At 38.0% G+C, this 72,089-nt stretch overlaps 2 long non-coding RNA genes across 4 annotated transcripts; both read left to right on the top strand.

Annotated features, from left to right (window-relative positions):
- The first annotated feature begins 37,221 nt into the window (after nucleotides 1–37,221).
- On the top strand, nucleotides 37,222–44,054 carry LOC149028933 (uncharacterized). 2 transcript variants are annotated; one of them, XR_016170677.1, is made up of 5 exons: nucleotides 37,222–37,324; nucleotides 37,592–37,693; nucleotides 37,790–37,843; nucleotides 42,933–42,991; nucleotides 43,480–44,054. It is a non-coding gene; the product is annotated as an uncharacterized LOC149028933 (long non-coding RNA). The 2 variants fall into 2 exon arrangements; XR_016170678.1 differs by having other exon boundaries at nucleotides 42,933–43,001.
- Nucleotides 44,055–53,790: 9,736 nt separating this feature from the next.
- LOC149028932 (uncharacterized) lies at nucleotides 53,791–60,881 on the top strand. Of its 2 annotated transcripts, XR_016170676.1 has the most exons (4): nucleotides 53,791–53,879; nucleotides 54,147–54,248; nucleotides 54,345–54,398; nucleotides 59,951–60,881. It is a non-coding gene; the product is annotated as an uncharacterized LOC149028932 (long non-coding RNA). The 2 variants fall into 2 exon arrangements; XR_016170675.1 differs by lacking the exon at nucleotides 59,951–60,881 and having other exon boundaries at nucleotides 54,345–59,199.
- Nucleotides 60,882–72,089: the final 11,208 nt, after the last annotated feature.

Below are 72,089 nucleotides of genomic sequence, written 5' to 3'. Positions count from 1 at the left end.
AGAAGGATACAAGAAAGGATCACCCGAGGCGAGGAATGGACGTATCTAGACCTGAGTTGATATAACCAAGTAGATGACTTGCATTTGGCTAGGCTTTACTTTGACATGCGCCAATACTTAGACCAAACGGTGATGTGAGAGAGCGGTGACCTAAACCCCAGCCATGGAATGTCCTGAGGGATGGAAGACCCATTACCAACCGATGATGAGTGGTTGAAACCTTCCCAAAGAAGTATGGTGCTATGACTTAAAGCATGTCTGCCAATAGAGACCAACATACATACATAGAGTTAGAAGCATATTTGCATTTATTGATTCATATCATTGCATATATGTTTGTTTGTGGGTGCATGTGAAGATGCTTATTGTGTTTGGATTACTTGCTAAGTTCTTTTGAGCTTACCCTTTGGGGGACTTGTTTTTAGATGACATTGCAGGACCGAAAGAAAACTTGTGCCCCAGCACAAAGGACCCTTCCATACATGTTATAGCTCCTGAAGTCCTTGGAAAAGGTGTTGACCAGCGAGGCAGCCAACACACAGATTTGGTCTGCATTGATGGCTCCTATTGATGGCAGCCAGCATTGTCTTGTTTGCCGATGGGATCACGAGCTAGATGCTGATCTGAAGCTTCAAGAGCATAACCCACAGGTGAAGAAGATGAAGACTGAAGAAGAAGAAGAGCCGACTGAAGATGTTGATTAGATTCTCTTGTTTCTCTAGTCTTTTCCTTTTACTTGTATTAGCTTAGAGCTTGTCTTAGTTTCGATCTACCTTCTGCATATGTTTGTGGGGTATATTTCCGCTAGACTCTACAGTTGACTTTCTATTTGGTATCTTGTTATTCCGCACTTTGATATTCTTTTGTAATCCTTCTGAGATCCTTTCTTGACTTTTATTAGTAAAATACTTGAATACAATGATTTGTTCTTGCTTTTAATTATGTAATTGTGCTAAATGGATATGATTGTTCCTAAACTTGATCTTCGGGGCTGTGGATCACACACTTGGGTATTCCAGATAGGGTACCAGCAGGGTGGATGTGACAGAGAGAGTGGTGACTGATACCCCAACCACGGCTTGACGAACTTTACCCAACAACTGCGGAGAACTCAATAGACGTCTCTTGTTGAGGGAGAGTGACTAAGACCGCCCAAAGCAGATTGGTGTTTTACTTAATGCGTGTCTACTATAGAGACTTCATGATAAATTTAGGAGCATAACATCATAACCATGTATTTATCATATTATTGTCATTAATTTTATTATCATCTTATATATGTGATGTGGAAATTGTGAACAAATGCATAACATGATTGTTGAGTTGACCTCACTGAATCTTGTGGAACTCATTCCTCTAGATGTGTATGTTTCTTTAGAGTTTTCTACAGGTTATGAGGACTCCACTCAAATGGAGGAACCATTGCCAATAGATTATCATGAGGGTACAATTGGAGAAGAAGTGAACATGCATGACGCTTCATGCTTGTTTCAAGATTGTTCTTATGGAGTTGCCTTCTAGTAGAAAATCCCTTAGATTAATTTCGCTGCAAACAAACTACACTTTCCTTCAAACTTTGATGTTTATTTTGATCAACATTAATTAACTTTTAAATTTAGTTAATGGATGATTGTAAACTTAATATTTCAGATTTTATGATTAGATATTTAAACTTGATTTACTCTTGTCATTGGATTTATGCTATATTATATATTTGTATGGAATTGTCACTGAACCTTGGTCTTGTAGTGTATCACCCCCATGGGTATCCGGGCATGACCAAATCTGGTTGAGTGGGGTGTGACAATGAATGAGCTTGATCTTGACATAAGATATTTGGGGAGGAGGTTTACCTAATGTGTTTTCCATTACAATGCGTATGAATTAATGTGTGATGATTTCCTGATAGAGGCTCTAAATGATGTGGGTTTAGATTCTTTTATTTATTTATTATTTTATTTTGTGAGAGCATAGGGAAAATGCCAAATGAATGGAGGAGAAGCATTGTGGTTCTAATTTATAAAAATAAAGGAGATATTCAAAGTTGTAATAACTATAAGGGAATTAAATTGATGAGTCATGCTATGAAATTATAAGAGAGAGAGTATTTATGCCAGAGACACTTAACTACAATTACGAAGAACCAGTTTGGGTTTATGCCAGGAAGATCTACAATGGAGGCTATTTACCTAATTAGGAGACTTATGGAATGGTATAGAGAATGTAGGAAAGACCCTCATATGGTATTTATTGACCTAGAAAATGCTTATGATAGAGTTTCTAGAGCATTAATTTGGCAAGTACTAGAGAAAAGAAGTGTTGCAAGTAATTATGCAGACATAGTTAATGATATGTATAATGGTTTAGTGACAAGTATAAGAATAGTGGGGGAACAAAGTATTGAATTCCCAATTACAGTTGGGCTACATCAAGGACCAACTTTAAGCCCATATCTATTTGGCACTTGTAATGGATGAATCAACCAAAGACATTTAAGATGAGGTCCCTGGTGTATGCTTTTTGCTGATGATATTGTGTTGATTGATGACACTCATGTGGGGATTAATATTGTCACATCCCCCCAGTCGGTACCCTAATTGAAATACTCAAAGGTGTAATCCACAGCCACGAAGATCAAGTCTCAGACAATTATCCTATCGCATAACACAATAGTACAAACATGAGCAAGAATAAATCATTGTATAAATGTAATTAAAGAATAAAATCAAAAGTAAGGATTAGAAGGATCTCGAAACAAACATCAAAGTGCGGAAGTGATGTCAAATAATCAGAGTAAAAGTGTGTGGAAGTAAACTCAAATAATCAAAGTGTAAAAGAATAGTCAAAACCAAAGTATTACAATTGAAAAGAAAGAAGACTATCAAAACGATTCGCTTTCTTCTAATTTTGCCTTCTTCTTCGATGGCTTTTTCTCTTGTAACTTGGGATCAATGTCCAGCTCATGATCCCATTAAGAGCAAGGTGTCTTCTATCATTGTTGATCGAAGCCGTAAGAATACTCCATACTGGTACTTGGGTCGTACCACGTGCTACTGTCAACTCCCACTGATTTCTCAATTGTACTATATAAGGAAAGGATCTCTGAACAGGAGCTCAGGATCTCTTCTTCACTTGCAAAATCATCTAAAGAAAACGTTGTCTTTGAAGGCTGAGCTCAAAAGAAATCAACGAGTAATTCACATACAAATAACAATTACAATCCAATTCAAGAACAAGGCATCCCTCTCGGATTATCACCAAGGCTGGGGTTTAGGTCACTGCTGTCTCACCACACCATTGGTTTGAGTACTCACGCATGTCAGGGTTTACCTAGCCCAATGCAAGTCATCTATTGAGTCACATCAACCTAGGGTCAAATATTTCCTCTCATGCCTCTCACAATCAGTTTGGTATCCTTTCCCACTAGAGTCATTGTATCCTATGGCACCAACCAGCTCGGAATACAGACTCTTAACCCTATTGGTCATCCACATATAATAAAAGGAAGCTCTCATTTCCTCTTTTGGGTCCATACTCGCAAGTGCACGAGGTGACTCAAGTAATAAAGAGGTAAGAATGATATCGTTCCCACGAGGATTGAAAAGAGTCAAATTATGTACTAATTCCAAAAACACTTATAATTATCTAGTGATAAAAACTAACGATTAACAACTGACCATGCTAACAAATCACAAAGGAAAATATTAAGCAAATCAATTAACAAAAAAAAATAGTAGAGGTTCGATATCATCAAACATGTTGTCAATTATCAATCCTCACCTTCATACAATCAATTTACTCTCTACCCTTACCGACAAGATTACTAAATTAGATCACCCCACCTTTACGCTTGAGGGTCCCTAACACATTAAATCTCCCTACCAGTTACGCTTAGAAGATCAATTCAATGCATTGCATGAAACATAGAATCCCTAATAATGTCGAATAAACCATCTAACCTGTTACATGTTAGATGTAATTTATCATTCTTTAACACTAGGTCTACCATGCACTCCTTATTGTTACATGATCGAAAACATACCACGAAATTCATCAATTCAACATCAAGCATTCAGACATTAGAACAAAATTAAAGAATTTGAAGAGTAGAGGATTGTATTGTATGAAAGAAAGAAATCATAAATTAATTCATGTAAGGATCCATCTACACTCTAGCAATTAAAGTGTAGAACATTATGAGAGAAGAAGAAGAAGAAGTTAAGGGAAACATCATTCTCGAGGAAAAAGTAGAAACTCTAGTAGAAAATCTTCAAAATTCGTCCTCCACTCTTCTCCAACGCTCAAAAATAAAAAATAAAACATTTTTCCTAGAGTGCCCTTCCCTATTTATAGGCTAGTCTCTATTTGATACAATTCTGGTTTCCTAATCTGACTCAACCAAGGAGGATTTTGACAAACAAATCGTACTAACTTAGAGAGCTCAAAGGAACAATTCCACCATTGGATTTGAATAGCAAGAAGTCATGAAGCTCTCCTCCAAAATTCAGCTTGATCAGACACCGGATGAATATCCAATGAAGGGTTTGATCGAAACTGGACATAGACACTAAAAAATAATGGAATTTTCCCTCTTCCTTACCTAAATAGGATTCTTTTTCCTCTTTTTCCTTCATTGATCCAGTCCCAAATAGGAAATAAAATCTTGAAGCATTCAAGGAATCCTTCTCTCCATGTTTTTGACTTGAGGAAGCTTTTAGAGTGCACCGTAACTTAATGAACAAGACTTTCCTTTCTAGAGTGGAATAAAATCCAGCTTGGTTACATTAGTATTCTCTTCATAGAATTTTCCAATAATACCCTAGCAGATTTGATTGATAATTTTCCACAACCAAAAGTAATAAATCTTAATTAGAATTTTTTAGGAAATATATAAAGTCACCAAAATTATAGAAATTAAAGGAAAGGGTGCAACATATTCATTTTTATATAATATTAGGGTAAATTGATATACAACAATTATTAACACATGGAAATATAGAATTAATCATCTAAACAATATGCATGAAATCAACTTATCACCTCTCATGAATTGTCTACCTATCTTGAGAGCCCATGAGCTCATGCTTATTATGATGTTCCCCTACCAATGAATGGCCCCCACAATGTGAATGTGTCCTCTCACGAGTTGGCTACAAGTCTTGAGCACCCACAATCCCATTGTTGCCACGGGTCATTTGGCTTGAATACCCACGCCAATAGGGTGTGATATGACGGATTTTCTAATCAAACACTTCTGGACATCCTAGGTATGACCTCCAGTGATCATGAAAAGCACCAAGGGGCATCATAGGATTGTGTCTCATACCTCCTCCACTGATGTTCCAATACAGAAACACCCAAATGGCATTCCCCAATTCACAATCACAGCCTAAGCATTCACATTACAATATGATTCCAATCACATCATCATATCATAATTCATTCTCAATTCAAACATTCACATATCTAACAAATATGCATAACATCATTACTAACTATATTCTAAAATTACAGAGGCATAATAATCATGTCTAAATCATATAACAGTAATATAGAACATGCATTCAAGTCCTCTTACAAATAAAAATGCAACTAAGGTTATATGCAAGTGAGCGTCCACACCTTGTTGTCGATTCGAAACCTTTAAAGAGCAGATCAAAAGATGAGTTCAAACTTGTCAAAGAGTCCTAACAATATGATGATTCAATGTTAGAAACAAACCCTGATGGTTTGAAGATGAAAAGAGGGCAAAATCTAGGCATTGTTGTCAGCACCATGCTTGGTCGCATGGGGCGACCAAGGCTGTTGTGTACAGACAGTAAATCCCAAAATCAATAGAAAACTCATCGTTTGAGTTCTAAACCACTCCAAAATTAACTAGAAAATTGTGAAATCATGGTAGACATTATCTCATATGGTTTAAGCATTAATCATGACAAAAAAAAATGAAAACCTAACGAATCCTATATTAGGTTTCTTCTAAAATCAAACCACAAATTCACAGATAGACTAGATTGAATGGAGATTCACTCTAGAGGAAAGAGAGTAGTAGAATAAGGTCTGAAATCAACATAGAATATGCTCTAACATGGTTTAAAGATTAGACTAATCAAAGAGAATAAAATCCAATAGATCTATACTAGGTCTTTACTGAAATCATACTGTGAAGTTCACGGAAGAGCTAGAGTGAATAGAGATTCATTTTAGAAAATAGAGAATAGAAAAATAAGTAATAACGACAAGCATAAACATTGTACAAGGTCTATACAGTGGGTAGAAACAAGAGAAAAGAAGAACTAGAAAGAATAGAATGAATGCTAACCTTTCAGAAGAAAAATTGACGAACATAAACCTTGATGGATGCTCCCAAACCTTCCTTCACTTTGGAAAGGGTTCTCTAGAGAGTCTTTGACATTCTCTGATGGCTTTAGAACATAATGACACGTTTTATAATGAAAAACAATTAAATAGAGCTTTGAAAACCTAATTTCCCAAAAGTGCCATTTTTGCCCTAAGGCCGACCAACCTCTGACTTTTGGTACTTTATAAGCCCAGCTTCATCTTGGGTCCTTTTCCAAATGATAGAAAGGTCTTAACTGGTTTTTCGGGACCTTCTACTTGTGTCATTACTGTACTCTTGATCCATGTACCAAGTCCATCAACTTTCAAGTTAGTTCTTCCATAATCTGACAAAGTTCTCAGCTTAACATCATCTCCATCTACTTCCATTGGTTCAAAGTCAATTCCAGTGGTTTCAATTTGGATGGCCCACAGTTGCCTTCTTCTTGCACTCCTAAGTTTTGGACCTACAATATGGATTTCTGGATTAGGTGTCACATCCCTCCAGCCGGAACCCTATCTGGAATACCCGGAGGTGTGATCCACAGCCCCGAAGATTAAGTTTTGGAACGATCATATCCACTTAGCAAAATAATATAATCAAAAGCAAGAAAAAATCATTGTATTCAAGTAATTTAATAATAAAAATTAAGAAAGGATCTCAGAAGGATCACAAAGGTACATTAGAGTGCAAAAATAACAAGATACCAATCAAAAGACAACTATAGAGTTTAGCGGAAATATACCCCACAACATACGCCAAAAGTAGATCGATAACTAACGCAAAGCTAAGCTATTACAAATAAAAGGAAAAGTCTAGAAGAAACAAGAGAAATCTAATCAACATCTTCCATTGGCTCTTCTTCTTCTTCGATCTTCATCTTCTTCACCTTTGGGTTGTGCTCTTGTAGCTTTAGTTTAGCATCTAGCTCATGATCCCATCGGTAAACAATATGATGCCGGCTGTCGTCAATAGGAGCCGTCAGAGCAGTCCAAACCTGTGTGCTGGCTGGCCCATTGGTCATAATCTTCTCCGGAGACTTCAGAGCTGCATCATATATGGAAGGGTTCTTCGTACCGTGGCACAGGTTGTGAAACCCAGCCCTAACCTAACCCTGACCTTGACCGGGTAACCCGGTTGTTTTTAGGTCCGAAGACCCGGAGTAAAGAAAGAAGCCAACTATGGGCCATCTCAGTAGAAGACATGGTGTTTGACTCTGAACCCATGGATGTTGTTGATGGAGTTCCATACTTGGATGTTTGTGTAGATTTGGAAAGGAAGCTGCAGCTGTCTGAAGATGAGATTAGTTGAAGGACTTGGAGTATTATCTGACTTGGTTTGGAGGTATTTCCTTACACTTGACATGTCACTTGATGTGTATGCAAAAGCTCATAAGGTTTAAAGCCCATTTGATCCTCCAAATCCCTGATTATTCCTTACTGTCTGCCTTGGTCGACTCCTTGGTCTAGTGGGCCACTCGACCAAGCACTTAACCAAAGGAGTGTGAAATCCGAGAATTTGTAATTTTAGGGTTTTTCACTTTTATTTAAACCCTACTTCGTGTTTCTTAACTACGGCTGCCTCCTAAACACTTTGTGAACGTGAGAACACCTCTTTGAAACTCTCTCTGGTGATTTCGAAGACTCCTCTGCAGATCTGAAGCCTCTCATCGCTGTTCTTACAATTCAAGGTTAGTAATCGCTTCAACATTGCGAATTTCTTTTCTTCGATCTTGTTCTTGATTGAGATCAGGAAGTAGATGCTGCATCCTTGCAACCATCCCTTCGTGATCTCCTTCGTTTCTTTGAGATCTATGATCATCATCATGATCTCAACCCTAGCCGAATATTTTCTTGAAACCCTAACCCTTGCTTGAGTTCTAGAAAACTCTTGGTAACCTCCCATGTGAGGGAAACCTCATGGGCAATATTTATGTTAATCTAAATTTAATCTTTCAATGATTTTCTTATTGTTTTTGACCAAACAATTTATTCCCTTTATTTCTGTGATCATAACCTTTCCTGGGTTGCCCTAAAGGTTGAAACCCTAATTTCTTGGGTTAGATCAAGAACCCAAATTTTCCCCATGACTTGATGTTTTTATCTTCCTATATGATTCTAATACATCCTAGGAAGTTCCCCTTCGAATTTCGGATCAATCCGACTTCAAACGAAGAAGTTATGGCCAAAGCAGTCTGTACAATTCCGTACTGACTTGCTTGGTCGACTGATTGGTCGAGTGGACCACTCGACCAAGCACTCGACCAAAGGAGTCAGTAACTTCATTTTTCGCCCGATTTGATTCGTTTGCTCTCTGATCTTTTATGCATCTTTCCTAATGTTGTATTTATGATTGTTAGGAGTTTATTTGCTAAGTTTGGAGTTGCTCTCTTTGATCTTTGGATCATCTTCTTCGATAATCAAGGTAAGGACAGTTATTTCCTTAACTACATAGATTGCTTGTTCTCTGGTTTCTACCTTATGAAACTATGAGATTACTTACTCTTATTGTAATTTAATTCTGATACTATGAGAACAGTAGCACTTGTTTATATTATCTTTTTCATTATTCATGTTATATGAATTACTTATTATTGCCTAATCTGATTTTGCTTTTACATTTTCTTGTATATGATGAACTGTTGGTTGTATTTGTCATGATTGATCTGAGAATGTGTTTGCTTAAGTTTGGTTTGGGATTGGGGAGTATCCTTTTGACACTTCTGTCCTTGGACATCGGAGGGAATAGTATGGGATGTTCTTCGAAAATGCCCATCGACGCTTTCTCGAATCATTGGTTGTCATACCTAGGGATGTCTAGCAGTGTTTGGCTAGGATATACCCCTGTTATATCAGACCCGAATCGGAAGGGTATTGAGACCAAATGACCCGTGGTAGCAATGTGATTCACGGGCGCTTAAGACCGGTAACCAACCCGTGAGAGGATGGGAATCATATTGTGGGGGCCATTTATTGGAGGGTTGCATATGGCTAGACTTGGGCTCATGGGCACTCAAGACCGGTAACCAACCCGTGAGAGGACATGAGAGCTTCCCGTTTACCATATGTGGATAACCGATAGGGTTGATGAGTCCGTAGTCCGAGTTGGTCGGTGCCATAGGATACGCTGACTCTAGTGCGAAGGATACTGGAAACGATCGTCAAGGATGAGGAATGGACATATCTGGAACTGAGTTGATATAACTGACTAGATGACTTGCATTGGGCTAGGCTTTTCCTTGACATGCGCTGGTACTTATGCCAAATGGTTGTGAGAGAGTGTGTTGACTAAATCCCCTACCATGGTTTGATGAGGACTTTACCCAATTACCCGGCAGACCCAAGATGCCAGGATGGCTGAGGGGGAGTGACTGACCTACCCAAAGAAGTACGGTGCTATGACTTAAAGCATGTCTACCATAGAGATCAGCATACATAGAGTTTAGATGCATTCATACTTTATCTGTTTCATATTGCATTGCATCATGATATGTTTTGTCACATGTTATCTATGATGTTATGGATTAACTTGCCTTACTGAGTTTCTTCGAAACTCATTCTTTTTTGTATATTTTCTTGTTAGATTATCTTGCAGGTACAGATTATTATGTCGAGCAGTACAGTGAAGCGCAAGCCGATGAAGCGTATTACACGCAAGGTACTGGCGACGATCAAGATTACTCTGATGATCCCCCAGAGGATCAAGCTGCGTACTACTTTTGAAAACAGCATAGAGTTAGAACAAATTCGTTGGATTGATGAAGTCCACACTTATGAAGACGTTATCTATAGACTAGAAGACTCTTGTTCCTAGTTTATTTCTTAGTACATTTGTTTCATTTGTAATTTCCTTTTTGACTTTCATACTGCGTTCCGCTATGTTTGTGGAGTGAGTTTCCGCCTCACTTTACTTCTTTTGATATCTTCGGATATCTGGTATCATTTTTCGCACTCTGATTATATTATTTATTCATTTCTTGAGTTAAACCTTTTGTTTATAATATTTAAACCTTGATTATTTCTTGTTTATGATTATGTTATTGTATATGTGGGAGGATGATTTCCTCGATACTTGATCTTCGGGGCTGTGGATCACACTCCCGGGTATGCCAGTTAGGGTACCAGGTGGGGGGATGTGACACAGGTTCTCTTCCAATCCTACAAAGTTATCTAAAAACAAGTCCCCCGAAGGGTAAGCTTAAAAGAACTTAGCAAGTATATCCAATCACAACAAGCATCTTCACACACAATCAAAGAAAAACATAAATGCAATGATATGAAACAATATATGCAAGTATGCTTCTAACTCTATATATGTATGCTAGTATCTAGTGGCAAACACGCTTTAAGTCATAGCAGCATACTCCTCTGGGGTAAGGTCTCAAATAACTCTCCCTCAACCATCTCGGTATCTTGGGTTCTCTAGTTGGCAATGGGTCCTAAAACCTTCTCGGTTAACCTTGGCTGGGGTTTAGGTCAAGTCTCTCTCTCACATCACCATTTGGTTTGAGTAGTGGCGCATGTACAGGGATAATCTTAGCCCAATGCAAGTCATCTACTAAGTCACATCTACTTAGGGTTAGGTACGTCCATTCCTTGCTTCCCGCCATCCTTTCTGGTACCTTTCCCACTAGAGTCACCGTCTCCTTCCTGGTTACGTAGACTCTTAACCCTGTTAGTCTTCCACACAAAGTAAACGGGAAGCTCTCGTGTCCTCTCATGCATCTCACAATCTCGAGCGCCCACGAGCCCAAGTCCACTACATGCAACCCGACCAATGAATGCCCCCACAATGTGATCCATGTCCTCTCACGGGTTGGTTACCTGTCTAGAGCACCCACTTCTTCCCATTGCTGCCATAGGTCACTCGGTCTCAATTCTCCTTCCGATAGGGTAAGATATGACAAGGGTTTCCTAGCCAAACACTTCTAAACATGCCCTAGGTATGTCAACCAGTAGTTAGGAAAAGAGTCAAGGGGCACCATAGGAAAGTGTCCCATACCACTTCCGCCGGTGTCCAAAGACAAAAATGCCAAAAGGGCATTCCCCATTCCACAACTAAAACCTAGGCATTCACAACATAGCATGATTCCATACAAATCACATCATAGCCCAAATCATACTCTCATAAATCCATAGTCAATTCCTATATTTAAATAACATTATAAACATGCTACTATAGTTATAGAAGTAATACAATGCTAAGAAAGTAAAACAACAGTAGTTAGGTCATGTGAATAGGCATATTGTGAGTTGGAATACTCACCTCGAAATCCGAATATAAAATCTTCAATTGAGAGATCAAAGATCAAGACCAAAATCACCTAAACAAGCTTGAGAAAACAAGTATAGGTCAGAAGAAATAAATCCAAGAGATAGGATTCGAAACGGAGCAAAACAGAGTTGTTGTCAGCCTTGGTCGATTGGTTGGTCTACTAGCCCGGTCGACCACCCAGTCAACCAGGTGATAATTCGCGACAACAAACCTTAAATCGGTCATAACTTCTTCGTTTGAAGTCCGATTGCTCTGAAATTTGAAGGGGAACTCCAGATAAACATACTAAGACTATCTAGCATGGATTAGGCACCAAAAATGACCAAAAACAATGATTTCTAATTTGAAAAACATGACTTTCTAAATCAATCAAAACATGGTTTTCAATGAAAACAAACCATGGATTCAAAGGAGAATTTTAAGTGAACAAGGTTTTACTCTAAAGGAACATTAGCAACAGATCAAAGATAAGAACTATGATGAGAATTGATCTATCATGCTAGAGAATTAAGATTAAACATGCTTTCATGAAGATATCAGTGATCTCTTTTAGAAAATCAAATATGGAGATCATAGCTTCTTTGGAATGAATGGGGATTCATTCGAAGACGTAGAAGACAGTAAATCAGTCATGAAAAATTGATAAGAAACAAGTCCAATACAGATTTGAATGGAAAACTATAGTAGGATTAGATCATGCTATCAAAACTCAATCAAAATCAATGAAAATCACCATACGGCTTCAAGGAATGCATAGAGTGAATGGGGTTTCACTCTAAGACACAAGGAGATCAGAGAATAGGAAATTATAGTAGTGTAATACCTTCTTCACAATCAAAACAATAAGCTAGAACAGTAGAGAGAAGAGATTAGAGAAGAAAGAGGTAGAATACCAACCTTGAATGAGAGAAACCAAAATAGAAAATTGGTAGAATGCTTGGGGATCTTCCACAACACCAAGAGAGGCTTTGCGAGAGGCTTCCCACGTTCTCTAGGGGTTTTAGAAACAAAGGACGCTAAGAAACACAAAGTCCTATTAAATAGAGCATCAAAACCTAATCAGAGGATCTTCAGAGATTCTGCTGTCCCTGTTGGTCGATTGGCTGGTCGACTGGCCCAGTTGACCACCCAGTCAACCAAGCATGATAGCAAGGCCAAAATAGGGACTTCAAGGCCCAAACCTTTCCAATTTCAATGGGCTTCTCCCAACTCAATATATGACTCACCTAGCATAAAGGAATGCCTTCAAACCATGTCCAACTAGGCTTTAAGTCCATCAATCAAGCTCTTAAACATCAAGGTGTAGTTCATCTCTAAATCAGAAAAAGTTTCCAAAAAGGAACTCCACCATCACTTTCTACAGGTTTTGGGCCAAACACCATGTCTTGTATTAAGATGGCCCACAAAGACTTCTTCCTTCACTTCGGGTCTTCGGATATACACTAAGGGAGAGGTCTGACTTGACTTCCTAGGACCTTCCAAGGGTAACCACACTGCACTCAGGGTCCCACTTCAAGGTCAAACACCACTAAGTCTTTTCTTCATCCAAAACAGATAGGGTGTCCAAGCTAGGGATTTGGGTTGGATTTCACATTCTTTGTCCCTTAAAAAAAAATTCTTCCTTGAAATTGGGAATGTACTTGGCTTTCAAAGAGACGGAAATACTTCACTTTCTTCTTGACTTCCTTCTCCCAAAATTTTTCTTCGGGGGTAAACTTCTGTCCCACAACTTCTTCTAAACGAAACTAGGCAACTCATACGGCAAAGAATAAATCAAAGCAGTGCATATGGCATGTATGCAATGCACAAGTAGAGAGTAAATCAATAGCAGGAGTTAAAGCTAAGAGCAACGTACCGGTTATGACATCTTGATTTGGTTCTAACTCGCTTCCAACTATATTGTACACTTTACCGGTAGGAAGGGCTTGAACTGGCTTCGCAATTAGAGCAACTTGACAACCTGACTTGCGAGGGCAGATACGGGCAGGATGTTCTGTCCGTTGGCAGAAATAACATACGAGTTCTCTCTGTCCTGCAAGTTATATTGGTGCTAAAAGTCTTTGAGTCACTGGCATCGGGTTTACATAGATCGGCCTAAGGTTTGCATTCCCAACACCTTGTCCCACAATTCGGGGCTGAAAAGTCAAGGTGGAATATGGTGTAGGTCTAGTGAACTTCCTGTCGGTTCTGTCAACATAACTGGAACTTCTACTCGGTAGGGATCTCAGGTGACTAAACTTCTCCCTCTCGGCTTCTTCAACTTTCTTCGAATTCTGCACTATCTGAGCATAACTCTCAATTGGTAAAATGGTGAGATATGCTTTGATTGAGGGTCTCCGTCCTTTGAAGAACTTCTTCACTTTAGCTTTATCTGGCCTTCGGGATTCAAGAGCAAAGAAAAACAATTCCTCAAATTTCTGTTGATACTCAAGTATAGAAAGGGGACCTTGCATAAGAGCCATGTACTCCAACTCTTTCGCATCCTTCACAGACTTAGGGAAATAATTCTTGCAAAAAGCTTCCTTAAAGATTTCGCAAGAGATACCATCAGCATGCAAAACTTCAAGGATAGGACGAGTCGAGTTCCACCATGCATCATCTTCGTGCTAAGCTTCTGCTCGACGAACAGGATCTTCTGCGCTTCAGAGCACTGCAAGTTTCTAAAAGCTTTCTCTAATTCCCTCAGTCACTTATTAGGGAATAGAGTATCTTCCGTTACTCCAGTAAAACTCAGAACTTGAAGTTTTAGAAAACTTTCCATCATTCTCATATGAGAAGTTCCAGTTAGTCTCTCAGCATCAAGCACACTAGCAATGTTAGGGTTTGCCCTGGTAGCAGCTCGGGTCTCATTGTGCATAGTCATGATCCCAGTCAACATCTGATTAAACTGTGCACTTTGGTGTTGCATCATATTCCCCATGATATTCGCAACATCATGAATACTTACCATTGGAGGAGCACCGGATGGGTTACTAGCAGCTTGACCATTCGGAGCATTATGATCTTCAACACCACCAAAGGACACTCCAGCTTCAGGGATAACTCTTCTCCCATTTCGACTAGAAGAGGCACTACATTTCCTTCTTACGACCATTTTGCTAAACCAAAAAAAGTCAAAAATCCACGAAAATTCATCCAAGGTCAACTCACACTCCCAACATGTCAAATACACTTAACTCAACTGCACATGCCATTAAAAATCCAAACAAGGCATCAAAAATCAATTTTTTCTCAAAACTGACCAAAACAACAGAATTGACCTTGCTTCATTTCAAACTCAATTCTAACTTTTCCAACTTCGAGTTTTGCACTGGAGAAAAGGTTCCCTAGGGTTTTCTAAGGCTTCCAAAGCTTGCACAAGGCTCCAACAACCACTCTTCAACACTCTTTGATCCATCACAACAAGTAAGCAACTTCCTTCTTCTCTTTCTTTCCAAATGTCATTTACCAACATCATGTTTTTCTTCAAAAACATGAAATGCTTGCTGTTCTTGGTTAGAAACATGTTTAGGGTCACTTAGAAACATGCTCCAACAACTTTCCATACAATGCCATGTCTTAACAACAAGATTTCACGCACTTTGCACCAATTTCACTATTCAATTCACAAAAAATCCCTCTTTTTAAAAACTTGCACCATTTCCAAACCAAATAGAATTTTGACACAAAGCCAATTCCCACATGACTGATTCAATATGAGGAAGGTGCACACACACTTCGTTTGGCCAATTTGACTTTCCAAAAATCACAAAACTTAGCCCAAAAGAGGGTTCCTTCTTCCAAACTTGCTGAATTTTCATGTCCACACTGTAAAATTGATGGATTTTATTCAAATAAACCATCCTAGCATGTTTATCCAAGTCTATTCACGTGCTAGTATGTCCGAATCACAATTTCAAAAAAATCAAAAAAATTTGAAAAATTACGAAAATACCCTTTCATTCAAACAAACACAGGAACTAATCCAATTGCAAACTTCTTTTGTCTCAACAGGTTCACTATGCCTAGAGGAGGTAGGAGGGCTGACAAGGGTCGGGACACGTTCCACAGCTAGTAGTTCTACAGGAGGATCTTTCCATAACTTTCATCCTTGCTGAATTTTTTTTCCAAAATTCAAGGGTTTCAATAAATCTTCTCCAAACAAACCTTCTTAGCATGTTAAAACAACTCTTGTACACATGCCAACATGCCCAAATCGCAGTTTCCATCGAAAACAAACTTTGTTGAAAAATTATCAAAATGCCCTTCTTTACCAAATATTGCATTGCTTAACTTCCTTTACTCATGCAATGCAAATCTCAACTTGACTCTTGAGATTCCCATCATACCACCACGAGGAAAAACACATAGGGGTTAGGAGAGGTAATGGTGAAGATCAAAGTACTATTCCCTATGCCACAAGCAAAGATAATGCTATGATAAGGAGGCAACAGTCCAAACTCTAGATGAAGTTCAGGATCAGAATGAAGATGATGATGAGGGAGATCAGGAGGTTCAGTTAGATGAGGAGGAAACTATTCCAGCTCGACAACTTGAGGTTGGAGGTCCTTTGCGTTCAACTTCCAAGGCACCAAATACAGTTTCTCAGTTGTCAACGAATATCTTCCACATAGAGAGGATAGAGGCTCGACAGGAGAGGATTACAATATACACTATAGAAGATCGATTTACATGACTAGAGGAGGAGTTTCGGGTTATGAGAGATCAGCTCAATTCTCATGAACAATCACCTAGACAGATAGTACTAGAATTTTCCTTTTATGTCATCACAGATGTATTCACTTTCAGACTTGTAACCTAAGTGATTAGTGAAGTTAAATTTGTATCACTTGTGTTATTGTATATTATACTTTTCTTTTGTTGCATTAATAATTGTTCAATGTTTAGTTATAACTCATAACTCACAACGACCACTCATGACCATTTCTCCCAACGACAACTCGAAACACAACTCCCAAATCAGACTCATATGACAAATTACTCTCGACAACATCTCACAACAAAGACTTACTCAGAACTACAACTTTCAACTCATGACTCAACTCATAACTGAGACCCATAACCACAACCCAAGTACAAGTCATAAAATTTGATTATTGTGCATTATTCAAACTTGGTGTATTATGCTTCATCAACTCAAGTTTCTAATCCAAGTTTTCTATTATTCACTTCTAAGAAAGATTGAGTCACTTTTGGATCTATGACTCAAGGATGATTCATTACTGTGTCTTGTGGTTATGATTCTTCGAAAACTTTAGGCTCTGATACCATTCTATCATATCCCTTCAGTCGATACCCTATCTGGAATACCTGGAGGTGTGATCCACAACCCTGAAGATCAAGGTTTGGAACGATCATATCCACTTAGCACAATAATATAATCAAAAACAAGAACAATCATTGTATTCAAGTAATTTAATAATAAAAGTTAAGAAATGATCACAAAGGTACATCAGACTGTGGAAATAACAAGTAAACAATCAAAAGACAGCTGTAGAGTATAGTGGAAATATACCCCACAACATACGCGAAAAGTAGATCAAAAACTAAAGCAAAGCAAAGCTAATACAAATAAAAGGAAAAGTCTAAAAGAAACAAGAGAAATCTAATCAACATCTTCCATTGGCTCTTCTTCTTCTTCAATCTTCATCTACTTCACCTTTAGGTTGTGCTCTTGTAGCTTCAGGTCAGCATCTAGCTCACGATCCCATCGGCGAACAAGATGATGCCAGCAGCTATAAATAGGAGCCATCAGAGCAGTCCAAACCTGTGTGTTGGCTGGCCCACTGGACATAACCTTCTCCAGAGACTTTCGGAGCTGCATCATATATGGAAGGGTTCTCCGTATCATGGCACGGATTCTCTTCCGATCCTACAAAGTCATCTAAAAACAAGTCCCCCGAAGGGTAAGCTCAAAAGAACTTAGCAAGTATATCCAATCATAATAAACATCTTCACACACAAACAAACGCAAACATAAATGTAATGATAAGAAACAATATATGCAAGTATACTTCTAACTCTATATATCTATGCTAGTCTCTATTAGCAGACACGCTTTAAGTCATAGCAACATACTTCTCTAGGTAAGATCTCAAATCACTCTCCCTCAACCATCCCGGTATCTTGGGTTCTCCGGTTGGCAATGGCTCCTAAAATCTTCTCGGACAACCTTGGCTGGTGTTTAGGTCAACTCTCTCTCTCACATCACCATTTGGTCTAAGTAGTGGCGCATGTACAAGGATAATCTTAGCCCAATGCAAGTCATCTACTAAGTCACATCTACTTAGGGTTAGATACGTCCATTCTCACTTCCTGCCATCCTTTCCGGTACCTTTCCCACTAAAGTCACCGTCTCCTTCTCAGCTATGTAGACTCTTAACCCTATTGGTCATCCACACATGGTAAACGGGAAGCTCTCGTGTCCTCTCATGCCTCTCGCAATCTCGAGCGCCCACGAGCCCAAGTCCACTACATGCAATCCTACCAATGAATGGCCCCCACAATATGATCCATGTCCTCTCATGGGTTGGTTACCGGTCTTGAGCGCCCACTTCTCCCCATTGTTACCACAAGTCACTCGGTCTCAATTCCCTTCCGATAGCATAAGATATGACAAGGGTTTCCTAGCCAAACACTCCTAGACATGCCCTAGGTATGTCAACCCGTAGTAAAAAGAGTTAAGGGACACTATCGGAAGGTGTCTTATACCACTTCCACTAGTGTCCAAAGACAAAAATGCCAAAAGGGCATTCCCCGTTCCACAACCACAACCTAGGCATTCACAACATAGCATGACTCTATACATATCACATCATAGCCCAAATCATACTCTCATAAATCCATAGTCAATTTCAATATGTAACTGTAGTTATAGAAGTGATACAATGCTAAGAAAGTTTAACAACAGTAGTTAGGTCATGCATACAACTCATATAAAAAAAATCATCTACGTAGGCATATTTTGAGTTGAAATACTCACCTCAAAATCCGAATATAAAATCTTCAATTGAGAGATCAGAGATCAAGACCGAAATCACCTAAACAAGCTTGAGAAAACAAGTATAGGTCATAAGAAATAAATCCAAGAGATAGGATTCGAAACGGAGCAAAATAGAGTTGTTGTCAGCCTTGGTTAATTGGTTGGTCTACTAGCCCAGTCGACCAACCAGTCAACCAGGTGAACAATAAGCGAAAGCAAACCTTAAATTGGTCATAACTTCTTCGTTTGAAGTCTGATTGCTCCAAAATTTGAAGGGGAACTCCAGATAAACATACAAAGACTATCTAGCATGGATTAGGCACCAAAAATTACCAAAAAGAATGACTTTCTAATTTGAAAAATATGACTTTCTAATTCAATCAAAACATGGTTTTCAATGAAAACAAACCATGGATTCAAAGGAGAATTTTGAGTGAACAAGGTTTCACTCTAAAGGAACATTAGCAACAGATCAAAGATAAGAACTATCATGAGAATGGATCTATCATGCTAGAGAATTAAGACTAAACATGCATTCATGAAGATATTAATGATCTCTTTAGAAAATCAAATATGGAGATCATAGCCTCTTTGGAATGAATGGGGATTCATTTGAAGAGGTAGAAGACAGTAGATCAGTCATGGAAATTTGATGAGAAACAAGTCCAATACAGATTTGAATGGAAAACTATAGTAGGATTTGATCATGCTATCAAAACTCAATCAAAATCAATGACAATCACCATATGGCTTCAAGGAATGCATAAAGTAAATGGGGTTTCACTCTAAGACACAAGGAGAACAAAGAATAGGCAATTATAGCAGTGTAATACCTTGAATGAGAGAAACCAAAATAGAAACTTGGTAGAATGCTTGGGGATCTTCCACAACACCAAGAGAGGCTTTGAGAGAGGCTTCCCACGTTCTCTAGGGGTTTTAGAAACAAAGGAGGCTAAGAAACAAAAAGTCTTATTAAATAGAGCATCAAAACCTAATTAGAGGATGCTCACAGATTATGTTGTCCTTGTTGGTCGATTGGCTGGTCGACAGGCCCAGTCGACCAAGCATGACAGCAAGGCCCAAACCTCTTCCAAATTCAATGGGCTTTTCCCAACTCAACATATGACTCACCTAGCATAGTGGAATGCCTTCAAACCATGTCCAACTAGGATTTAAGACCATCAATCAAGCTCTTAAACACCAAGGTGTAGTTCATCTCTAAATAAAACAAGGTTTCCAAAATGGAACTCCACCATCACTTTCTATGGGTTTTGGGTCAAACACCATGTCTTGTATTGAGATGGCCCACAAAGACTTCTTCTTCACTTCGAGTCTTCAGATCTACACTAAAGGAGAGGTTTGACTTGACTTCCTAGGACCTTCTAAGGGTAACCACACTGCACTCAGGGTCCCACTTCAAGGTCGAACACCACTAAGTCACTTCTTCATCCAAAATAGATAGGGTGTCCAGCCTAGGGTTTGGGCTGGATTTCACATTAGGGTTAAGAGGGATTTCACAAACACCAAATTAGAATCAAGGAGAGAAGCTTTGGAATCAATAGGCTTTAAACTAAGTAGAACGAAGACATAATATATAGTTTGTAATCTTAGTCATGATCGGGTAGACGATGAGGTGGTGATACTTGACGATAAGGAGATTCCTCAGAGTGATTGTTTTAGGTACCTAGATTTAGATGTGATATAGAGGATGATGTTTCCCAAAGAATTAAAATAGTGTGGAGGAAGTGGAGAGGTGCGTCTGGGGTCTTATGTGATCGATGTATTCCTTTAAAGCTTAAAGGAAAATTTTCTAAGACTGTGTTTGACCAACTATGATGTACAGTGCGGAGTGTTGGGTTGTTAAAAAGAATCATATAGATAAACTTAGTGTAGGAGAAATGAGGATGCTAAGATGGATGAGTGGCAAAACTGGGAAGGATAAGATAAAGAATGATCATATTAGAGTTGGTTTGGGAGTTGCTCCCGTAAGTGATAAACTTCAAGAAAGTCGTTTGAGGTGGCACGACCACGTTCAATGGAGACCTATAAATTCCCCTGTACAGAGAAGTGATATAATTCAAATTGAAGGGACTAGAAGAGCAAGGGGTAGACCTAAGATAACCTTAAGAGAAGTAGTGAGAAAGGATATGCATAGCTTAGGCCTTGTATCTAGCATGGCCTCAAAAAGAACTAATTGAAAGGCAAGAATCCATGTAGCCGACACCATTTAGTTGGGACAAGGCTTATTGTTGTTGGTGGTGGTGGTTTATTATGAAAATTACATAAGGTATCCAGTGGGACATCCATGAGACCTACAGATGTGCGCCTGTAAAGGGTTTGTTTTGCTGAGTTGGTGAACCATTGTAAAAGGCTCATGCTAGCGAAGCTTGAAATGGATGAATTAGGTAATGATAACTTGATCTCATGTAATGTACTCGCATTCTCTAGAGGCTAGGGATGGGTGAGTGGCTTGTTAAGCATGGCAACGATTTCTAGGTCAGAGCACCAAACACTACTCCACGATTTTTTAAATTTTTTTTTTTTTTTTTGGGGGGGGGGGGGGGGGAGGTGCTAAGACAGTGTGTTAGGTCTCATTTAAGACCATGAAGGAGACATGGGAAATATGTTCCTGTTAGATCCCTGCCGAACTCTAGCAGTTGAAACTTCTTGTCCCAATAGAAACCAAGGCTCCAACCTATCGACAACCTTTTCTACTAAAAAACCCTACACACATTAAGAGTGGCTGATCAATAGCCATTGCCATTGGATTGATCCTGCAAAGACATTTTGGAAGATGTTGTCTCATAGCTTCCTTAGGTGAATCCTGAGTGAAACTCGGTTGAGAAAATTTAATGTTAATGCAACCTTAGGGCTGATAAGGTTGCAACTAGTGGATTAGTCTAATTTTTTAGTTTAATTGCAAATTCAAGATTAATTATGAATCAAATGAAGTCAAACAATTACAATCAACTAGAACACAAGGACTTTTCCCAATATTTAATTTCTTGAATATAAAAGGTGATATTGTTCATGACAAATATAAGGGTATGTGTTATTAAGGCACAGTGAATTGTGCTACAATTAATTAAGATGATTGAAAATGTCCATTTGAGAGATTGTTTGCAAGAGTAAATTTTGAACATATAGAATGGCATAGGTGTAGGAGAGATCTCCTTGTCAAGATCTCCATCCCCAACCTCAAAGGTCCTGCCACCCATATATGCTTGCTCCACTCATAAGATAAAAGTAAGTGTCATACGGACTCAAAACCACCACCATAGAACACAAGAACATTGTACTAGTTGTCACATCCCCACAGCCGGTACCCTATCTGGAATACCCGGAGGTGTGATCCACAGCCCTAAAGATTCATTCTAAGCAATCATCCTCCGACATTGCACAATAATATAATCAAGAGCAAAGAAAAAACATTGTAAAATTATATTAAGAAACAATCAAAGAAAGGTCAATAAATCTCAAAGAATATCAGAGTGCAAAATAAAATGATACCAATCAAAGAAATAATTGTATAGCAGAAAATAACTCTGCAGATCAAGGCAGAAGGTAGGACAAACTCTAATGTGCTACAACTGAACTAACTAAAGAAAGTAAGGAAAAATTTATATCCAATCTAAATAAGTTTCTTTGCTCAACAAGTAATGTCTAAACTAATATCTCCGTCTGGGATACTCTAACTCCAAGATCTGACTAACTCTGGTATGCATAGTCATCACACGTGCACGCTTCATAGTGATGTTTGTAATTGCCAGAATCTTGTACATTGTACGGGTCACATGCCGTGGCCTCGTAGTCATCTATACTTGCAATACAATATAGAGAAAACATAGTTCCCGAAGGGTGAACTCAATAGAACTCAGCAAGTAGTTCAATCACAATAAACAACTATAAACAATTCAGAACAAGTATGATGCAAATGATATGAGACAATGATGCAAGTATATTTCTAACTCTATATATGTTGGTCTCTAGTGGCAGACATACATTAAGATATAACACCATACTCCTCTAGGTAGTCTCAGTCACTCTTTCCTCAACCATCTCAGTATCTTGGGTTCACTGCGGTAATTGGATTAGGGCATTCATCTCAGACATTCCATTGCTGGGGTTCAGGTCAGCACTCTCTCACTCCACCATTGGTATGAGTATTGGCTCGTGTCACATCCACCCAGCCGGTACCCTATCTGACATACCCGAGTGTGTGATCCACAGTCCACAAGATCCAGTATCGAGTAAATCAACCTCCCACATTCACAATAATATAATCAAGAACACGACTAAATCAAGGTTAAGAATATTATTCAAATGAATCAAAGTAAAGTAACGAGATAATCATTAGAGTGCGGAAATGATACCAATAGATATATATAATCAAAATGTAGAGTGAGGCGGAACTCACTCCACGAGTACAGCGGAATGTAGATCAAAAATCAAAGGAAATTACAATTGGTTCTAAAGAGTAGAAAGAAAGACATAATCTAACTAAGCTAGAGTCTATTCTACTTTATAAAGAACGTCTTCATAAACATAGACTTCATCAATCACGCTCAGACGCTCCCACTCCACAGTAGGGCTAATCTTGGTAACAAGTAAGACCACTCGAGGAATCCTCAATGTAATCTTCATAGTTGCCAACACCTTGCGTATTGTATGCTTCTTTATCTTGCGCTTCCTCATATTGGCCTTCATAGTCATCAATGCCTGCAGAATAATCTAACAAAAGATGTTGTACAAAAGGAGTGAGTTTCAAAAGAAACCCAGTAAGGCAAGTAATTCCATAATAGCATAAATAACATGATAACATAAACAAAGCATAATGTGATATGATATGAGACAGACAATGCATGTATGAGTTTAATTTTATGTATGCTAGTCTCTATAGGAAGACATGCTTTAAGTCATAGCACCATACTTCTTTGGGTAGGTCTCAATTCACTCATCCTCGGTTGGCAAAGGGTCCTTCATCCCTCTCAGACAATCCATGGCTGGGGGTTAAGTCACCTCTCTCTCACATCACCATTTGGTCTGAGTACTGGCGCATGTCAAGGTAAAGCCTAGCCAAATGCAAGTCATCTACTTAGTTACATCAACTCAGATCCAGATATGTCCATTCCTCCCCTCTCGGGATCTTTTCCGGTATCCTTCACACTAGAGTCAGCGTATCTGACTCTCTCAAATACGGACTCATCAACCCTATAGGTCATCCACATATGGTAAACGGGAAGTTCTCATGTCCTCTCACGGGTTGGTTACCGGTCTTGAACGCCCATGAGCCCAAGTCTATCCATATGCAACTCTACCCATAAATGCCCCCCACAATGTGATTCATGTCCCCTCACGGGTTGGTTACCGGTCTTGCGCACCCATGAATCCCCATTGCTACCACGGGTCGTTTGGTCTCAATACCCTTCCGAATCGGGTCTGATATAACATGGAATATCCTAGCCAAACACTGCTAGACAAGTCCTAGGTATGACAACCAATAATCTGGGAAAGTGTCAAAGGGCAACATTGGAAATATCCCATACTATCCCCAATGATGTTCAAGGACAGAAATGTCAAAAGGACATTCCCAATCCCCAAATCATACCTAAATAATCTCAATCATAATTCAGTCATATCATCCACGACAGATATCTCATCATATGAAAGAGTATAATAAGACGATATCAAAATAATGAGCAACATACATGAATAAGTATTCATACATGATCCAAGTACATAAAGTAAATAAGGAAATAAGATCCTACTGTACTTATAGCATTCATATCATAATAGAAACTAACATAACAGTAGAAAATCTAAGTAGTTCCCAAATTAGAAACTAAATCTATGCAATCTATGTTAATATAGTAACAACTTTCCTTACCTTAAATAGATTCAAATATTTTCCAGACGGACAAGAGGATGAATCCAAAGTTAGCAAATAAACCATAGAACAACATCATACAGTCATTAGGAAGTAATCCTAAGAGAATGAGCATCAATCGAATCGAAACGGACGAAGAAATCCAATTCTGTCATTGCGGGTTGATTGGCTGGGTGGACTGGTTCAGTCGACCCAGTCAATCTGCCCAGGAGTAAATTCGAGTTAAAAAATAGAATCTTGATCCGAAACCTATGCTATACAATCCGGAATGCTACGAAACTTGGAGAGAATGTCTAACACAGTAGTCTAAGAATAAAAAGCATATTTTAGACATCAAACAACGATTAAACCATTACTTACTAATTTGAAATCATAGTTTCTATTTTGGTAAAAATCATGGTTTTCATTGGAAACATGCTATGAATGAAAGAGATGAACTAGAGATGATAAGGTCTCATTCTAGTACAAGAACACAGTAAATTAGAGGTATGAATAATCATGGAGAGGCATCTACAATGCTAGAATAAATCAAAATAAGAATATAATCATAGTTTAAGAAGAAATCATAAGAATTATATTAAGAATGAATAAGATGATCATGGCATAATAGAATGAAAAGAGATTGTAAAGATATGACTACAAAGTTGCAGCATCTTCATCGAAATCTCAGTTCAGAGATGAGAGTGATCATGGAAAGAATGAATCAATACACAAAAGATTGAATACTAACATTTGATTGAACAGAAGAGAGAATTTGCAAGTTTGCAAGATTAGGTCTTCTTCAACACTTTTGGAGGCTAGGGATACTAAAATCATGAAGTCATGGGGTATATATAGCAATATAACCTAAACAGAAGATTCTGCTCAAGTTCAGCATCTCTGGGTCGATTGGCTGGGTAGCCTGGCCCAGTCGACCCAAGCAGTCGACCCAGGCAGACAGAAAAGCCAAAGTCAGGGATTTGAGGGCCTTCCACTACTCGGAATTAAACGAAACTTTAAACACATATTCTATAACTTACCTAGCATGGAAAAATGGCTTTAAATCATATCCTACCAAGCTCTATGGTCATCAACCAATCTTCTCTTCATCAAGGCGTAGTCTCTTTTCTATATCCAACACTGTCTTCAAGTATGGGGCATCATCTTCAATCTCCATAGGTTCGGAGTCAAACACTATATCTTCTACTGATATGGCTCATAGTTGACTTTCACTTCTACTTCGGGTCTTCGGACCTACAGAAAAAAGAGTATCCAGGTTATGGTTAGGGCTGAGTTTCACAGCGCATGTCAGGGTTATACCTAGCCCAATGCATAGTCCTCTACTAAGTTATATCAACTCGGAGTTGGATACTTCCCTTCCATGCACTAGACAGTCTGTTCCGGTATGATAGTCTCCCTTCCGTGCCTAGGCAGTCCGTTCCAGTACCTCCCTCCCTAGAGTCATCGTATCCTATGACTCCAACCAACTCGGACTACATACTTGTAACCCTATTGGTCATCCACGTAATAAATGGGAAACTCTCATGTCCTCTCATGGGTTGGCTACCTGTCTTGAGCACCCATGAGCCCAGACTTATTATGTGCAACACTACCAATGAATGACCTTCACAATGTGATTGTGTCCTCTCACGGGTTGATTACCGGTCTTAAGAGCCCACAATCCCCATTATTGCATAGATCACTCGGCCTCAATACCCTTGCCGATGGGGTTAAATATGATGGGGTTTCCTAGCAAAACTCATCTAGACAAGTCCTATGTATGACACCCAGTAGTTGCAGAAAGCGCCAAGGGGCACTATAGGAATGCGTCCCATACCACCTCCACTAGTTTCCAATGACAGAAATGCTCAAATGACATTCCCCATTCCACAACCACAACTTAGGCAATCCCATCCCATCATGATTTCATAAATATTATAACAAAGTCCAACTCTCAATTGAATCAATCACATTCATACAAGTATGCAATTTATATAATGAAACATATTCTGAAATTATAAAAGTATAACATTATAGAAAAAGTACCATTACAGTAGCTAACACTTGCATACGAGTTCTAACATATCAAAACATGTAACCATGTTAATTGTGAGTGAATGTACTCACCTTATATCCAATTCGCTAACTCCAAAGAAAAGAGATTAAAGGGGTAGGTCCAAATTCACCAAAATAACCCTAATAAAACAAGTATAGAACATAAAGAACAAACCCTAATGATCGGAGACGAAAAGAGGCCAAAATAGTGGAAGTTGCTGTCAAAGTGCCCTTTGGTCACTTTGGGCGGCCAAGCTAGGCAACCAAGCTTGCTATGTACGAATAGTAAACTCCAGTTTTGGTCGGAAACTTATCATTTGAGTTCGGAACATTCTGAAATTAATAGGAAAATTTTGAAATAGTTTAAGAAAACTATCTAGCTTGATCTAAGCATCTAACATGGTCAAATCTATCGGATCACATAATAGGTTTAATCTGAAATCAGTCCGTAGATTTCATGGATAGACTAGAATAAATGGCGATTCATTTTAGAGATAAGAAAACAGTAGATGGTCAAAAATTCACTTAAGAATAGATCTAGCACAGATTACAGGTCAAACAACACAAGTAGAATTAAGATTATGAAGATTATACTAGGTTTAATACCGAAACCACACTGTGTTGTCCACTGAAAGAATAGAGGGAATGGGAATTCACTCTAAGACAATGAGGACTAGAGATTAGGTCATTACACTAGCATAAGACCTTCCTCACCATTACAATCATGGGTAGAAATAGAAGAGAGAATAGAAGCGATTACAAACCTTGTAGAAGAGGATTCAACAGAGAAACTCCTACAGATGTTTGAGGATCTTCATTGGCATTGAAGAGAGTGATCTAGGGTTCTTCTCACGTTCTCCAAAGGCTTAACAACAATATGACACAAGTTAGACCAAAGTTTGTAAATATAGAGCTCCGAAAACCTAAACTTCCAAAAATACCCAATTCTGTCTCAAGGGCACCTTTGGTTGCTTAGGGCAACCAGGGCAATTGACCAAGGTGTCCCTCTTTAACAAAAAGGACTTTGGTCTCCGAATGCCCCCAACTTCATCTAGGTCTTTTTCCAGGCTTTGTAGGACCTTTCAGTGGTGTAATCATTGTACTCAAAGTCCATCTTCCAAGTCCATCATCATTCAAGCTACATCTTCTACCAAAGTCACACAGGGTTTCCATAAAAGAATCTTCATTATCAACCTCCATTAGTTCTAGGTCAGACCCAATGGGTTAAGATGGAATGGCCTACAACTGTCTTCTTCCTTGACTTTGGGTTTTCGGACTTACAACATAGATTTTTGGATTAGGGTTGTGAGGGATTTCATTCTAGTAGCCATTGCAAAAGTGTCACAGACCATGAGACCTACATGGAGAAGATACTAAAAGAACAATTTAAAATTAGATGGACATTCAATTTCCAAAAGAATCTCAACCAAGCAGTAAAATTATTATGAAGAGCTTGATGTTTCACAGAGTAGAGAGCTTTGCCAGCTAGTAGAGATGTAAACAATCTAAAAGAAGATATGTTGGGTTTTATTAATTATTAATATAATTATATGCCCAAGGGCAAAGTTGGAAATTCACCTTCAGGGCGGTTACAAAATATTGGGTTATATATTTCAGTAACCACCACATAAGTGAGTGTGATTGCATTAAGTGAGATTTCCAGAGAAAGATGGCTCCCTCTCTCCAAGAAAACGTAGGAAGGAGATTTCTCTGGTGGATTTTCTTCTCCTTGCTTTGGATCTCTATACCATCCTTCCACACGGCATTTAGGTTGTGGAAATCATTCAATTTCCTAGAGATTGTGGAATCAAACCGGTGACTGGATTGTGGAGGAACAAGGACGTGGATCCAAATTACTTCCGCTGCAGATATTCTATATTTGGGAAAGTGAATCCAGATAAGGATCTTTCCCCTTCTATTTGGAGTATGGAGATATAGAATATAACCAACATTGGCATCAGAGCCATGATTCACGCGGCTCTTTGGTCCTTCCAATTGTTTGTGATTTCTTGAATGGATCCAATGGGAGGATCAAGGGGTTTATAGAAACCCGCGGAGAATCCAAGGTTTAATGGAAACCCATGGGAGAATTGAGAGGGTTCTAAAAAACCCTAATTTTTGGGTTCGGATCCAAGTGGGAGGATCCCTTGTGATTTCCCTTCTGTAAAAACGTGCATGATTGATGATCCATGAGAATGTATTTTAATAATTGTTGGATTTTTCATGCATTTTTTTGGGGAATTTTTGGGTGAAAAACGAATTTTTTCGGTTCTTCGTGCATAATTGCAGACGTCGTTTGGTCACTGAGGCGGAAGTCCGTTTAATCATAGTGGACCAAATGGAAAGTCTGTCTAGTGAGACGACAATTCGTCTGGTCACAGCGGACTAGACGGAAAGTCCGTCTGGACCAGATGGTCATCCGTCTGGTCACAGAGGACCAGACGAAATTTTCCGTCTAGGCCGATTACAGTCTGTCTAGGAGATGGATTTTTTGAGACTTGGTCTGTCCAGTTCAGAATGTGTTTCTAACTTATTGGACACCTAAAGCCCGACATTCTGTATGATGTTTGGGCATTGAGAGCCTAATGGGGCCTAGTGGGAGCTAGTGAGGTAGAAGCGTTCTGTGTGAACCTCCTTATAGCATAAACATGATTGGATGTCTATTTTATTAAAACTGTTTTAATTATGTTATTTTTTTAATCATGTTTCTAGCACAGAATGAAACTAGTATATAAGTCTATGTGGGTTTGCATAAGAATTTGATTGAATGTTTGTTAGCATCTCTTTTGGTTTAAATGCTTATCCCATAGGTTGATTATGCTAGTGTGATTTGTTGTTGCTTGTGTTGTGTTTTATTTTTTATGCTAGAATAGTTGAACTCATCCTTGTATATATTGTCTCTAGTTTAATGGCTACTACAAAGAGCATAATTGCTTACCTCACGAAAGGAGATAAATTGAATGATAGGAATTATGACCTTTAGCACCGAAAGGTGCAGTATCTCCTGGAAGAGCAGAACATGTTGGAAACCATAAACTAGACCATGTCCCCACCTGGAGAAGGTACCACTTCACAACATCGCAAAGACCTTGAGCTTTACAATGCCTAGAAGAGGAAAGACTTGGTAGCTAGGATTACTATCCTAAGCTCCATGAGGGATGACCTGATGCTTCGGTTTGAGAAGCATAGGACTGCAAAGTCTTTGTGGGAGGCTGTGATGTTCCAATATGGAGGTACTTCCACCACAAGAGGCCTCCCGCTCGGACTCACTTTTGATGATAATAAGATGCTCCAACGTCACACCATGAGGCAACATATAAGCATTATGTCCAACATGATAAGTGAGTTGAGCGCATGTGGGCCCCAAAAGACTGATGAGGAGCAAGTATGTGTAGTCATCAGGTCATTGCCTAAGACTTGGGAGCATATGAAGACCTTCTTGACTCATGCTGATGAGGTCACGACTTTGATCAGGCTGCCAAGCACCTTGAGCTGGAGGAGGATCGGATGTTGGCTGATGCCCCTCACATTGAAGTACTTGCCGCCAAAGCTAGCACTAGTAAGGGTGCAGGCTCTAAGCGTAAGAGGGAGAAAGCTCAACCTCAGCAGTCTAGGCAAAGTAACCAAGGTGGGAACAGAAACAAGAGTGGCCCCAAGTGTTCAAGGGGGACTAATGCTGGCAAGAAGAAATCACCTTTGATTTGCTTCAACTGCCGAAAGCCTGGACATTTTGCTCGTGATTGCACTGAGGAGGAGGTATGTACTGTGTGTTATACCTCATCTTGTTATGTAACAAGTTCTATCATGCTTGCTGAACTAAATCCTTTGTGGATTGTTGATTCAGCTGCGACAGAACACATAATAAGGAAATGCTTGAGCTTCATGGAATATCGTCGTGTTCCAAGAGGAAGCAGAAGAATAACGATGGGGAACAACTCAAGTGTGGAGGTTCATGGCATTGGCACATGTAAATTAGTTTTGCGAGGTGGTTGGATGTTGTTACTCCATGACGTGATGTATGATCCAGATAATAGGAGAAATCTTGTTTCTGTTATTTTTCTTATGAGACATGGTTTTAGAGTTGTATTTGAGAACTATTCTATGGTTTTGTATCTAGGTGATACAGTTTATGGTTATGGTTTTCTTCAGAATGGTTTCATTGTATTGGATACAATTGATTATTCATTTAATTCTAGTAGTGCTTTTGTTTGCCAAGATACTATGTGTATTGATTCTAATATGTGGCATGCTAGACTAGGACATATTGGCTTAGATAGGATGAATAGGTTAGCAAGAGAAGGTCTCTTAGGCCAAGGTTCACTATCTGATTTGCCAACCTCTGAGTCATGTCTAGTAGGAAAAGCAACTAAAAAACCATTCAAAAAGGCTTAAAGAGCCTCTCTTCCTCTAGAACTTATACATTCAAATGTATGTGGACCCATGAATGTGCATACTAGAGAAGGACAACCTTATTTCATCACATTCATAGATGACTATACACGGTATGGTCATATTTATCTAATTTCTCATAAGTCAGAAGCTCTAAAACATTTTAAGAAATTCATGAACTTAGTTGAGAATCAGTTAGATAAAATGATTAAAACTCTTAGAACGGATAGAGGTAGAGAGTATCTCTCCGATATGTTCAAAGGGTTGTGTGATGAAAAGGGGATATCTAGGCAACTTACTATTTCAGGGACTCCATAGTAAAATGGGGTTGCTGAGAGGAGGAATAGAACCTTGCTAGACATGGTGAGATCCATGATGGCACAGGCAAACCTACCCATCTCTTATTGGGGAGATGCTTTGCTGACTGCGGCCTATATCATCAATAGAGTTCCAACCAAATCGGTTCCTTCCACAACATATGAGTTGTGGACCAGAAGGAAGCCAAATTTGAGTTACTTGCACGTGTGGGGATGTGCAGCATATGTTCACTCTACTTTCCACCAATATGGGAATCTTGGACCCAGAGGAAGAAATTGTATCTTTGTCAGATATTCTAAACTCTGAAAGGGCCATGTCTTCATTGGAGTAGATGAGAGTGAGAGGAGAACATAACTTAAGTCTAGGGATGCAACATTCTTGGAGAATGATTTTCCATCTCTTTCAGGAGTTAACAAAGAATCATCGGAATTCTTTGAGATACAAGATAGTGATCTTGTCACTCCAAGGATTCAAACTCTGGATAATGAACCTAGGGTTCATCTAGAAGATCCTAGTGGGAGTGGGAGTGCATATGTGATAGCTACCTCAGAGGGTGAGCAATCTGACATGCACTTGAGCCGTAGTGGGTGCTGGCTAGTTCCTCGTCAACGTTTCAACATAGAGGATGAAGCCTACATGATAACTTCTGAAGAGATCGACTGTGAGATAACTCCAGTCAGTGAGCATGAACCGAAGAGCGTGGAGGAAGCTCTTGCGGGGACAAGCTCAAAGGAATGGTTGAAAGCCATAGAGGAAGAGATGGAGTCGGTGAAAGTTAATTATGTCCGGGACTTGGTTGACTTACCGTCGGGCCGAAAGGCAATTGGGAACAAATGGGTTCTCAAGATTAAGAGAAACGTGGATGGATCTATTGAGAGATTCAAGGCTCGTTTAGTGGCTAAGGGCTACACCCAGCGAGAGGGCGTTGATTATGAGGAAACTTTTCCCCCTGTGGTTAGGTTTGCCTCCATCCACCTCATACTAGCTATTGTTGCTCAGTTAGACTTGGAGCTTTATCCAATGGATGTAAAAACTGCTTTTCTCAATGGAGAACTTGAGGAAGAGATTTATATGGATCAACCTCAAGGCTTTGAAGCTAATAGACTTAAGCGCGAAGTGTGCAAGCTCAAGAAGTCCATATATGGCTTAAAGCTAGCATCTAGATAGTGGAATATGCACTTCCACAAGCTATGATGGAAAATGGGTTTTCTATGCTTGAGGAATACCACTATATTTACATCAAGAGATCTAGTGGTAATTATGTCATTCTGACACTGTACATAGATGACATACTCATGGCTAGCAATAGCAAGGAGCTATTGGAAACCATTAAGAAATGGTTGTCCTTCGTGTTTGATATGAAGGACATGGGTGAAGTAAGCTATATGCTTGATGTCAAGATTGTCAGAAATAGCCAAAAGAGATTACTGGGTTTATCTTAGGAGACCTATATTAACAGTATCTTGATGAGATACCAGATGCACAGCTACAAACCAATAGACACATCAGTGGAGAAGGGTTTATATTTAAGCTTTGATATGGGTCTTAAGACTCCAGAGAAGAAAACCAAGATGGAAATAATTCCATATTTCAGTGCAGTGGGTAGCTTTATGTACGCTATGATGTGTACTAGGCCGAATATGTGTTATACAGTGGATTTGATTAGTTGGTACCAATCAAACCCAGGCATAGAGCACTGGAAAGCAGTCCAGAGGATATTGAGATATCTTAGAGGAACGAGTAACTACATTTTATGTTACCAAGGATTGGATTTGTGGTTGGTTGGCTATAGCAATGATGATGGGCTGGAGATATTGATGAGTGCAAATCAACCTCTGGATATGCTTTCTTGCTAAATGGCAGAGCCATTTCGTGGTGTAGCAAGAAGCAGACTTGTATATCTCTCTCGACCATGGAAGCAGAGTATGTGGCATGCTCAGCTACAGTTCAAGAGGCTGTTTGGTTGAGGAGATTCCTATAATATATTGAATTTGTGTTGTCATCCAAAGAGCTTGCCCTTCTCTATTGTGATAGTACGGTAGATCTTAGCTATGTTAAGGACCCCAAGTATCATGGGAAGACCAAACATATACAGTTAAGATATCATTTTGTTAGAGACATTATATCAAGGAAGAAAGTCGTACTTAAGCATATATCTACTAGTCAGATGGTAGCTGACCCTCTTACCAAACCTATAGCCAAGGATGTTTTTATTTCTCATGTAAAATCCTTAGGCTTGCGTAAATCGTGACTTACTTTTGTATTGAAACTTTCTTATTATTGAGTAATATGAGTTCATTCCAACATTTAATTTTTCACTTTCTGTGATTGTGTTCTTCTAGCATAAAACGAGATATGTCAATAGGCAAAAGAATGGCTCACTCACACAAGCATTCGCCTCTGGCCCCTTAAAGACGAGCAAAGATGAGACAGATTGTGAATGACTTTGTGTAGGTTAATTCATAATCATGATGTTGCCTTGATTTGGAATCAAGATGAGTTTCTCTATTGTGAAGAGAATCAACATGAATGTCCCCACTATTCATGTTGCCTATAGAAGCTAGGTGCAAGTACTTTGTGTGACGTTAGGATGGCTACAATAAAGAAACTCGGGTCAGACACAAAAGGTGGCAATTAGACTAAGACCTGTATGGTGTTGAGAGTCACTACATACGTTCTATTGTGTATAGAATGCTCCACCATAACACGTATATCATACTATGTGTGCTTAGCGATCATTGGAAATGAGAGGATGGATCCCTGCTCCTTTCGTTGTATGAGTCCTGAACCTTATGGTCCATTAGTGTTCTTAGTGACTTTCAATGACATCATGAAACGAAGGGTTGATGTGGCTACTTTAAGGTGTTACCTATGGTCATGATTGATTCGACCTAAAGGGGCACTAGTGGGAAAGTAGTCAACCCTAAGTGTAGTGATGGTCTAGGGTGAAAGGAAAGGTTTGATTCAACGGCACCCTAAAAGTGTTTGTTGGCACCAACTGTATGAGTTACAGTAGTGAACATTTTAAGGACAAAAAGGTGATCTCTCAAAGGGATCGAGATACCTTTAGTCTGGTGAGTTTGAATAAACCTATGACACTGTGGTATACTTATGCTTATTGGATGTGTTTCTTTGAGTGATGTGCCATTTTGGCCTTCTAGGAAGGTTTCTAGTTTGGGGCTCACACGTACAGGTATATCACTGGTCACACAACCCATTTGCCAGTATGACTTGTGGATGTTAGTGTTTGGGACACAAGAGGTCTATGTATCTGGGATACATAGCAAAGAGATCAATATATGTATATTTAGGATATACATGTGTGTCTGGGACATACTGTGATAGAGAGATTGAATGTATATATATGGGATATACATATGTGTCTGGACACACTATGACAGAGAGATTAACAGTTGCCCTTGTGCAAGTGGGAGATGTTGGGTTTTATTAATTATTAATATAATTATATGCCCAAGGGCAAAGTTGAAAATTCACCTTTAGGGCGGTTACAAAATATAGGGTTAAATATTTTGGTTACCACCGCATAAGTTAGTGTGATTGCATTACGTGAGATTTACAGAGAAAGATGGCTCCCTCTCTCTCTCTCTCCCTATCTCCAAGAAAACGGAGGAAGGAGATTTCTTTGATGGATTTTCTTCTCTTTGCTTTGGATCTCTATACCATCCTTCCACATGGCATTTGGGTTGTGGAAATCATTCCTTTTCCTAGAGATTGTGGAATCAAACCGGTGATGGGATTGGGGAAGAATGAGGACGTGGATCCAAATTACTTCTGCTGTAGATATTCTATATTTGGGAAAGCGAATCCAAGTAAGGATTTTTCCCCTTCTATTTCGAGTATAGAGATATATAATATAACCAACAAGATATAACTGACTTCTAGTAATCAATAGACGTATAAGATATAGTGTTTACAAGAGATGCCACATCAGGATCCAAAATTGTATTAAGATCCCATGTGAGTTCTTGTTTATTAGTAAACACCTCCAGCACAGTTGCATTCTAAGGCTGAGGGAGGGTGGCTATAGATCCCACTTTGTGGTCCAGGGTGTAGTATACCCAAGGATCAAATCAAAATGAGGTTTCAGTGCCATCCTCCACACATTGCTGCAAGCAAAGGAAAGAGAGAACATAAGCTCTTCCAAGTTTTAGACCCCAGCTTCTTGGCCATGTGTGGGTCAAAAACAGAGGAGGGGAAGTAATTTTGGTTTCAGGATTGATGGATAGTTCATAAGCCGCTAACCTTGCTGCAGCAGCAATTGTTGAAATCCTCTATGCGCTTCAAGCCCAGAACTCCCAAAGATTTCTGGAGGCAGCAATTATCCTAGTTGATTAGAGAAAGCTTTCTCCCTTCCATGGGGTCCCCTTAATTGCTAGAATTGTTGGCGAATCTTGTCCATTTGTTTCTTTATACAAGTTTGGGAATGCAAGGTAATTCATGTGATATATAGGGAAGGATTGAAGTACAAATTGGATTAGAACCTCCTCTACCTGCAAAAGACAGATTTAGATTTTCAAGTAGATAGTTTCTTACAAAGTTTAGAATCAATTGCTAGAATTCTTTAGATCTGACCCTAGAGGAGAAGAGGTCTCTCCTGAATTGCAGGAGATGATGCAATGGTAAGGTTACTTTATAAAGTAATTTCTTTTCTTTCTAATTAATAAGTACAAGCTAACTTTTTTCAAGGAAAAAAAAAGTTGCTAAAGATTGACCAATTGATTATGATAGAGAGCATTGAATGTTGTTCTTTTCTGGTCAGTACCATCCATGTGAGTGGTGATCCACATCCAAGGGTTAACCCACGTGCTAAGGCATTACCCGAACTCCTTGCTTCTCTCCATCCATCCAATAAAGTCAAAGGGAAGAAAATAATATTAGGGTGCATTTGGTAACAATATACGGAACAACTTTTAGCGTTCTTTCATTCTAAGAACACCAAAGAATGCCGAAAAGCATTTGGCAATATGGATCATTCTTTCGTTTTCAGGAAACGAACCTATCTAGTTTTCATGTCTGGGAAGGGTTTTGTACAACAACTTTGATTTGCTTCGTTGTTCTCAAAAACAAAAAGTACGTCAAAGATGAACACTCAACCCAAACTTCATTCACACACAACAACTCCTTCCGGCCTTCATAAGATGATGATGATTTATTTTTTAAGTTTTCATTGTCATCTCTAAGTGTTCTTAACACAAAAATCTTCAAATGATCAAAGTTGTGTTAAGACTACCATTCTTTGATAAAAATGCTAGAATACAATTCGCGCAAAAAACGTCGTTATCAGAAAAGACTGTTACCGCCAATGATGGGTTACTAAAGCGGTTAAAGACTCAACTTCCCTAGGGGAGGTCTTGGGTTCGCACCCGTTCGGCGGCATTAATTATATATATATATAAAATCTCCCTTGAGGATGTAATCATGGTGCGCGTAAGCTGGCCCGGATGAACCTCATCCAAAAAAAAAAAAAAAAAAAAAAAAAAAAAAGACTGTTACCAAATGCGCCCTTACAAGTGCATAGTTGTATACATATTTCTTAATAAATTGAGCTAAAATATTTGTACTACTCGTACAAAAGGACAAGGATTATCAATAATTTTCCTGACAATTTTGAACCACACAGTATTGGTGTAGAATTCACTTTAAAATTAACATTGTAATGGGTTTCATTGTCTAGTATGCGGTCTAAAACCGTCACAAGACCTGATCCGGACTCTTGCATGATGTCACAACCTGATGAGTAATTTTTGGATCCAAGGTTCATCCGGGCCCTGGTGAATAATTTTGGTGACTGTTAATGAATCCGGATCATCACCCCGTTGCCACTATAAATCTTGTGGGACCCACAGATAAAAAATTAAAAAAAAAAAAAAAAAAATCCCATCACCCAACCCCTAGTTCTTACGGGTAGCTGATCCGGACTCCATGGGAGTCTCCACCAAGCAGCCGCTATATAAGGTGGCTCAGGGTTAGGTTGGGTTTACAATGTGCATCTGCAATGACGGCCTCTTGTAATCCTTTTCTACCAGTCTGTCAAGCTGCTAGCCATTTCATTTGATTCGTCTGGTTCGTTCTTCTTCAGGTATGATGAGGAGTTCAATTGAATCTCTCTCTCTTGTCAATTCTCGGTTCTTTTATGAATGCTGAATAGATGTTCATGATTTTTAGCTGTATTCTAAAACTGAGATTGCGATTGTGAAGGTGGAAACTATCTTGGCCTTTTTCATATTAGACAAATGAGATGGCCAATTGAATTCAAAACAACACTTGTTGGTTGACATATCTTCTTCGGAAGAAGATTTAGATCTTATTTTCTACTATTTTTAACCCTAAAATTGCTGTGTTGCAGATTTTGTACAATCAAATAGTTATGGGACCAACCCAGTTTATAAATTTGCTGGCTGTAGAGGGGCCCGTACAACGATCGGACCTCATGCATTATAGTTTGAAGGTATTGGATGCTCTTGCTAACCCCTCTTATATTCTTGCTCAACTAAGTAATTAAATTGTTCCATTCGTGGAGGTGATTGTGATCTTTCTGTTGCAGTTAATAAAGAATGTGTGGACAAATCGGATTGATGATTTACCAGGGTGTTATAAGGTTCGTTCTATGTCTTCTTATTTGGTCGCCCACTTCTTAATTTGAAATTTGAATTTATGTTTGTGATTTGACACTCATGGTCAGTTGGTGAGGGACTGAGGGAGAATCCCTTCTGCCAGCGTTTTGGGATCCATCCATTTCAAGGGAAGGGGACAGCAGCTGCTCTTGGTAGCTAGTTAAAAGAAAAAAAAAATCATTAGATATAACCTTTTTTTTTCTTTTTCTTTTTGGGTAATATTATTATACCTCCGCTGCTGGGGTGGGTAATTTAAAAACGGCTGAAAAGATGTTTTTCTTTTATTTATTTATTTAATGGTGATAGTATATTACCTGAAGGGGTTAGAGTGGTTGGCATGAACATTCCCTAAATCGATGGCTGACCTATGTTTGAATCCCATTAGCTACTTGAGGCTAGTCACCTTCAATTTAATGTCTTAACATTAAATCTCAATTACCTTGTCATTTGGTCGTGGGGCTCGCATAAACCCGAGGCAATTTGCCCTTTGGAAGGCCTGTACATCCTCATCAGCAAAAATAGAACCACCTTTAATCTAAGTATCCAAGCAGTAATATGCGCCCGCCTCTGTTTGGCACTATTCGCTGAGGTTATTGTTTTAACGCCTCTTGTTTATCTTGATTAGATTTGCATTGAATGTGATATTATATACTTAACTGTGGTTAATATATTACCGTCTTTTTTATGTAAATATCTAGAAGCAATAATATGTTATCACTTCCATTTGTGCAAGTATTTGTGTTCTCTTCTTCTCTGCCACTTTTGAGTGAGGAATTTCCTATATATTTGGTAATTCTCTGATCTACGTTTTCCCCGTTAGAAACTTGGAATTGTTCTTCTTCTTGTAGTCATCAGCATTAAAATATTAGTTCACGATATTGGCAATTGGTTGCCTAAAAACATGTGATATTGTAATTCACCCTCCCTTATTGTGAAACCTGAGGAGCTGCAGTTGAACATAGGATGACTTGAACTAAATGTTAATTGGTAATTTGAGAGATGATAGAAGTTGAAGAAGAAGAAGAAGAAGACAAAGAGATGTTAAAATATAATGTATTAACAGAAATTATCTCTACCACACCTGTAACGCATTAACCAACCAAGAAAACTCTTGTTACAAATAAGATCTTGTTGTTGCATAGAAACATATAAATGTTGACTAATCTGACTAACGTTGAACTTGCTAAAATGAAATGGTTGAATAATTGAAAAATGAGATTATTCAAGAATACACATTGAATGCTGTCACACATGAAATTTGTGGTAGTAGTCCATAATAAAATAAAATAAAAAAAGGTGTTTGTGATTGTTCTAAAAGAAATGAAACAAAAGATATGGTAGAACTAGGATAATAATTGTATGAGGTCTACCCAATGCTAGATGCAAAGGCGCATAATAGGTCAATATGAACATCATGAGCTGTCTCATAATAAAACTAGTTGGTGTTGATACCTTCTTCTTGGTTCCTTCTTTCGTAACCCGAACTTGAAGGAAGTGTTGCTTCATTAGCATAGTATTTGGAGCCACATATTACTCCCTAGGTAGATCAAGAGTCAATCTTAGGTTTCTTTGCGGAGGCGGAACTCAATCTCTCTCAATATCTCTCACTACAATTTGCAGAGTAGTAGACGGCCCTCCTTTTCTTTAGTTGCTGCTCCAGTGACTTCTGCTACTGCTTAGAGCAGTAGCTGTCACTGCCTCTTCTCCTCATTCTTCTTCCTCACCCACACTCCTTTCTGCTTGTTGTTCCTCCTAGTGCCTTTCATATCCTCAAAATAATTCCTCCCACAATGGTGCCGATGGCAAATTTTCCCCAAGAACATGAGAGCAGTATATCCGAGGAACTACGGATGCTTTCCATAGCAACTCTGGGACCTCCATGTCATGTATTGCATCAGGGGTTTTCACTTTTTAGAAAAATCTCTTGATGTGTTAGCGGCAAATGACTCCTCTAGTAAGGAGTATCGATCCTTATCTTCTGTAGTAGTTTTTCTGGATATGATTGCAAAATTGGTTCTAATGGGCCAACAGGAGTTACAGAGAGATAGAATGATGTTAAGCAAAGGGGAGGACTCAAAGTCTCTTGTATTTTTCATTGGACTTAATATAATGACTTTCAATTAAGTCAAAGAAGTTAGTATAATGACTATTCTATGAAAAACATGGTTTCCACTCTTGGATATTCTAATATGTTCATCTAAATAAGTAGAATATGAAAATTATTTATAGGGCACTAGTTACTGTTGTTGATCAGCTAGGAAGTGTCTCAATGAAACTTAAATTTAGACTTCCAAAAATGTAGTTCTAGAGGCAGAATGTCAGTTGATTTTTTTAACAGGTGTGTTATGTATCTACTAAAAAACTTGTCATTTAGTCATTACATATTACGAAAGGGGAGAAAAACCCAAAAGACTAATAGATGCATGATAGAATGATAATTTATTAGCTATATCTATTGTTTTTTGTTCATATTAGATTATTTCCTTAATATTTTGATTATTTATATTAGATTATTTCCTTAATATTTTGATTATTTATAGTAGATTATTTCCTTAATATTTTGATTATTTCCATTTAATTCCACACCCATTGATACGTATCTATGATACGATAAGATATGAAGCGAGGCATCTCGTAAATTCATCTGACCAATACATCACCGCTACGTGATACTTGAAATGTTGCTTACATGCGACTTATTGTTATCCTTAGACCACTTCTCAAATCTACAACAACTTGGCTTGTTGGAGAAACCTCCTTCAATTGAGTTGCAAGAGCAAAACAGAAAAAATGAGGGACCATGATCCTAGTGGAGCTGGTTTATAGGGTGGGCTTTTTCCTTTTTGTTTTATATTACCTTTTACATAATCATTTAAATGCATGATCCTATACTAGTTTATGTTTTTTTGTGTCTTGCATTGTCCATTCCCTAGTGAAATAGTTATGTCAATCAATCAATTTCATCATATTTAATGTCTTTATTTACCTTCAAATTTGTTTCTTAACGAAAGACTCGAGAAAATTGCATTGTTGACCTAGAGGAGAACTTTCTACGAACGTCCCTTCATCTTTGGCAGAGTTGGCTGGTGTAACATAAAATCTAGGAGGGTTATGGGCCTAAAATAGGTTAGAACACTTAAAGCAACAAACTTAAGTAGGGTGATGCAACTAGCTATATGTAACATGTTGGATTTATTTCTTTTTACCTAATAATGTAACCCATAGGTAACATAAATTTTTTATATTTTCCAAATAGGAAGGGACTCAAGGAATTTGTCATCTTTCAAGGTGACTACTTTTTATTTTTTTGGTCTGCTATTTGGTATTTCATTCTTTGTGAAGTATCTAGACTGTCAAGTGCTTATTTGTGGTAAATACATTTAGACTCTGTTCGTGCCTTGTTGAAAAATGAATCATATTCAATGTTAGTGTGAGATGGGACATTGGTACTATTAATTATTCGTACCTTATCTATTGTGAAGCAATATTGCATTCAGAATTTATGAAGGTCACTTATTTCCTACACTGGTCTACAAATAGTAGAGTCCACCTAGCCAAAAAAAAGTCTGCATAATCTTTGGATTTGATTGGTGAAAGGATCTAACCTGAAATGTATTTTAATTAGTTTTATGTAAACTTCTAATCCCTTCATTCTTTAGGTTTCTGTGATACTGGGTTTGATGTTTCCATTAAGCCCGAAATGACATTTTGAATGAAGAATACAAAAAGGAAATTAACATTTGATGTAGAATTCAATCTAGTGTCTCCTTTATTTTTCTAGTCTATTCTGATGTGCATTTAACTGGTAGGATAAGTGATGTTGGGCAAGGTTAAAATGCGAGGAAAGGGGTGGGATTGGTACTACTTGGTTATGAGTCATGAATCAGTTTTCATTCTTGTTTCTATTTTGAAAATGTGATCCTGGTTTTGAAAGTTTAATTTGGTCAAATTGTAACATGTGCTCCCCCACTCCCAAGGAATATGTGCTTTATGAGGTTATAAATAAAAGGGAAGGCTTACTTCAGCAACCAATGATTTTGATGAGTAAAATGAAAAGATTGTATTACTATCAAGAGTGCCGTAAGAGGTCATATTTTGCAAGAGTGAGAGAGGCTCTATTCGCTGTTCTATCCTTGCTATCTTTTCCCCTACCTTTCAATACCTTACTATTCTGGTATTTGTTGCATATCAGAATAATAGCTATGGATTTCCATTGCTGTTGGAAACGTTATTGATTAATGAGAAGACCCACCTGTTGTAGCTGCAGCAGTTGCTTATTAGAGGATACCAAATTGCCCCTTGTGATTCAAATTTCCGTGTAGTTTGCTTAGATAGTTTATCAGTTTCTTTGATCTGCATATCCACAATCTAGTTGCTCTCATTTTGATTGCTTAATCAACTCAACTGCTTCCTGTGATGGGTGTTATGGTGTGCTGACCCAACAGCTCTGCTCTCCAATAACAGTTAGTGTTATCATTACCATTAATTACCATTTTCAAATCATACTTTCTAATTCCATGACTTCTTGATATCCATTCATTTAGCACAAAATTTGGCCAATACTGTTGGGAGTTTAAGGATTCATGTATTCAAGTGATTTCTAGGTTGATTTGATTTGATTTTTTTTCTTCTTCTTTTTTTCTTTGTTGCTAGAGATCTACGTGGGAATGAGCAGACTTGTTTAATTTACTACTCCCCCCTATTTGACTTGAAGTACAATCTCTTGTTCCTACCAGTTTACTTATTGTATGAAAATATCCAAAGGATTGTGTAACTAGTTTATACATATATGAATTTAACCAATATCTTTGGCCAATCAATGTTTTTTTGTCATGTCTTTATTAACATCTGCTTTCTTTTTACATAAATATGCATCAAATAACCTGAATTCCTGTTTTTCCAAATAACTGGTTCTACACTTTGCGTCCACATGGCATCATTGATCTGATTGAAATATTTGAGAATTTGAGTTTTGATTTATCATGCCATTTCATTGTATTTCTATAGGATTCACTTCGTTCTTGATCATCGATAAATCTTACGTCCCTTCCTACTTTCCTAACTACTTTGCAGGAACTTTATGAATTGGCGTCAAAGTTTCAGAACTTATTTCCATGTTGATCTATGTCTTGGTAAGAACAGGTGATCTATGATTTTTTTTTTTTTTTTTTTTTTTTTTTTTACAGAGATTAGTCTATCATGTGTTTATTTTAAATCTAGCATTGGTATCTTCTTTCTCTTTTTATTTTTGGTTGGGGGAGGGGGGGGGGGGGCAACTGGGGAGATTGATCTTTAAGTTGAGCTGCATAGAGTTGTGGTGTTATAGATATATGTAATACATGGGGATGTAATTGATCTGAATTTTGGATCTACCCTCATCTGATGATGTGGGCATGTGTTACCAGATAATGTGTACCTAGACAAAGCTAAAGGAACTAACTTAACTGCCTGAGTTTGGGCTTATCTTTCTTCAAGTTCTTGATGACACTTGTCCTGTGAAGGATTGAGTGAGAGAGTAGAATAAATTGTGGTACTACCGAAAAAGGATTTGCATTGGTGAAGTCTGATTTTGCATTCCCCCTGCTTTGTTTTTAACGGATCCTATATATTTTATGATCAGGGACTTGATGTTCACCAAAGAGCAGAAGCTGCAAATTCTTTGTAACTTGACGCTCAACGCAGGCTTGAAGATCCGGATCATGGATCTATTGGAATCATAACTCAGCTACATATGATGATGCAAGAAACACTAGCTGAAGTGGCAACCTTGAGAGCTGCAATAGAAAGAGCAAAACCTTCAGGTTCCTCATCCGAAGCTCACCTGGGCCAAGCACAGCTTCAGCAGACTGAAACTTCAAACTCTAACAACCCATCATCAGCTGATGAACAGGATGACTCCAACCCAATTGATCCAATGGAATATTATCTTTCTTCTGCATTTGAAGATGCAGGGTCCAATGATCAGATTTCTCCTACTGGGGAAATCTATCTTTCTCTTTCTAGTATATCAACAATGAGAGATCTTAGTAGTATTATATATGTGTTTTTTTTGACACTTGTCTCTGTTCATGGTTATCCTGGACATCTACTTAGATTTTCAGTTTCAGATTTGTATTTTGAATAAGATTTTGTCTTGACCTAAGAAGAACCAAAATTTTATTGGGGTTCTGATTCACTGCGTTTTGATGCATCAACTTTTGGGATGCATTGATAAATAATTGTAACTATTTTGTCAGTGTGGTTCGTTATTGTTTTTGTTACTATTTAATTTAATCAAATATGACATTTTACATTGACAAACATTTCGGATCCATCATCATCATTCATAAAATGGACAAGCCTGGTTTTGAAGGCTTTTTTGTACAAGCATATTCTGGTTGGGGGGTGTAATTTTTTGAATGCAACCTTATTCTAGCAATTTCTGTTGAGAAATTGTTTTGATACTTTAAACTAGTGCCACAACAATGCCGGGCTGGGCCGAGCTTTTCCAATTCCAATCCCAACCTCTATGTTTTTGCTAGGTCCATTCTCGTTCTTACCTTAATTCAGGACTTTGTATTCTTGTCCTTGACCCTAAGCCTTATAAGGTCAAGTTTGTTTCTGCTCTAATTATCTTTAATTGGGCAGGGTTAGGGCGGGTTGGCCTTGATGGTCGTGGCCTTGTCCTTGATTGGCCCTAATCCTGTACTTATTCCTAATTGGTCTTGACTCTATCATTTTCATTGATTAGTCTTGGTCCTGTCCATGTCTCTTATTGACCTTGACTATGTCCATATCTCTATCCCTGATCAAATTTGAATTTTTTATGTAACATATATGCATAATCTAATTTGTTGTTCAATTTCAGTAATTTATATATAAAAATATTGATATATTATAAAAGTTTCATATAATAAGTGACTAACAAATACAATTTGCTGTTAATTTCTAGAGTTCTAAATATCCCTAATCAATATATAAGACATTTAAATAAAAAAAAATCTTAAATAATATATGTGTCCTTAGCCCTAGTAGTTCATATAGAGAAAATGCATTTTAAAAGACAAAAACCAATCCAATGGTGTAAAGTATTTATTATATCTTGTTAATTAAAATCCAATTGTAGAAATATAAGTAATATTTACATTATAACACATGTTAGTATAATTATTTTCTTGCAAATAGTTTTCTTTTTCAAACAATACCAATAATTTTGACCAATTTTTGTTTGAAAAATAAGATTTTTATACGAATAATAAAAAAAAATACAAATTACACTGTAACAATTATTTATTTGTCAATCTCTTTGTAAGTTGATTATATGTTCATTTGGTTGATTTATTAATAAAAAAGATTTACAATAGATATTAGTTACTTCATATCATTGAAGGCCAATGCGTCATATTTTATCACCAATTGTTATGGTTAAATATTGTTAATACGTTATGTCATATAAAATATTAATCTATAGTCATGTCATTCAAACTTCTCTTAAGAACTTTATGTTTTGTAATTTTACTTAGATGTTCCAAATTAATATTGTCAATTTATAAAAGTTATGCTTAGGTACAATATCAACTTGAATTAGTTTTTAATTATTATTTATAATATGAGGATAATACATATATTTACACTCATTAAACTTATTTTGTATGATGATCATTAAAAAACAATCAAAATATTTTAGTTGAAATTTGATCGGGGAATGCCCTAGGTTAAGAGTAATGATTTATGACATTAAATTGATGATTTTTAAAGAATTTTGATTTTAAATAAGTTAACTATTATTTATATAAATTATTTAATAAGAATGTAGAATATGGCAAATGACTTAGTCTGATTTTATGGTAACATATTAAAAACAAAAAGAAAAATCCTTTAATTACTTTTACTATTAACAACAACAAAAAAAACTTGGTCCGTTTTTGTCATATAAGTATATAACATATTAAAAAATAAATAAATAAATCATTTATTTTTATCAAATGACAACAGTTAAAGAAATAAAAATAATAATTCAAATTCAAGTTGCCTAATTGGATCAAAATGACTTATGATCAAATTCAGGCTTGAATCAAAGTTAATATAAAACTTAATATTATGATGAAAGTTAGGATAAAGATTAGGGATAAAATCACGGTCAGGATCAGGGACAAAAGGTTAAAATGAGACAAAAAATAATCCTATGCCCTTGGCCTAGATTCAAGGCTAGAATATTTTAGCATTGATTTACCCTAAGGGCCAAAATTTTGAGACCAAATTGGTACGGTCTGATTTACAATTTCCTTATCACCCCTGTTGGTGCTAATTCTGCCGATCGCCTTGAACCGTTGTTTTCCGCACTGAACTCCTCAGATCTGATTCGATCTGGTTTGCTCTTCGATCAATCAACCTCTCACTCCTGAAAGAAACAGAATACCAGTAAGAAACGGAGCCGATCGTCTTGATTGGCGTCTCGTCTCCGACGATCTAGTCAGTATGGTGAAGACGATGCTTCAGAGCTCTCTGGAGCTTCCAAAGTGTTCTAATGGATTTCAATCAAAGTGAGTTTAGAGTTTGGTTGATTTCAGAGACTTACCTTCTTACGAATCTTCCTTTCCCTTTTATACTAGCTTTCCCGCTTATAACACTTTTTCAATCATAACCGTTGGATCATCGCTCCTCTTTAGACGTCGCTGATCATCCTTCCTTTATTCTCTCAATCGAACCCGGCTAAGATTGGTTTGACCGGTATAAACCAGAAATGGATACTTTAGTCACAAGAACCCCCTTCCCCCCATAAGCCATAAATGGATCAGATCTATTGCCGTGACCTAATGCCACTCAGCTTTTTGATCTCTAGTTGGATCATCATGGATCTAGTGGTATAATCCAAGTCAAATCATAATGCAAAACTCAAAATGTCAAAGAATATAAGATCAATACCTTCAATGTTTACCAAGTGTTTTATTTATTTATTTTTGGTAATCAATATTTAGCAGGTTTCTCAAGTCAAAAGCACATCTAGATGATACTAGTGGTAGATGTTTTACGTTAAAAGTAATTCTAATTGATAATTGCACATTCATAAGAGAAACCTTCTACTCGAATAATTAGTGATGGTACCATGACTAAAGAAGCCTTGAATGACTCCTGTTCAGAAGGTTTCAAATGCCATTGGAGTATGACGTGGACCCTTATCCCTAACCCAGAAGCTCCCATCAAACGTGGCAGTCTGGCTAATCCAGTTCGTTGAAAGAGAAGAGATCTTTTCTTTTTGCATTGTCCGAAACCTTCTCCTAGAACTATTTCCTCTCAAGTTTTTTCTCTTTTGAAATTACTCTAAGGAGCTGATTTATATATTTTATAGGAAAAATATCAGAACCACCTAATGGGAATACAAAACTGTCATACTTAATTTTGTTAATAGTTTGTGTTAAGTGATGGTTCCTTTTTGTACATATATTTTATAAAGTCCGCTATTGCCCTTACCCAAACTGCTTTTTCTTATTTCATTTTTTTGAAGTTTTTTATAACACAAATAAAAAAAAGAAAAACAGAAAAAGAAAAGAACTTCATACACACAGAATACTATTAAATACTTACAGAAGAGTAAAAAAAAAGGAAGCTTATATTACAGATAAGTGCCTGACCTGCTAAAGCTTTTAGATTAAATTTCACTAAAAAAGTAGAACAATCTAAGAAGTTAGGGTGGAAGATAAATATTGAAGCTCAACAAGCTTAACGGAATTTATCCAGAATCCAATATTGAGGCTTCGTGAAAGGACCCGCAATGGTATGAAGCAGTTGTACTCCAAATTTCTCGCAAAGAAAAAGCAAGTTCCCTAACTAGCTGAAATCCATCAAGGATACCAGCAATTTCCCAATCATAAGAACCTATTGTCTGTAGAATAATACCAGCTGCTACAAACAAGAAAATACCTTGATATGAAAACAAAAAGCCCAAGCCTCGCTTTCTTCTTTCTTCCTGTATTTTTTCTTTTTCGATTGATCACTTTTCATTGAAGAGAATCAGAAAAACACAGAGGATCCTGAATACAAAGCTCCTTGATCTGAAGGATGGAAATCAACCAACAAGTCCTACTAGTAATGGATAAAGCCTTCCGAGCGAGAGAATGAGCAAAAACATTCCCTTCTCTTGGCAAGTAACAAGCCTTACAATTCACAAACTCAACAAATAATGTATGAATGTCATAGACAAAAGATTCCACCTCCAATTCTAGGCCTTGTGCCTTCTTCTTCAATAGCTGAAACTAAATTCATAGAATCTGGTTGGTAGAGTGGTAAAAACTCATACTTCTTAAAGTATATGTAATTCTCTCCTATTACAAAAAAATTAAAATAAAAAAAAAAAAAACAAAACAACAACAACAACAACGAATTCGTGTATACACTAGGACCTTGGTTTTGGCGTTGGGTTCATATGATGAAGGTGAAATATTTTGGCGAAATTCTCTTCTTGTTTTCTATCGATAATTCTCTTCTTGTTTTCTATTAGTGGGTCCCACTCACTTTAAAGCGTGGGGAGGGGGCAAAAACAAGGAGGCAGATGTACGATGATCACGTCATCCTATATGACGTCATCTTTATCAAGTTGAACGGTCCGATCTTCACCTTTTTCTTTCTCACTCTCGCTCTCTCTCTCATCCGACTTACTTTAAAAGGCCTCTCTTTCTCGCTCTCTGTTCGCTAACGCTTCATTTTGCTCGCACTCCCCAGCTATCTCTCTCCCCAGCTCTCTCTCTCTCTCTCTCTCTCTCTCTCTCTCTCTCTCTCTCTCACTCTCTCACTCAAATTCGTCGAGAAATCTATCTAAGAAAATTAAGAGATCGGAAAATGGAGTCACCAGGAACGGGAAATTTTTCAGGTGGTGGGAAAAGGGTAGTCGATGAACTTCTTCAAGGTCGTGAACTTGCATCTCAGCTTCAGCATCTCCTCCGTGACTCTACCGGAGATCATGGTCTGGTAGCTACAGAAGGGTTGGTTGGAAGAATTATGAAATCGATCACTGAGGTTATTGTAGATCATGGTGGTTGATCAGGTGCTTGCGACGCCACCACTTGCCTCTGATTCACCTCTAATAACTGGAGCTTCAGTTGATCTAGCTGGTATTGGAGTGGATCAGGAGGATTATTTCCTCCCTGACCACCATCTTCTCGTACTTCATGAGGTCGACTTCCCTTAGGAATATCTTCTGGATTATTTCCTCCTGGGAGTTGAACACCAGCTTCTCGCTGGGTCGCTACAGCTGCTGCTGATCTAGTAACCATGACTTTCTGAAGCGCTTCCCACAAACGGCGCCAAATGATGCGTCCAAAATCTGCTCAGCCCTTAGATCTCCTATAGATGACTTGCAAAAACGAATGTCATATGTGGCCCGACCGCTGGGGTCGGGAGTCCACCTCCGAAGGCTAAGTCAGTTGATGAATTGATCATAAACGGCTCTGCTTGAGCGCAGAGATAAAGAATGAATATTGAGAATACGATTCAGATTGTATATATCTACCTTGTGGGCAGGTGATGTCTTATATAGTGTGTACCTTTGAGTCTCCTTTGTTGGATGTATTTGAGCCTTCTTCGGATAGTCGTCTAATCTTAACGAATAGATCCGTTTATGGTTGGGCTAACAGAAAACTCCTTTGATAATATGAACATTATATGATGGTTATCCATATAATAACGATTAGTATCTTCCACGAATATTGCTAACCGTTTCCTTGACAATTCGTCTACTCCGATTATCTCAAATTCGGGCGTGCTTGTTGACTAAGTCAATTTACTTCCTCAGCAAGTTACCTTTTGAACCCGGACCGCTCGGAAGCGAGTTGGTTCCTTTCTTCCCAACCGGGATCGAGGGTCGAACCAAGATCGAACCCTTTCGATTGTATTTTCTCCGTATCACGAGCCCCCCAGATCAAGCGTTCGGGCAACTCCGAGGGCTTGGTTTTGAACTTGACTTATCTATCGAAAGAGGGCTTTGCATAACCCTCAGCTTATTAAACGTCATATCGCATTTAATGCGGCTGTATTGCTTTTTCCTCGAACATCGTGAATGTTTTCACTTTTTGTGGGTGGTGACGCCACACGTCCTCTGCAGCCGAAATCATCATCGCTCACAAAATCGAAACGAAGGTTTCTGAATGCCTGTTTGGGTTCCTGAGTTCAAACTTTCGAACCGTCTTCAAATCATGATCGTTGATGTTGAATCCATCTCGATCGTACACATCCCCAATCATCTGTGTGAGTGCTTAAAAGCGGTTTATTGTCTTTGTAGGTTTCATTCTCTTTGTATGGAATTTTGAAACTTCGTCATCTTCTTCGTGCTCTAACAATCTTCTCGCCCTTAGGCTTTCTGCTTCGGTGAATCGGTAAGTCTACTGACTCCTTTGTAACCTTTACTTGTTGTCTCAATCTTTTACTTTCGTCTCCATTTTCTTTTTTGTTAAAAACCACAACCAGACCTTTACAATAATGAAGGTGGTAGGGTTTCTTCTGAATTTCCTTCTGAACATTGCACTGGTAAGGGCGACTCTGGTGATGAAGCCTTTGCTTCTGTCCCTCCCGAATAGTCTGCTAGTGATAAGAAAACCTTAATTGCTCTTTGGCATGACTTCGAAGAAGTTAGCCAACAGAAAAGAGCAGAAGAAAGTGCTGAGGCTCCTTTTGCGCTTCCTGAGTCTGGACCATCTAGGACTCCAAAGGCGACTGCCGAATCTTCTGGGCAGTCCAAACAACCTATCAAGTCCACTAATGAACTTGGTTCTGTTCCCTCCTCCTTTACTGAGGAGAACGCTTCGACTTTCCACGATCAGAGAAATACTTATGAAAACCAAGACATAAGAGCCGTGAGGAAGATCTCGCCTTCTTCTCCAACATCACATAATCGACTCAGATCTAGCTTGCAGTACAAGAAACTTCGTCGAGAAAAACGCTTAAAGTATCTGGATGCTTCTCCAAGATTTGACAAAACTAAAAGATCTTTATTAGAAAGCAAATTCAAAGAACTAACTCGAGACTTCAGGAAACCGCTTCCGACGAACAATGTCTCTTCTCTTGTTTTTTCTTTAGCGAATCTCAACAAGAAATTTAGATTTCAACAAAACTTCACAATAATTGTTCAAGAATCCAGAAAATGAAACAGATCTTAGAAGAAAAACTTGATCGCTGAGCCAAAGATCTCCGAACAAAAAAGAGCAGAAGAACAATCATGCTCTTCCGGTAGTTGAGCCATAGCTTCTTGCTCAGGTTCCCACAGACGGCGCCAAATGTTGGGGCTAAATTTGCCGGGAATCTTGAACCGTAATCTTTGCACCAAACCACTCAGATCTGGATCGATCTGGCTTGCTCAGTCGTGAACTAATATCTCGTTTCTGAAAAATAGAAAACTAGTGAGAAACAGAGCCGATCGTCTTGATCGACCGGTCTCCGACGATGTAGTCAGTAGTTGATCAGAAGTAGCGTTTTCAGAGCTCTCAGAGAGCTTTAATGGAAAATAAGCAAGAAGAGTGTGAATATTCGAATGACCTTACCTCTCATGAGCATCCTGGCCCTATTTATAGACTTTAATACATTGTCTCTTATCATTGATGACTGTCGGATGGAAAGCATAGATCGGATGGCTATGATTAAGCCTTTGTTTAACTTTTGGGCGGACCCTTAAATTCATTCATCTCATCAGCTAAATCCGGTTGAACTTGGTTAGACTGGTATAAACCGGAAGCGGATATTTTAGTCACAACACAAGGTAATTCATGTGACATATAGGGAAGGATTGAAGTACAAATTGGATTAGAACCTCCTCTACCTGCAAAAGACAGATTTAGATTTTCAAGTAGATAGTTTCTTACAAAGTTTAGAAATCAATTGCTAGAATTCTGTAGATCTGACCCTAGAGGAGAAGAGTTCTCCCCTGAATTGTAGGAGATGATGCGGAAGGATTGAAGTACAAATTGGATTAGAACCTCCTCTACCTGCAAAAGACAGATTTAGATTTTCAAGTAGATAGTTTCTTACAAAGTTTAGAAATCAATTGCTAGAATTCTGTAGATCTGACCCTAGAGGAGAAGAGTTCTCCCCTGAATTGTAGGAGATGATGCCAATGGTAAGGTTACTTTATAAAGTAATTTCTTTTCTTTTTAATTCTAATAAGTACAAGCTAACTTTTTTCAAGCAAAAAAAAGTTACTAAATATTGACCAATTGATTATGATAGAGAGCATTGAATGTTGTTCTTTTCTGGTCAGTACCATCCATGTGAGTGGTGATCCACATCCAAGGGTTAACCCTTGTGCTAAGGCATTACCCGAACTCCTTGCTTCTCTCCATCCATCCAATAAAGTCAAAGGGAAGAAAATAATATTAGGGTGCATTTGGTAACAATATACGGAACAACTTTTAGCGTTCTTTCATTCTCGAACACCCAGAGAATGCCGAAAAGCATTTGGCAATATGGGTCATTCTTTCATTTTCAGGAAACAAACCTGATATGGAGAGATTATGATCAGACCGGGTTCATACCTGGTCCGACCCTCGACCCCGGTCGAGACGGAGAGATCCGACTCGCTCCCGAGCGAACCGGATCCGGAAGATGGCTTGCTGAAGAAGAAAGCTTATTCGGCTGCAAGCGTGCCCTAATCCTACTTATGGATTAGGGTAATCACCCTAATGATGGCAGACTCGAATTGACGGCTGCAGATAATCATTATCGAAGGGATAATCATCGCATAACCTAAAGGTTATCTCAGGAGTCCTCTACTAGCCCAAACTAGTAGAAGTCTATTGCTCAACGGATCTAACTGATAAGATCCAACGACTACCCAAAGAAGGCTCAAGTGCATCCAACGAAGGAGATTCGAAGGTACACTCTATATAAACCTCACTACCATACAAGGTGAGGGGATCGAAAAGAATACTATCTGAGACTCAGGTTCAGATACATACTGATAGACCTAAACTATCAGCGATCTGCTATCTAGATCACCTTTCCTAGTTCTTCATTCCTTAGCTCTGCGCTTCTAGCAGAGCCGTTTGTGATTAAGTTCATCAACTGACTTAGCCTTCGGAGGTGGACTCCCGACCCCAGCAGTCGGGCCACATCTGACGCTTTCTTTTTGCAGGACATCACGAGGAGATCTAAGGGCTAAGTAGATTTTGGACGCATTAGAACCTATCTAGTTTTCATGTCTGGGAAGGGTTTTGTACAACAACTTTGATTTGTTTCGTTATTCTCAAAAACAAAAAGTACGTCAAAAAGGAACACTCAACCCAAACTTCATTCACACACAACTCCTTCCGGCCTTCATAAGATGATGCTGATTTTCTTCTTCTTCTTCTTCTTCTTCTTCTTTTTTATCTTCAAATGATCAAAGTTGTGCTAAGACTACCATTCTTTGATAAAAATGCTAGAATACAATTCTCGCAAAAAACGTTGTTATCAGAAAAGACTGTTACCAAATGTGCCCTTACAAGTGCATAGTTGTATACATATTTCTTAATAAATTGAGCTAAAATATTTGTACTACCCGTACAAAAGGACAAGGATTATCAATAATTTTCCTCACAATTTTGAACCACACAGTATTGGTGTAGAATTCACTTTAAAATAAAATTTTAATGGGTTTCATTGTCTAGTATGCGGTCTAAAACCGTCACAAGACCTGATCCGGACTCTTGCATGATGTCACAATTTGATGAGTAATTTTTGGATCCAAGGTTCATCCGGGCCCTGATGAATAATTTTGGGGACTGTTAATGAATCCGGATCATCACCCCGTTGGGGAGTACCACTATAAATCTTGTGGGACCCACAGGTAAAAAATAACAAAATTAAAAAAAATATCCCCATCATCCAACCCTTAGGTCTGACGGGTAGCTGATCCGGACTCCATGGGAGTCTCCACCAAGCAGCCGCTATATAAGGTGGCTCAGGGTTAGGTTGGGTTTACAATGTGCATCTACAATGACGGCCACTTGTAATCCTTTTCTACCAGTCTGTCAAGCTGCTAGCCATTTCATTTGATTCGTCTGGTTCGTTCTTCTTCAGGTATGATGAGGTGTTCAATGTAATCTCTCTCTCTTGTCAATTCTCGGTTCTTTTATGAATGCTGAATAGATGTTCATGATTTTTAGCTGTATTCTAAAACTGAGATTGCGATTGTGAAGGTGGAAACTATCTTGGCCTTTTTCATATTAGACACATGAGATGGCCAATTGAATTCAAAACAACACTTGTTGGTTGACATATCTTCTTCGGAAGAAGATTTAGATCTTATTTTCTACTATTTTTAACCCTAAAATTGCTGTGTTGCAGATTTTGTACAATCAAATAGTTATGGGACCAACCCAGTTTATAAATTTGCTGGCTGTAGAGGGGCCCGTACAACGATCGGACCTCATGCATTATAGTTTCAAGGTATTGGATGCTCTTGTTAACCCCTCTTATATTCTTGCTCAACTAAGTAATTAAATTGTTCCATTCGTGGAGGTGATTGTGATCTTTCTGTTGCAGTTAATAAAGAATGTGTGGACAAATCGGATTGATGATTTACCAGGGTATTATAAGGTTCGTTCTATGTCTTCTTATTTGGTCGCCCACTTCTTAATTTGAAATTTGAATTTATGTTTGTGATTAGACACTCATGGCCAGTTGATGAGGGAGAATCCCTTCTGCCACCCTTTTGGGATCCATCCATTTCAAGAGAAGGGGACAGCAGCTGCTCTTGGTAGCTATTTAAAAGAAAAAAAATCATTAGATATAACCCTTTTTTTTTTCTTTTTCTTTTTGGGTAGTATTATTATACCTCCACGGCGGCATCGAAAGTGCAACCTCTAGTTGGTTGGTAAAGATTTAAAAACGGCCGAAAAGACGTTTTTCTTTTATTTATTTACTGATGATAGTATATTACCTAGAGGGGTTAGAGTAGTTGGCATGAACATTCCCTAAATCGATGGCTGACCTATGTTTGAATCCCCTTAGCTACTTGAGGCTAGTCACCTTCAATTTAATGTCTTAACATTAAATCTCAATTACCTTGTCATTTGGTTGTGGGGCTCGCATAAACCCGAGGCACTTTGCCCGTTGGAAGGCCTGTGCGCTATACATCCTCATCAGCCAAAATAGAACCACCTTTAATCTAAGTATCCAAGCAGTAATAATGCGTCCGCCTCAGTTTGGCACTATTCGCTGACGTTATTATTTTACCGCCTCTTGTTTATCTTGATTAGATTTGCATTGAATGTGATATTAAATACTTAAGTGTGGTTAATATATTACCGTCTTTTTTATGTAAATATCTAGAAGCAATAATATGTTATCACTTCCATTTGTGCAAGTATTTGTGTTCTCTTCTTCTCTGCCACTTTTGAGTGAGAAATTTCGTATATATTTGGTAATTCTCTGATCTACTTTTTCCCCGTTGGAAACTTGGAATTGTTCGTCTTCTTGTAGTCAGCAACATTAAAATATTAGTTCACGATATTGGCAATTAGTTGCCTAAAAACATGTGATATTGTAATTCACCCTCCCTTATTGTGAAACCTGAGGAGCTGCAGTTGAACATAGGATGACTTGAACTAAATGTTTAATTCGTAAGAGAGATGAGAGAAGGTTGAAGAAGAAGAAGAAGACAAAGAGATGTTAGAATATAATGTGTTAACAGAAATTATCTCTCCCACACTTGTAACGCATTAACCAACCAAGAAAACTCTTGTTACAAATAAGATCTTGTTGTTGCATAGAAACAAATGTTGACTAATCTGACTAACGTTGAACTTGCTAAAATGAAATGATTGAATAATTGAAAAATGATATTATTCAGGAATACACATTGAATGCTGAGATCACACATTGAATTTGTGGTAGTAGTCCATAATAATAAAAAAAAAGGTGTTTGTGATTGTTCCAAAAGAAATGAAACAAAAGATATGGTAGAACTAGGATAATTATTGTATGAGGTCTATCCAATGCTAGATGCAAAGGCGCATAATAGGTCAATATGAACACATGTTGATACCTTCTTCATGGTTCCTTCTTCCATAACCCGACCTTGAAGGAAGTGTATTGCTTCATTAGCGTAGTATTTGGAGCCACATATTACTCCCTAGGTAGATCAAGAGTCAATCTTAGGTTTCTTTGCGGAGGCGGAACTCAATCTCTCTCGATATCTCTCACTACTATTTGTAGAGTAGTAGCCGGCCCTCCTTTTCTTTAGTTGCTGCTCTAGTGACTTCTGCTATTGCTTAGAGCAGTAGCTGTCACTACCTCTTGTCCTCTATTCTTCTTCCTCACCCACACTTCTTTCTGCTCGTTGTTCCTCCTACTACCTTTCATATCCTCAAAATAATCCTCCCACAAAGGTGTCGATGGCAGATTTCCTCTCACCAAGAACATGAGAGCAGTATATCCGAAGAACTACGGATGCTTTCCATTGCAACTCCGGGAATTCCATGTCATGTATTGCCTCAGGGGTTTTCACTTTTCAGAAAAATCTCTTGATGTGTTAGCGGCAAAGGACTCCTCCAATAAGGCAGTAACGAGTATCGGTCCTAATCTTCTGTAATAGTTTTTCTGGATATGATTGCAAAATTGGTTCTAATGGGCCAATAGGAGTTACAAAGAGATAGGATGATGTTAAGCAAAGGAGAGGACTCAAAGTCTCTTGTATTTTTCATTGGACTTTATATAATGACTTTCAATTAAGTCAAAGAAGTTGTTATAATGACTATTCTATGAAAAACATGGTTTTCACTCTTGGATATTCTAATATGTTCATCTAAATAAGTAGAATATGAAAATTATTTATAGGGCACTAGTTACTGTTGTTGATCAGCTAGGAAGTGTTTCAATGAAACTTAAATTTAGACTTCCAAAAATGTAGTTCTAGAGGCAGAATGTCAGTTGATTTTTTTAACAGGTGTGTTATGTATCTACTAAAAAAATTGTCATTTAGTCATTACATATTACGAAAGGGGAGAAAAACTCAAAAGACTAATAGATGCATGATAGAATGATAATTTATTAGCTATATCTATTGTTTTTTGTTCATATTAGATTATTTCCTTAATATTTTGATTATTTATAGTAGATTATTTCCTTAATATTTTGATTATTTCCATTTAATTCCACACCCATTGATACGTATCTATGATACGATAAGATATGAAGCGAGGCATCTCGTAAATTCACCTGACCGATACATCACCACTACGTGATACTTGAAATGTTGCTTACATGTGACTTATTGTTATCCTTAGACCACTTCTCAAATCTACAACAACCTGGCTTGTTGGAGAAACCTCCTTCAATTGAGTTGCAAGAGCAAAACAGAAAAAATGAGTGACCATGATCCTAGTGGAGCTGGTTTATAGGGTGGGCTTTTTCCTTTTTGTTTTATATTACCTTTTATATAGTCATTTAAATGCATGATCCTATACTAGTTTATGTTTTTTTGTGTCTTGCATTGTCCATTCCCTAGTGAAATAGTTATGTCAATCAATCAATTTCATCATATTTAATGTCTTTATTTACCTTCAAATTTGTTTCTTAACGAAAGACTTGAGAAAATTGCATTGTTGACCTAGAGGAGAACCTTCTACGAACGTCCTTTCATCTTTGGCAGAGTTGGCTGGTGTAATACAAAATCTAGGAGTGTTATGGGCCTAAAATAGGTTAGAACACTTAAAGCAACAAACTTAAGTAGGGTGATGCAACTGGCTAAATGTAGGTTGTTGGATTTCTGTCTTTTTACCTAATAATGTAACCCATAGGTAACATAAATTTTTATATTTTCCAAATAGGAAGTGACTCGAGGAATTTGTCATCTTTCAAGGTGACTGCTTTTTATTTTTCTAGTGTGCTATTTGGTATTACATTCTTTGTGAAGTATCTAGACTGTCAAGTGCTTATTTGTGGTAAATACATTTAGACTCTGTTCGTGCCTTGTTGAAAAATGAATCATATTCAATGTTAGTGTGAGACGGGACATTGGTACTATTAATTATTCGTACCATATCTATCGTGAAGTATTATTGCATTCAGAATTTATGAAGTTCACTTATGTCCTACGCTGGTCTACAAATAGTAGAGTCCACCTAGCCAAAAAAAAAGTCTGCATAATCTTTGGATTTGGTTGGTGAAAGGATCTAACCTTAAATGTATTTTAATTAGTTTTATGTAAACTTCTAATCCCTTCATTTTTTAGGTTTCTGTGATACTGGGTTTGATGTTTCCATTAAGCCCAAAATGACATTTTGAATGAAGAGTACAAAAAGGAAATTAACATTTGATGTAGAATTCAATCCAGTGTCTCCTTTATGTTGCTAGTCTATTCTGATGTGCTTTTTTTCTGGTATGATGAGTGATGTTGGGCAAGGTTAAAATGCGGGGAAAGGGGTGGGATTGGTACTACTTGGTTATGAGTCATGAGTCTGTTTTCATTCTTGTTTCTATTTTGAAGATGTGATCCTAGTTTCGAAAGTTTAATTTGGTCGGATTGTAATATGTGCTCCCCCACTCCCAAGGAATATGTGCTTTATGAGGTTATAAATAAAAGGGAAGGCTTACTTCAGCATCCAATGATTTTGATGAGTAAAATGAAAAAATTATGTTACTACCAAGAGTGCCGAAAGAGGTCATATTTTGCAAGAGTGAGAGGCTCTATTCGCTGTTCTATCCTTGCTATCTTTTTCCCCTACCTTTCAATACCTTACTATTCTGGTATTTGTTGCATACCTGAATAATAGCTATGTATTTCCATTGCTGCTGGAAACCTTATTGATTAATGAGAAGACTCACCTGTTGTAGCTGCAGCAGTTTCTTATTAGAGGATACGAAATTGCCCCTTGTGATTCAAATTTCCATGGAGTTTGTTAAATAGTTTTATAGCTTCTTTGATCTGCATATCCACAATTGAGTTGCTACTCATTTTGAATGCTTAATCAATTCAACTGCTTCCTGCGATGGGTGTTATGGTGTGCTGACCCAACAACTCTGCTCTCCAATACCAGTTAGTGTTATCATTTCAATTTTCAAATCATACTTTCTAATTCCATGACTTCTTGACATCCATTCATCTGGCACAAAATTTGGTCAATACTGTTGGGAGTTCAAGGATTCATGTATTCAAGTGATTTTTAGGTTGATTTGATTTTTTTTTTTTTCTTCTTTTTTCTTTGATGCTAGAGATCTGCGTGGGAATGAGCAGACTTGTTTAATTTACTGCTCCCCCCTATTTGACTTGAAGTACAATCTCTCTTTCCTACCAGTTTACTTATTGTATGAAAATATCCAAAAGGATTGTGCAACTAGTTTATACATATATGAATTTAACCAATATCTTTGGCCAATCAAGGTTTTTTTTTTTTTTTTTTTTTTTTTTGTCATGTCTTTCTTAACATATGCTCTCTTTTTACATAAATCTGCATCAAATAACCTGAATTCCTGTTTTTCCAAATAACTGGTTCTGCACTTTGCGTCCACATGGCATCATTGATCCAATTGAAATATTTGAGAATTTGAGTTTTGATTTACCATGCCATTTCATTGTATTTCTATAGGATTCACTTCGTTCTTGATCATTGATAAATCTTACGTCCCTTCCTACTTGCCTAACTACTTTGCAAGAACTTTATGAATTGGCGTCAAAGTTTCGAAACTTATTTCCATGTTGATCTATGTCTTGGTAAGAAGAGATTGGTGGTGATCTATGATTTTTTTTATTTGTACAGATTAGTCTATCATGTGTTTATTTTAAATCCAGCATTGGTATCTTGATTGATCTTTAAGTTGAGTTGCATAGAGTTGTGGTGTTATAGATATATGTAATACATGGGGATGTAATTGATATGAATTTTGGATCTACGCTCATCTGATGATGTGGGCATGTGTTACCAGATAATGTGTACCTAGACAAAGCTAAAGGAACTAATTTAACTGCCTAAGTTTGGGCTTATCTTTCTTTAGGTTCTTCATGACACTTGACTTGTGAAGGATTGAGTGAAGGGAGTAGAATAAATTGTTGTACTAATGAAAAAGGATTTGCATTGGTGAAGTCTAATTTTGCATTCCCCCCCCCCCCCCACTTTCTTTTTAACGGATCCTATATATTTTCTGATTAGGGACTTGATGTTGGCCAAAGAGCAGAAGCTGCGAATTCTTTGTAACTCGATGCTCAGTGCAGGCTTGAAGATTGGGGTCATGGATCTATTGGAATCATAACTCAGCTACATAGGATGATGCAAGAAACACTAGCTGAAGTGGCAACATTGAGAGCTGCATTAGAAAGAGAAAAAGCTTCAGGCCCCTCATCCGAAGCTCACTTGGGCAAAGCACAGCTTCAGCAAACTGAAACTTCAAACTCTAACAAACCATCAACAGCTGATGAGCAGGATGACTCCAACCCAATTGATCCAGTGGAATATTATCTTTCTCTATCTAGTATATCAAGATTGAGAGATTTGACTAGTATTCCGAAGCTCATCTGGGGCAACACAGCTTCAGCAAACTGAACTTCAAAGTTTAACAGCCCATCATCAGCTGATGAACAGGATGACTCCAACCCATCTTTCTCCTGCATCTAAAGAAGCGAATCCAATGATCTGATTTCTCCAACAGGGGATATCTATTTCTCTCTATCTAGTATATCAAGATTGAGAGATCTGACTAGTATTTGGAAGCTCACCTAGGCAGACACAGCTTCAGCAAACTAAAACTTCAAACTCGAACAACCCGTCATCAGCTGATGAACAGGATGACTCCAACCCAATTGATCCAGTGGAATATTATCTTTCTTCTGCCTTTGAAGATGCATGGTCCAATGATCAGATTTTTCCTACTGGGGAAATCTATCTTTCTCTTTCTAGTATATCAACATTGAGAGATCTGAGTAGTATTATATATGTGCTTTTTTTGACACTTGTCTATGTTCATGGTTATCCTGGACATCTACTTAGATTTTTAGTTTTAGATTTGTAGTTTGAATAAGTTGCGTCTTGACTCTTGACAGTTCAGTATTTTAATTTCATGGGCAGCAAGTTAGACAACTTATAGTATATTAATTAAATTTGTTGGTGTGATCCATCTCTTTGGTTCTCTGCATCTTTCGTCTTCTTATTTTGGGTGATGTAGCCACACTGGTGAATTGCTCATATCTTGTGCTGTTATTGTTTCTTTTGGTTTCCTTCGTTTTGCCTGTGGTGTGGTTGGTGTCGTGGATGGTTGTGTGAATATGTCAAAGACTGATGAGAATTGGATTCAGGAGCACCTAAAGAAGGCCTAGAGAGGTTGCCGGTACACTATGGCCCTGTCAGCAGCCTAGGAAAATTTGTCCTGTATTGGTCATTTTGGGTGCCCTTGGTGCAACCCAACTTGACCTAAGAAGAACCAAAATTTTATTGGAGTTCTGATTCACTGTGTCTTGATGCATCAACTTTTGGGATGCATTGATGAATAATTGTAACTATTTTGTCAGTGTGGTTCGTTATTGTTTTTGTTAGTGTTTAATTTAATCAAATATGCCATTTACATTGACAGACATTTTGGATCCATCATCATCATTCATAAAATGGACAAGCCTGTTTTTTAAGGCTTTTTTGTATAAGCATAGTCTGGTGGTGGGGGGGGGGGGGGGGGGGGGGTAATTTTTTGAATGCAACCTTATTCTAGCAATTTCTATTGAGAGATTGTTCTGATACTTTAAACTAGTGCTACAACAATGCTAGGCTGGGCCGAGCTTTTCCAATTCCAATTCCAATCCCAACCTCTATGTTTTTGCTAGGTCCATTCTCGTTCTTTCTTTAATTTAGGACTTTGTATTCTTGTCCATGACCCTATGCCTTATAAGGTTAGGTCAAGTTTGTTTCTGCTCTAATTATCTTTAATTGGGCAATGTTAGGACGGGTTGGCCTTGACGGCCATGGCCCTATCCTATACCTATTCCTAATTGGCCTTGACTCTATCGTTTTCACTGATTGGTCTTGGTCTTGTCCGTGTCTCTTATTGACCCTGACTATGTCCATATCCCTATCCCTGATCAAATTTGAATTTTATATATAACAGATATGCATAATCTAACTTGTTAATTTTTAATTTAATTTGTTGTTCAATTTAAGTAATTTATATATAAAAATATTGATCTATTATAAAAGTTTCATATAATAAGTGACTAACAAATACAATTTCCTATTAATTTTTGGAGTTCTAAACTTTTCATTATTCTAATTTAAAAATATGCCTAATCAATATATAAGACATTTAAATAAAAAAAATCTTAAATAATATATATGTGTCCTTAGCCCTAGTAGTCCCTATAGAGAATATGCATTTTAAAAGACCAAAACCAATCCCATGGTGTAAAGTATTTATTATATCTTGTTAATTAAAATCCAATTGTAGAAATATAAGTAATATTTACATTAGAACACATGTTAGTATAATTATTTTCTTGCAAATAATTTTTTTTCAAACAATACCAATAATTTTAATCAATTTTTGTTTGAAAAATAAGATTTTTATAAGAATAATAATAATAAAAAATACAAATTACACTATAACAATTATTTATTTGTCAATCTCTTTGCAAGTTGATTATATGTTTATTTGGTTGATTTATTAATAAAAAAGATGTACAATAGATATTAGTTACTTCATATCATTGAAGACCAATGCGTCATATTTTATCACCAATTAATATGGTTAAATTTTGTTGATACATTACGTCATATAAAATATTAATCTATAGATCATGTCGTTCAAACTTCTCTTAAGAACTTTATGTTTTGAAATTTTACTTAGATGTTCCAAATTAATATTGTCGATTTATAAAAGTTATGCTTAGTTACAATATCAACCTGAATTAGTTTTTAATTATTATTTATAATATGAAGATAATACATATATTTACACTCAGTTAAACTTATTTTATGTAATGCTCATTAAAAAACACTCAAAATAGTTTAGTTGAAATTTGATTGCCGAATGCCTAGGTTAAGAGTAATGATTTATGACATTAAATTGATGATTTTTACAGAATTTTGATTTTAAATAAGTCAACAATTATTTAATAAGAATGTAGAATATAACAAATGACTTAGTCTGATTTTATGCTAACATATTAAAAACAAAAAGAAATACCCTTTAATTACTTTACTATTAACAACAACAAAAGAAATAATAAAAAAAAAAACTTGGTCTATTTTTGTCATATAACATATTAAAAATAAAAAAAAAAAATTTATTTTTATCAAATGACAACAATAAAAGAAATAAAAGTAAAACTACCCCACTCATGATTTAGAACTTGTCACTATTGTCTTTGCTTTGAAGATTTGGAATTACCTGTATGGTGAGAAAATCGCTATTTTCACAGATCATAAAAGTTTGAAATATTTCTTTACCCAAATGGAGTTGAATATGAGACAAAGAAGATCATGAGTGGGGTAGTTTTATTTTCACAGATCATAAAAGTTTGAAATAAAAGTTAGAATTGGTCTCTGATTATGACTGTGACTAATCCTAAGCAGTGGATACCTATTCTTGATGGTCAACTTGTTCAACTCCTGGTAATGAATGCATAGATGCATGCTACCGTCCTTTTTCTTCACAAACAAAACCGGAGCTCCCCAAGGTGATACACTAGGCTGTATAAAACCTCTAACTAAGAGCTCATTCAATTGTGCTTGCAGTTCTTCCAACTCGGTAGGTGCCATTCTATACGGAGCTTTAGATACCAGAGCAGCTCCTTGAGTCAAATCAATAGAAAACTCAACATCTTTATCAATGGGTAGTCCTAATAGATCATTAAACGTCTACAAAGTCACTAACACCTTTGACTTCTTCAAGCTTCATCTCTTCCTTGACCTTGCTTCCAGGTGAAGCACCTTCCACTAATGCATAGACTTGCATCAATGTGGTCAAAGTCTTTTTACTAATTCTCTTCCCTTCTCACCTTGAAATTCAAAAACTGAAATCCCACACATCTTAAATTGAATTCTCTTCGAAGAACACAAAATTACAGCATTGTGGGATGTCAGCCAATCAATTCCCAAAATCACATCAAAGTCCTTCATGTCAAAAAATACTAAATTCGCCTTCAGATTCTTTTCACAAATCAAAGCAGGACAATCCTCTAACACTCTCTAGTTTCACAACAAATCCAACAGGAGTATTAATCATCAAACAACTAGATAAGCTCTTGGGTGTTAGGTTAGCCTTCATAACAAATGCAGATGAAATGAACGAATGAGATGCACCCGCATCAAATAGAACAAATGCAGATATAGAAGCGACTAACAATGTACCTGTTACCACATCATGGTTCACATCCTGTTCAGTACCAAACATACTGAACACTCTACCAGAAGGAGGGGCAGAAGCACTCTTTGCTATAGGGACAAACGGTTGAGCCGGCTTCTTAGGGCAATTGCGAGCAAAGTGTCCAGTTTGCTTACAAAAATAGCAAACAAGGTCCCTTGATCTAACTGGAGCAGCTACTACCAGAGGCTTCTGAACCACGGGTCTAGGATTCACAATCCCAGGCCGAGAAGATTGAACATTCATTCCAGGTCTAACTCCACCAAACTGACTATGCTGACCTACATGAGCAAAACCAGAACTCTGACATGCACTCCTTGGTTGAAAGGCAGGAGTGGGATATGGTGCAGGTCTAACAAAATGTCACTCAGCATGGTCAACAAAACCAGGGTTCCTTGGTTCCAAGGCCTTTGAACTCGGGCACTCTCTTTCTCTGTTTCCTCGAACTTCTTTGAGTTCTAAACAACTTGAGCATATCTCTCAAGAGGGAGCATAGTGAGATATGCTTTGATTGCTGGCCGCAAGCCTTTAAAGAACTTCTTTGCCTTAGCATTATCGGGCTTGATGGAATTAGGGGCAAAGAAAAGAGTTCTTCAAATTTTTGATGATAATTCAGCACAGACATAGATCCCTGCACAAGAGCCACGAACTCGGCTTCCTTGACATCCTTTACTGCTTCTGCAAAATCCGACCTTATCCTAACCCTGACCCGGCCCAGATTTTATATTGTTGCAGGTCCGAAGACCCGAAGTGGTGGTAGAAGAGACCTGTGGGCCCTCTTAGTGGATGATTCGATGCTTGATGTTAAGCCTATGGACATTGACAATGATGCCCCTCACTTGTACACATTGTCAGTGTTGAGTAAAAATCTGTGCATCGATGAAGATTGAATTAGTTGAAGCACTTCCCAGAACCCCGTGATCAATCCGAAGGTATTTTCTGAAACTAGACTTGTTGATTGACTTGTAGGAGAAAACCCCGCTCGATTTGACCCTGTATAGCCTTCTGAATCCACTCCTGAAGTTGTTGTCATAGCTTGGTTGAGTGCTTGGTCGACTGACAGTCGACCAAGAGTAATGGAATTCGATTTTGCACTAAATCTCTTCACATTTTGCCCCTACCTTTTTGGAACTCATGAATGAGGATCTAAACTAATCATTGGCACTCCAGAGCTCGAGGTTGGACACTCTCTTGGGCTATTCCTTGATGTTTGGGAAGATCTTTGACTCCAATCATTATTGTATACACTAATCATCAACTCAAGGTATGATTTCTTCTATTCCTCTCCTAATCTATTCATGTTTCTATCAATTAATGATCATTGAAACCATGGCTGAAGTGCTCCAACCTTGCAAACACTTAACCATGGATTTCCCCCTTTCAATTTCTTAATCCTTCCCCACTCTTGCTATGCTATGATTCAAATGAGATTAATTGCACTCCATCACTTTGATTCTATTCAATCTAACCTATTTGATTCAAATCTGATATATAGATGCATGACAAGCTTAGACTATAATGAAATTAAGAATCTAGCTTAATTCTTAACACTCATTTGATTGATTCTTATAATCCTTTTCAATTTCTATAAATTCCAATTTAATTCTTGCTAAGTATCATATAGAACCTAAAATTCGATTTGGGTATTTTTGATTGAACCGTTGGATCGTCATGAAAATTAGTGTGTAGTATCCTCTTACTGTTATAAACATGCCCTCCAAATTTCATGAAGATCGGAGCACCGGAAGGGTAGTTTCAGATCAAGTTTCCATTGCTGTCCTAAAGATAACAAGTCTTGGTCGACTGACAGTTGACCAAGCTAGTCAACCAAGAGTTGTTAAGGCCCTGTACTCAGCCGAATTGATCCGTTTGAACCCCAATTCAATTGCTTTCTTCTCTGACATTAATTGTATGATTATCTAGGGTATCAACACTTGTTTTGGGACCATACTTGGTAATCATTGAATCTATTTACAACTTGATTAAGGTAACGACAGTCGTTAACTCAAGTATGTTAATTGTACCAACATGCTTACATTATGGGAACTTAATGGTTATGATCATATGAGTAATCCTTTACTATACATGATTGTTATGTGTTTTCTTATTAGTAATAGAATGTATATATCATTTAGAATATCATGTTCAGTTTTACTTTATGATTCATGTATGATCAATCATGTTATGATATGTATTTGTTTTTATGATGAATCATTGATTTAGTATAATATGATGAGATTGAGATAGTGATTGACTACTTATGACTTGGGATTGAGAGGTGTCCTTTCGACACTTCTGTCCTTGGACATCGGAGGGAGTAGTATGGGATATTCCCCGAAGGTGTCCATCGACGCTTTCCCGGGTTATTGGATGACATGTATAGGATTGTCTAGGTGTATGGTTAGGATTTCCCTTGTCATATCAGACCCGAATTGGAAGGGTATTGAGACCGAACGACCCGTGGTAGAGTATGGTTGAAGGGCGCTCAAGACCGGTACCCACTCCGTGAGAGGACTTGAACTATATTGCGGATACTCGAAAGGGGCAATTTATTGGTAGGGTTGCATATGGATAGACTTGGGCTCACGGGCACTCAAGACCGGTAACCAACCCGTGAGAGGACGTGAGAGCTTCCTGTTTACTATATGTGGATGACCAATAGGGTTGATGAGTCCGTAATCCGGGATTACGCTGACTCTAGTGTGAAGGATACCGGAAAGGATAGCCGGGGGCGAGGAATGGACGTATCTGGATCTGACATGATATGACTGAGTAGATGACTTGCATTGGGCTAGGCTTTACTGTGACATGCGCCAGTACTTATACCAAACAGTGATGTGAGAGAGTGGTGACTAAATCCCCAACCATGGTTTTGAGATGACTTTACCGAACTTCCCCGGCGGACCCAAGATATCTTATGATTGAGGGGGAGTGACTGATGACCCAAAGAAGTATGGTGCCATGACTTAAAGCGTGTCTACCTTAGAGACTAGCATACTTAAGATTAGAATCATATTTCATCATTGTCTCATATCATATTGCATCATATTTTGACTTGTGTTGGGTGAACTGTGGATTATGAAACGACTTGCCTTGCTGAGTTCTTTTGAACTCATTCTTTTGTGCAATTTGTTAGATTATACTTCAGGTACAGAAGACCTTGATGGCACGTCCTATGACCTGAGCTATGATCCCGCATACTACCCTTCGGGTGATGGCTACGCAGAGAGTCAGGATTGCTATACCGAGGAGGATTATAGTGCGTACTAGGGTTAGCCCCACATTAGTGAGGGAGCGGTCACGTTGGGTTTACTTCATCCATACTTTCAAAGAGGATATCATTAGGATAGAGGAAACCTATGTGTAGGCCCCATTTCCCTGGATGACTGTAATCATTTGGATATTCTCTCTCTAGTTCCTATGGATTGGTTTATAACACTGGTTGTAACTTAACTTGATTTACCACTGTTCCGCTGATTGTGAAGGAGTGACTTCTGATCACTCTTTCTCTTTGAGACTTTGTTACTTAGAAGATGTTACTTAATGTTTCCGCACTCTGATTAATTACCCTTTTCTCATTCAGTTGATCTATTTATTGTTTACTTTATACATTGATTATATTGTTCATGATTATGTTATCGTGTATGTGGGAGGCATGGCCGCTCGATCTGGATCTTCGGGCTGTGGATCACATCCTGGGTATGCCAGATAGGATACCGGCTGGGTGGATGTGACAGCTTCGGGGAAATAGTTGTCACATCCACCTAGCCTGTACCCTACCAGGCATACCCGAGTATGTGAAGCACAGTCCCAAGGATCAAGTATCGAGCAACCATGCCTCCCACATACGCGATAATACAATCATGAACAATAATAATCAAGGTAAAAGCATATAATAAAAGGAATCATGAACAAGATAAAAGCAAGATAATCAGAGTGCAGAATAAAAGATACCAAAGTATATATATAATCAAAAAAGAGAGAGAGTGAGCGGAAGTCACTCCCTCAGTGGCAGCGGAAAGTAGATCAATCAAAGTTAAGTTACAGATCCAAGAATTTAAAAGAGTATATCAGTGAAAGTGAAAGTTACAGATCCAGGTTCCCAAAATAACAGTATAAAGGCCTAAGCTAAGGTCTCCTCGGATTATACAAGATATCCTCATAGGTGTATACGTAGGAGACTAAACATGGCCTTTTCCACACCAAGGTCGGGTTAATCTTGGTAACGAGGGTAACCACCCTTGGTATCCTCACCGTAACCTTCATAGTGGCCAAGACCTTCAGAGTAGTATGAGGGATCTTGGTCCGTCTCGAGGTAGGAGCCATCAGCTTCTTCAATACCTGCAGAGAAATCTAACAAAACAATTGCAAGAGTGAGTTCAAAAGAACTCAGCAAGGCAGTTATTCCATAATACATAAACCATATGATACAAAACATAACATGATGCGAAATGATGTGAAACAGATGATGCAAATATGATTCTAACTCTACATATGCTAGTCTCTATGGTAGACATGCATTAAGTCATATCACCATACTTCTTTAGGTAAGTCTCAATCACTCAGCACCGGTGGGAATTGGGTCCTGCATCCCTCGGGACAATCTATGGCTGGGGTTTAAGTCACCGCTCTCTCACACCTCCATTTGGTCTAAGTATTGGCGCATGTCAAGTTAAAGCCTAGCCCAATGCAAGTTATCTACTCAGTCATATCATGTCAGATCTAGATACGTCCATTCCTCTCATCCCGGGATCCTTTCCGCTATCCTTCACATTAGAGTCACGAATATTACTCACCGGACTCACCAACCCTATTGATCATCCACAAATAGTATACGGGAAGCTCTCATGTCCTCTCACGGATATGACTCACCGGTCTCGAGCGCCCGTTAGCCCAAGTCTAGCTATTTGCAACCCTACCAATAAATGGCCCCTTTCGGGTATTCGCAATGTGATTTATGTCCTCTCACGAATATAACTCACCGGTCTTGAGCGCCCATCAAATCACACTACTACCACCGGTCGTTCGGTCTCAATGCCCTTCCGATTCGGGTCTAATACGACAAGGACATCCTAGCACACATCTAGACAAGTCCTATGTATGTCATCCAATAATTTGGGAAAGTGTCGATGGGCACCTTCGGAGAACATCCCATACTATTCCCTCCGATGTCCAAGGACAGAAATGTCGGAAGGACATTCCCCAATCCGAAATCATACTTAATCAATCACATGCTCAATTCCATCATATCATACATGATTGACATTTCATCATATATAAAGAGATATAATGTAACACGATTGATCACATATGTCATTATCAAAATAAGTAGGCATGGTAATCCAAAATGATATATAATATGGTATTACTGTTATGAAGTGTATACAGCAGTCACAAGATGTTTGAAATATTTCCAAGAATTAAATCTACCACATTTCCAACATAACGGCAAGATTCACATAAATCATGTAATTATGACAATAACCTTCCTTACCTTAATCGAATCGAATCTAATACCAAGTATCACTTAGAATAGTCCCCAAATCAGTGCTTGCACCCTAGACAACATATGAGCAGCATTAGAGAAAGAAACAATCAAATCGGAATTCAAAAGGAGCAAACTGAGCAAGTGCAAGATTTCAATTCTCAGCTGGTTGATTGACTGGTAGACTGACTCAGTAGACCAAGCAGTCGACCAAGACGAACAGTGATGGGCTGAATAGTGATTTTTGGTCCGAAACCTAGTTTCCGGGGCTCAGATCAATACGAAACTTGGAGGGATTGTTAGGAACAGTATGAGAACACTATCTAGCAAGTATTTAACATAATCTAATGGTATAATTAGTAATACCCAAATTGAAACCCTACGTTCTGTATGCTAAACATCAAGAATTGAAATGGAATTAGTTGCAATGGCAAGGAACAATGGGGAATCAGCTAAGGTAATGATAAGAAGTAGATTAGAATCATAAACCAAAAACAAACCAGACCTAGCATACATATACACATCAATTTAGATCAAAGAAACAAGTTGGAATGAAGAAAATCATGGAAATGCAATGCTGGTGATTGAAATGGAAGCATAGCATAGCAAGAATGGAAGGAAACTAATGGAAATGAAAGGGGAAACACATGACTAGGTGTTTGCAAGGTTGCAGCACCTTAGTCATGGTCTCAACAGCAAGAAAGAGGAGAGGAATGAGTAGAATAGAGGATGAGAGAGAGAAAACATACTTTAGAAGGAATTTGGAGAAGAAAAGTAATGATTGAGACAAAGATCCTTCACAGCTACCAAGAAATGGCTTTGGGAAGCTCCCTCCTCGTTCTCTGGAGTCCAAATGATTAGGGTAGGGTTCTATTCACGAGGTCCCAATAAGTAGGCTTAAAATAATCAAGAAAATTGGAAATTTCATATTTTATAATCTGCTGGTCGATTGGGTTAGTCGACCAAGCCATGACAACAACTTCAAATAGAGAATTGGAAGGCCAAACTGATCCAAATTAAGTTGGGTTTTCTCCTACAAGTCAATCAACAAGTGTAGATTAGAGAAATACCTTCAGAACAAGATCGGAAGTGCATCAAGCACTTCAAATAAGCTTCCCCTCTTCTAGGTGCAGTTTCCCACCGAACACTGACAATATATCCAAGTAAGGGGCATCACTGTCAATGTCCATAGTCTCTGAGTCATACACCAATTCTTCAACTACGAGGGCCCACAAGTTTCTTCTTCCACCACTCCAGGTCTTCGGACCTACAAACATCAAAGGATCGTGGTCAGGGTCAAGGTTAGGATAGGGCTGGATTTCACATTCTCCCCCCCCCCCTAAATGAAATTTCGTCCTCGAAATTGAAAGCGTACCTATGCTTCCAAAAAGATGAGGAAACTTCTCCTTCATGTCTTCTTTTTCCCATGAAGCTTCTTTAGGGATGTGATTCTTCCACCGGATCTTCACCAAAGGAATGGTGCGATTTTGCAACTGTCTGTCCTTTTTGTCTAGGAACTCGGCTGGCCCCTTCATCATAAGAAAGATCAGCACTAAGTCCTTCAGGTGTTTGCCATAGTATGTGTTCCAGGTTCTCTATATACTTTCGAAGCATCGAAACATGAAACACATTATGAACTCCAGCAAGAGGGCAAGGCCAAACGGTATGCAACAGGTCCAAACTTTTCCAAAATCTCAAAAGGCTCAAAGAAACGAGGGCTAAGCTTTCCTTTCACATTGAATCTCATCACCCCTTTCATACGTGATACTTTGAGGAAAACTTTCTCTCCAATCATAAATTCTAAATTGGTTCTTCTCTTGTCAGCATAAGATTTCTGTCTAGACTGGGCAGACTTGATCCTTTCTCTAAGCATGTCAACCATCGCACTTGTAGCTTCAATCATTTCTGGACCTAAGACTCTTCTTTCACCAGTCTCAGTCCAATACAAGGGCGTTCTACAAGTGTTACCATACAAAGCCTTGAATGGAGCCATGCCTATTGTTGCTTGATAACTGTTTTTATAAGCAAACTCAACCAAAGCTAGGTGTTCATCCCAATTGCCACCCATATCCACTACACAAGATCTAAGCATATCTTCCAAGATTTGAATTGTCCGCTTAGATTGTCATCAGACTCTGGATGATGAGTTGTACTCAGATTCAATTGGGTTCTCAAGGCCTTTTGCAAACCATTCCAAAACCTTGAGGTGAACCTTGGATCACGATCGAAAACAATACCCACAGGCACTCCATGCAGATGAACCACATTGTCTACATAAAGCCTAGCTAGCTTATCCAAAGTATAAGTGATCTTCATAGGGATAAAATGGGCTGATTTGGTCAACCTTCAACAATCACCCACACAATGTCATTACCTTTACTTGTCCGAGGCAAGCTAGTTACGAAGTCCATAGAGATATCTTCCCACTTCCAACTAGGAATATGAAGGGGCTGAAGTAATCC

Source organism: Hakea prostrata, chromosome 1 (genome assembly GCF_041222555.1).
Source record: "Hakea prostrata isolate BN-2017 chromosome 1, UWA_Hpros_2, whole genome shotgun sequence".
In the NCBI taxonomy this organism is placed as follows: Eukaryota; Viridiplantae; Streptophyta; class Magnoliopsida; order Proteales; family Proteaceae; genus Hakea; species Hakea prostrata.
This window is presented reverse-complemented; position numbering and strand designations above follow the sequence as displayed.